This window comes from Lichenostomus cassidix, chromosome 7 (genome assembly GCF_008360975.1).
Source record: "Lichenostomus cassidix isolate B80296 chromosome 7, HeHo_3.0, whole genome shotgun sequence".
Classification (NCBI taxonomy): Eukaryota; Metazoa; Chordata; class Aves; order Passeriformes; family Meliphagidae; genus Lichenostomus; species Lichenostomus cassidix.
In genome coordinates, this window is record NC_139488.1 from 8,437,060 (window position 1) to 8,509,148 (window position 72,089).

The window sequence follows — 72,089 nt, forward strand, 5'->3', positions numbered from 1 at the left end:
AGAGGAAATGCCATTTGCCTCTTGGAACTAGGATGGTCTCTTTTGTGATTACCAAAGTTGGCACAAATGAAAAGGTTTCTCCTTCTGATGAGGGTTTCCTGGGAAGAGCTGAACAAAGCTTTTTCTCCATTTAATGGACTCAGTGTTCCTACACATGAAATTCTATGATGGCTAAGGATTGGTTCTCAGTAGTAATTAACATGTTCCCTTAGGTCTTGGGAAAAAGGGGAGGCACTTGGAGAATCTCTATAGACCTGCATCTATCATCTGATCTTGGTTCCTGAATATACTAAAGGCTACTGGCATCCCCAGCAATAAACTTCATGGCAAGAGTCTGGTACCTGTGCATTCAACAGGATGTCTGCTCCAGAAACTACCTGGGAAAAAAAGTCATGGATTGCAAACCTGTCACTGTTTCATGTACTGTTAGAATTAAATAAATGACTTCTCCTGGGGTTTCCATAATTTGCTATAAACTCCTTCCGGCAAAGAAGTTTGCAAAATAATTTTTAATGGAAACTTCTGAGGATTATTTTTAATACTAACACTAGAAAAAGTAGGCCATCTTTTATTCTTTAAAAAAAAATCTCGATGTACCTCAAGTGCAAATAGACCTGGTTACATGATTTAATTTCTAGTAATATTTTCTTCAGTCTCAGTTCAAGAACAAACACACTATTTATAATTGAGCTGTAATGATGAAGGGCTGTGTCCACATAGCTATAGCCTCCACTGTACAAACATAAATTATAAAAAAAGTTTCTAACCTTAAGCAGATAGCAATAAGAATGAAAACAAATTGCTTTAAAAAAGAATGAATAAAAATAATGCAGTGAATATAGCTAAAAGAATCAGAAATAATTACATTTGCCTCTATTATAGATTACTTCTCTTCATAACATTTTAAAAAACACTCTCCATTAAATCCCTCTGTTACAGAGTTTTCCCAGATTTTCATTTTGTTCACAATGCACCCTGTTAGACTGGATGCTTGGCTTTTCCTTTCCACAGCAAGGTAGCTGGAACATTGCCTCAGCTCTTAGCAAAGCTTGCACCAGGAATCCAGTGAAGCAGAGAGCTGTTCTCTTTGTTAGCAGGTCTTTGCTTACAGCATTTTTTGTCTGTGAGGACAGGTTTGAGTTGAACGAAAGGAAATTTGGCAAAATTGGTTTGTTCATTCTTGAAAAGAAAAATGAAGACACATATATAATCACACTCTTAAAGGGTTACTCAGACAAAGCTGGTAATAAATCACCTCCTATATCCATTGGGGAATAAGGTGAAAGTGATGTGCATAAAATACAGCAATGGAGATTTAACCTAGATGTTATGAGAGACTTAGCACTGAGAGGATAAAGAAGGAATTACAGAAGTGGAGGAACCCAGATTTTTAAGTGTTGGTTAGGCTAATATCAGCCAAAAATTGTTCAGCTATAACTGTTCCTGTTGTAAGGGAAATACAGTAAAAGACAAGATAGGGTGCTTTTCAGCCTTATTCTCACTTTTACCATCTTCCTGAAATCAAAATGTTTTTATTTGAACATTTGTTAGGTTCAATGTGTTGGAAAAATATGAAATAAAATACTTTATTTTTTTTTAGACAGATTTCAAAATAATCAGTTAGATAGCCACATAAAAGAACCCTAATCAAGCTTTCAGTAAAGGTTTTTGGTGTGGATGAACCCTCATTTTTCACACAAATAATTTTGCTCAGCTAGATCTGAAACCAAGTTAACTGCTCATTAATTCTTTCCCAGACAGTTTCTAAAGTCTGTGAGACAAGTTTCCTTGGTAACAGCAGCCAGCACATTCCATGACACCTAGCCATTAAAGCAGACAAAAGCTCGGATCCTGAACCTCTGCATTCATCCAGGAAAATAAGGAGAGGCTAGAGACAAACCCACTCCATGGTGTGCACACGATCCCAAACCAAGCACAGCACATGCAGCTGATGTGTCCTGAGACACACTGTGCAGCAGCTATTGGGTCACATAATATTCACCACTGCCTTTTCACCCTGCTACGAGTTTGTAGGAAGCTGAGTGGGAACACTGGGCAAACACTGTAAAGCTGCAACTTCTGAAGTGTTTACCCCAAATGCTTTGCACTCCTGCAAACTCTTAAACTGTTCCACATTTATAGGAAAGAGAAAGATGCTTTATTATTTTTTATTTCCAAACTTGTCGATCGCATTGTTATTTTTGACCAAGGAGCAACCCAAATATTACAGTCATTAGCAGCTACATCGTGCTAAACGCTGTTTAACAGAGATCCAAAAACAGAGACAATCTGACTGTATTAACTTTAATCCCAGGTCTGGCTCCTTATTTATATCATCCACTCACAGTGAGAACTGCCTTATTTGTAACTTAACTAAACTATTATAACAGGTATTCATGACCTGATAGTGGAGACCACAGCTAGAAGAAGATGGAAGTCTCCTTCCTCAAAGTGAAGAATTCAGTACCTACCACGATGGGAAATTTTCAGAGAAAGAGTGTGCTGAACCAGCAAGCCCCTACAGATGAAGGTGATTCCTAGGTGATGGGCAAGGGCAATGCCCTCATCAATTTTAGGTGAGAACATCAGGGTGACCGAGCACAGCCAGAACAAAGGATGCTGAACTCTGCTCTACAACAAGGGCACTCTTTATTATTGATAAATAGCTACATCAGCTGAGAGAATCAACTGGCTCTGGGACTGTTTGTCCTGGAGTTAATCAAAGGAATGCAAACAACTGTCTTCCTGAGGTAGCAGGACCACTATGGAGAAGTATACCTGTTGGGCTCAGTGTGAGGGTATGAAAACTGAAAAAGGAACAAATGAATATATTTTATATTATACATTTAACCCTCCTCATGGAGAATATCTAAAAGAACATGGTCAGAGGGCTCTGGACTCAGGATAAGAGAAGGTGATCTTACCATGAATACATGGTGACCTGAAAATGAAATAAACATAAATCAACTTGTTCAGTTTAGTCTTCCTGCCCTACTTACGGAGCTGTGGAAATATTCAGTATCAGATAATACTCCTCACCCCACAGCTAAAGACATCCTGTTAAATGTTGTTTAAAACTGAAATTTTGCCAGTTTTTCTACAGAAATGTTAATTCTTAGGCAAATCTGCTTCCCTAAGACTTTTTTTTATGAAGCAGAACATCCTGGGATATGAAGGATGGTGTTTCCTTAGTCTGATTCTTTCTGCCCTACTGATTTCAACAGCAATATGCATGTCATTCCAACACTGCAGCACCATGCTTGGCAATGAAGTTAAGAAAGATTAAAAGGAATCTTCCTGATCTCCAATTACGTATATTTAAATATACACTTGACACAGTGTATTAACAGGCAAAAACCTGGAATTGTCAACAGCTGAAAGGTTTGATCATCAGAAAAATGCATTCCAAATTTTTCTTTTATGCATTTTCTGTGGACAAAATCAGACTTCAAAGAACAAATAAGAACTGACGCTGGATTTTATCTTTTTTTTTTTTTTTTTTTTTCTCAGATTCTTTTCCCAGATATGGCTTCTTTCATATTCAAGCTTGCACAATGAATAGCAATTTTGACTCATTACTGTCTCAGTTGCTGGGGCCCATATTATTCTTAAACTTCAAAATTATGTTACCTTCTTTCCAATGCCATTCCTAACGAGGGAGACAGAACATGTCAAACTGATTTATGCCTGGACACTTACCTCAAAAGTGGGTTATTTTCCCCAGCATATACGCCAGTATAACACAAAATCTTTGAAAATGTGTAAGCAAAAATAAAATTATTTTGATTGAAATTTTTCTAGGGCGTAAATAACGTTTCATATCCACATATATGCCCTAATTACATGATCTTCACCAATTTTCTCAAAGATAAGAGGGTACCAAAGAAATGCAAAAATTGGTTTTTGTTTTTTGAGCATATGCAGATCACATCTCAGTAAATTGTATCAAACTAATAATAGAGACAAACATTACTCAAATTACAGCAGTAATCCTGTACAAAAATCGGTTTACTCACTTTGCTTAATTGACAAGAGATATGCGAAGAATTACTAATGAGAAATAAAACCAAAAATCTTAGGTGAGAAGAACTAAGGGAGACTGGAGACACAGTGTGTTCCCTGAAAAGGGGAATTAGGAGCAGATGCAGTGAAAGAAAGAGACCTTTGCCTTTCTTGTCACATTTGGTGGTGGAGGGTGCTAGGACTGAAGGCAAGGAAAGATCATAGTGCTCATGAGAAAATAGGAAAGAAAACCATGCCTCAGTTTTCTTTCTCAGCAGGAGGGGGTGGCTGGCTTCAGGAAGATACCAAACCTTGCTCTTTCTACTTCCCCTTGAGTAAAACAAGTCCCCAGCCACACAGAACACCCCTCCTGCCCTTGCTTTGCACCTTCACCAGTAGCTATCCAGAAAATGATAAAAATTAGAACTGCCACAGGTTATTCCACAATATTTATTGTACTAGTCTTGTCAAGATTACAGTTAAGACCTAAGAGGAAGTTTATCACGAATGTGAGCCCTGGAGAAATCAACGTTAGGGGGTAATACCTACTGGCTTTGTTAATAACGTAGCATTTTGTTTTGTTACAAAGTGTCTTTAAGGCACAACTCTTATAAATAATTCCTACCAAAAGGGATTTTAAAGTGGTGGTGAGTAGGTGAGAGGCTCAGGGACAGTGATGGTGGCTGTCAGATCTGACAGGACGAGGAAGGTCTGCACTTATATTTGCAGGTGTGGAAAAGAGGTACTTTTGTTTAAGCAATCAATTATGGTGGCCTTTTTTGATGCCTTCAAAATTAATGTACTGCAGCTGGCAGGAGACAGCTCCACACACTCTGAAAATGGCAGATGTGCAGTTTTCAGAAGAAGCAACGTCCTTGACATTGAATTACTCTGAAGTTGTCCAAACTGTGAAAAGGCCTAGGAGGAATGAACAGAAAACTCATCTAGCTGACAAAACTGTCTAAAATTCTTTCCTCCTCATGAAGAACCAGGAGGTGGGAACATGGCAACTGTCTAACCATGTATTTTATTTTTGCTTCAACAGCAAAATGGTACTAACTTGGTTAGACCTTAAGCAAAAATTAACCTCCTGTAGTGACAGGGAGAGTCTATGCAAGAAGTGGAATTTATTGTCTGCTTCTGTTCATCACATCATGAGGGTCCTGAGGAAGTCCATGAGTGCTAGAAAATTGCTGCCTTTGTGGCAGCATATCATCATATATTACAGATATATTGGCTATGTCTGGAATTTTTCTGACATTTAAACAGATAGGTAACTAGTTCAATAGGCAGATAAAGCACAGAATAAATTCTGTGGTTATTATTTTATGAAAGCACCTTATTACATGATCGTCCATACTTACTGAGGGGAAGTGTGCAAGACTGGAGGAAGATGATGGGCAAAACAAACCTGAGTGCTCTTGTGTGACTGTGAGACTCACAGGATATGGAGGGATCCATCAGCACTTACTGAAACCATCAACATTCTGATTTGAAATAGTTATGAAAGCACATGAAAGGGAACCCTTGAACCACCTGGAAAGGAAGGGACTGAGGGGGTTGGGATGCACAAGGCAGCACTGTTTACAGTGGAGGAGAGTTATTGTTTCCCCAGTGCACCCTGTCAGAGCTTTCCAGAAGAGATGAACTGGTGTGTCCAACATGGAATGATAGCACTAGTTAAAGAACCATAAAGAATAAATCAGAGAGGAATTAGGCAAGAAAGTATCAGTTTGTGGCACTGCAAGCAAGCCAGTTTCAGTCATGTGTCCAACACAGATGAAAATAGTAAAGAAGAACAAAGTTCTTGGATAAACCGATAGAGATACGGAGTCTATACACCTTAATAATTATATTAGGGAAGATTTATAATTTCATCTATGCAACATTTCACCTATTTAATATTTATGTGAAACGGGTAGGTATGGAATTCCATTATTCTGCATTTATAAAAACACTACTTACTTCATAAACCACATTTTAGTGTCTCTTAGGTTTATCACTGTGTCTTGAAAAATTACAAGCAGACAGACAACAGGAAGACTTGTAACATATGCATGGTTTGTTAATGAATCTGAATGTGCTAAGTTTGATGATCTCAACCCTTTCATCATTAGCAGTTGTGTTTTCTGCAGCTAGATTATGTTCCTAGCTAAGCTGTAACTGTAATCATGCAACACACCTTTTCATACAATTTCATACCAAAAGACATTTCCTTTTCATTTGTTTCCATCTGCTCATCCACTTTCCCCGAAACTCCCTAGAATCCCAAAGCTCAAAATATCATTCAGGTGAATTCTTCCTGCCCTCCAGCTGGCAGTGCCACTATTACTATTTATATTAAAGTACACTGAGTAGATAGAGGTTCTGCCCAGATATTTTCTGCTTTTGTAAGTCACATCTGCTGTATCACTTACTCATGACAATAAAATTGCAATGCTCTTCACCATTGAATTTACACTGTGTTTAAGCCATCTCCTCATCCCCCAGTGAAGAAGCTTCTAAATAAAAATGTTGCCTTTAAATTACAGCTTATTTATTTTCATCTATCTTTGGGAACAAATATGTAATATATGAAGTAAATACTTTTATTTAGACTAGTAAAAACTTCACCAAAATCTCTTTTGTGCTACACTCTCTCAGCTTGTACACACTAAGGGGGCAGCTAGACACAGTTTTGTGCAAAGTGACTACAGGCAGAGTAGTTAATGACTAATATTCCTACTTGTTACAAATACACCGGATGACTATTACCCTTCCTTTCACTCTGTTATTAATGGCCTTATTAGGAATGCAAATCAATGTCCACTATGTAAAATGGAAAACACAAAAATCAATTCATGTCCTGTTGTGTATGGTTTAGATGCAGATTTTTTCTTCATAGTGTCACAGGTTCAAACCAAACCTTGAATACTAAACTAACTTTAGATGTTTGGTTTACTTTGAGTTTATGTTTCTCCTGTATATTTTTTATATTCACTTTTAATGCATTTTTGTTTAAGAAATACAGACCAGAATAAAAAGAATAGGTCTGTAAAAGAGGCACATAAGTACTATCTCTAAATGCAGAGCAAACCATTCAAAAGCAAATCAAGGGCTAGGCTGGAGAAAAAACATGAAGGTCCTGGTTTTTAATTTATTATTTCAGTCAAAATTATAAAGCCCATGTCCAAAGTTCTAAAGCTACTTTGTTTTTGCTCTTGATACATGAGGATCAAAGTCACTGGATAACTGCTTTTATTTCTCACATATGGTCCTGAGACCTTTGCAGTTGTAAGTGATGCAGCACAGGCCCCTTTCATTTTCTTTTACACATTTTTTTCATCACTGGAAATCACCTGAGATCAGAACCCCTTAGTAAATTATCCATAATCCAAGGGGGTGAAATACAGTATTTCAGATCCTCAGCTGTCAAGATACAGAGCTCACATCTTCCTCCAGAATTCTTTAAAAGAATCATACTTTTCCTATTTTATCAGCTTTCCCTGCCTTCAATTTTGTCAAATAAATACCCTTGGATTTTTATATGACTAAAAAAACCTTGCTGAAAATTAACTGCTGTATAAATTTGATATAAATATATGTAAATATGTGCATGAGTGTTTTGCTTGCATGCATGTATTTTTCTCCTAAATAGTATAGAGAACACTTCAGGCTAAATAATGACTTATCCATGAGTAAAATGTGTTGGCAAGTGAAATGAGGAAGTGCATGTATCACAACATTGATCTTTTTATCTCATTTTCTTACTGATAGTGTAAATGAGAAAAAGAGAGAAGAGACACAAGGAATAGAGAGAAAGAGAAAAAGGGAAGAAATTACAAAGTCTCTGTGAATTACCCTGTTATGCTACACAATTGTTTATGGCAATAAAATCACAGAGGAAGTCTAAGCCACAGCCACGGAATATATCCTATGTACCTAATACCTCCATTGCTTTATCCATAGCAGTATCATTTCATAACACATAAAAGAAGGGGTTTAAAGTATGGCTTTCTGGATATAAGTATTCAGTTCCCTTTTGTCATTATTTTAATAAAATCACCAGTATTACCAGTGAAAAGAGCTAAATCACTGGTAGATCTTGGTGGATATTTTATGAAGATCTGAATAAAGGATCAATCACCAAATCCAGTAGGAGAGAAATTTCAGAACTGCTCTTTACTGAATAGTTAGACAAAAGTAAGCCTAATATTTAAACATGACAAGGACAGAATGATAGCAGCCTGCACATGAACATGGGAGCTGTTTTCTCACACTTGAGGATTGACAGGAGCTGTTGCTTTTGGATCATTTTTTGGAGATGGCAGCTGGATCACATTTTTCTGCTTTTCTCATTCTTCTCTTCATGTACCATTTTTCATTTCCCTTTTGCTTACTTTTCTGATAGCTGAGTGTGTATTGATAAAATCACTACTTCACATATTAGCTTTTCAGTTGTGGAAAAAGTGTTGTACAATGCTGTTTATTTTGCTTGAATAGCCTGTACCTGGCAGTCTCACAGTCAACAAAAAAAGATAAACAGAATTCCTTCCTAACTACTTGGAGATGGGAGGAAATTCCACTGGGAGCCCTACTGTATTTAGGAACAAACAGAATTTGCAAAGGTTTTTACTAGCCTAGCTCCATTCAGTTGCTGAAGGTAGAATCGTTCCTGACTCCCCACTGCAAGAGGAAAATGATGTCACTTGTCTAAATTATTGGTTCCTAAAAATTAGCATTCAGGTTCTCTGTATAAGCTGTTGAATGTACTGCAACACAACCCCTTTATTTCATGGACTATAAAGCTTAGGAAATACAGACATCCACAAGCTATGAAGCAAAGGCTCATAAAAATGCCATGAAATGTGCAATTATCCACCAGAATGAGTCTTCAAACTATGCCTGGAATGAACTGAACTGGGGGATTTAGTTGAAAAGCCAAACTCTTCACAGATCACATTGACAGTAGACAAAAATGAAAAGATACATGAAAATCAGAGTCAGCAGAGCTCTCTGAATTTAATAAAGTAACTATACACACTCAAATAATTCCCTACAACTGCCTATGAGAAAAGTAGTTATCTTGAAACTTTCTGCTAGCTGAGTGCCAATGACTCCATAAACAATGGATTTAATTAACAAAAATTACCCCTGCCAAACATGTGAAAATAGATGCTTGTCACTTCTAGCACTCCCTAATTTCCTCCCTAAAGGTAACCAAAAATATTGCTTGGAGGACGTGAATGCAGTACACAATGAACTGCAAGATGATTTTCTTTTGTGTCAAAAAGCAGGTATATTGTCACAGTATTTTGAAAGAGTAGAAGTGACTCACTAAACTTTAAACTTTTCATATCACTAAGACACATAGTTTTAGTATTTTTTATTCCTATTCAATTACAGATTTGACAAAACTAGTGAAATGTGCTCTAAGGATTTCAACGCCCAACAGAATTTGTCTCTCTTCTACTCCACTCACCTAAATTTTCTCCCTCTGTACTGTTAACTGAATAGATCCCAAAGACATGATTGTCTAGAAATTTATCTTCTTTTATCTAATCTGTATAGACCTGTCAGAATTTATCTTCCCACCATTACCTATTTCAAAATTTCTCTTGAAAGTAAAGACTAGACAAACTTCTCTGACATCACATTATTCTGTCAATATTTCCCTTTATGTCTCACACCTTGAAAACCTTCTGTTCAACTAGGAGTAGTATATTAATGTCTCACAGAATTTCTTACATAAAGTTTCATGTCCTCTTCACATTTTCAAAGCTGCTCCTGAAGGCTCATCTAATTAGAGGCGTATAAAGCACAATTGATAAAAGCTCCATCATGCAACTCTGATTGCATCCAGCTGATAACAATGAGCAGAGTTTTCAGCCTTTAACAAATGATAAAATTTCTAGAGCTGAGCAGACTGGGTGGCCTGTCTTCTTTTATTATAGCAATTAGTGACTCAGAATATGTATATAAAACACAAAATTCAAAATTACTTTTGAATGTAATACAGTGAAACACCAGCTGGCTAAATGAGGTAAACATTACTCCCTCACTGACCTACATGAGTTATCCCATCAGAAAATCTAATACTACTGAAGGCATAGTCCAGAATGTACATTACCGTGCAGAGTGGTAGTTTTTCTATGCACATATTTGTTTGAGTAGTACAGGTGCCTTATAAATAAATATGGAATTCTGTATCCATCCAAGTCTTTGTGCAGCTTGGTCTGCACCAGAAGATTCTCCATGTGTAGAAATTGATATCAATTAGACTGTTATAAATATTCCCACCTGCACATTGTACCAGAGACTCTCACAATGACAGAAATGATGTACTGAAGTAACTGATTAATGCAGCCCAGTGCCAACCTCACTGCCTTACCTCCATATTCTTACTGCATAAAACTCGTGTTATCAGCGTCTGACATTGACTTCAACTTGAGGAGACAGATAAAACCTGACCAGGTCTTTTTGGGGGAACACACAGAGGAACACATACATGCATAGGGACAGCCAGTTCCAGCCTAAGTGCCTTCCCCTCCAAAGAAAGTGGATACATCTCCTGGATTAAAAGCAATCACAGATGCAAAATAAGATAACCCAGCACATCATGTCACTCCAATTCCTGTCCAATGGAGCATAATCTGATTTGCAGTATTTTAAACTACATCCTGATTGGATTACTAATGAAGGCTGGCAATTCTGAGGAGTTTACCAATTGCTGACAGTTTCTGTGAAGCAGCTGGGCAACTACTTTTAAATTGAGAAAGACTGTAAAATATATTTACAGCTAAATGCCTTTCTACGAAGATGGGCCAGATGGTCCCATAGAAATTGGAAAATGAAGGAAGCATTAATGAATCATCCAAGAAACCAGAAATCTTTTAGTGGGTGGTACAGTCCATTAAAAAGAAAAATCACCCCAAATCCAACACTACCCAACTCTTCACAAAGTGCTGTTTTGCTTACCGTAATTTAAATGCACTTATAGGCATATTGCATTCCTAAATAATTGCAGTGAAGCATAATTTTATAATAAATGAAGTTTGGTTTTGTCATGTTAATAGCATATTCCATTACCAGATGAGATTTAAAGTTGAATTTTTTTTAAGCCAGGCAAGTCTGAAAGGGAGAGAGATTCTCAAATAGAGAAATGTTTCTAGAAAGACTTCTGGACTTGGTGGAAACCCTTTCGGTTAATAACTAATCACTTTTTAGTTGCCACTGAGATAAGAGCAAACCAAGATTCAAAAGTTCTTTTAAACTGAATGCTAGAGAGAGAAATCTCTTGTGATTTCCTAGTCCACGCAACTCAATAATGCATGTTTGCTTTCCTAAAGGATCTTATTCTCCAGGACATTTTTCAAGAACTGATCCTCCTAGAGCAAAGTGAAATCTCTGCAATACTTCACTATTGCACAATTAATTGAAACTTGTTATTCATTTCTCCATTCTTAATTGTTTTCCATCCTTTTGTTTTTCCTTTCTCTTCAGGGAAAAGAATGCAATGCCTCTTTTAATTTGTTAAGCTCTCAATAAACTAGCTTGACAAAAGCACTATCCTATTGAATAAGAATTGCACAATTTTGAAAACAAGCTAATGAAATGAGCAGTTACCCTTGATAACACACTTACTATTACAGAAGCTCTTGATGCCTTCTTAAATTAAGGGCTAATAATCAAGCCCAATGCTGCTGCTGGATTTAGTAAAAATCAAACACAAACAATTCCTATACTTGCAGATTACAGGAGTAAAGGATATTACTTGTGGAGTGGTAATTGGAATTCACATGTTATTTCACATGAATAACATGATTTTTCATGCCTGTTTTGGACACAGCCTTAGTTTGACCTTGAACTATTAAAAGGGAGTTGATCTAGCTCTGATTCCTGACTCTGGTGAGAGGACCTGTGCCATTTTGTGCCATAACTGCCTTTTCCATCCACCTGGAACACTTGTGCTTTGCTCAAACTCTTATGACTCATCTAAGACCAAAATAGTTCAAAGCTCATTTTAAATAACCACAAACCTATTGTTTGGTGATACTCCTTCCATTGGTAGCTGTTTGCCAAATTGAAATATTATTTTTTAAATGTGTGTTAGATCAACCAGTTAATCGTAGGAAGAGAATAAGATCTGAAGGTCACATTAGTTTCACTATTTTCATTCCACCTACAGATATGCATTTTGGAAGGTGCACTTCATAGTCTAAATAGAAAGATACTTATTTCAGTCTTCTTAAGACTATTTGTATTTTGGTACATAATTTGATATTTTCTTACAGAGTTCATTGTGACATTTAAATTTTATCTCAGTATAACATTATTATTAATTTTTTTTTCTGCAACAGTGCTTAAGAATCTGATATTTATTTCTAAAACAAGGAATATTGTTATACAAGGAGAAGAGGAAAAAAGTATAGTAGCCATTTCTTTAGGAACTAAGTTGATGAGAAACTGTTTTCAGGCTCTGCTAGTGAAAAATGCAACCTTCCTAACAATGGAAAGATTTTTCTCAGGATTGATAGGAACTGCATGATGGATCCCTCAGAAGATGATTGCAAAAGTTGGTCTTTATTGATGAGGTGAGCTTAATCTGTAATCAATATTCTGCATGCATTGATTCCATCTGTATTATGGAAAACTAATGCTCACACTCCATATTTTGAACATATTTCTGAATTGGCTTACCCTTGGAATATTTTCAAGATTAGTTTTATTATATTAATTTTTTTTCTCCAAGTTGTTTATGTTTTTCTTTCTCTCGAGTTGCCAGCCATCATCTCGAGAGTCTAGATTTTCTTACTTGAAATATGCAGCGTATGAAATGTGAAAACAGGACATGTCATATTGCATCCTAATTAGAAATGGTGGGTCCTGGAGAAAAACAACCTACGCATGAGCCTTTATTTGAATCTTGAAATTAATTTAGACTGATTGTACCCCTTGTGCTCCCTTTCCCATTAATATTCCAGCAAAGGAATTGGGTGGCAGGTATAAGTGCTTAAACAGCTACGTTTAAGTGAACATTGAGGTTTACACAAAGAAAATTTGAAACTTATAATGACAGCCTATTTTTTTTTCCCCCTAGTTATGGGTGTGGAGGATCATGGTACAGCCTTTCTGCTGGCAGGTGACACCTAAGATATCAAGAAGGAACATCTCACACTAGGGTCAGAGCAGGCAGCTGCCTTTTTAACTAGTGTGGAGTTTCTAGCCCTGTATATTCTGCTTCGCAGGAGTCTTAGGGAAAACAAACTGCTCCTGCCTTAAAATGCAGAATGAACACAGCTACCATTTAGGTCAAGAGAAGCTTTACCTCTGACACTTCAGGAAAATTGGGTCTGATGAAATTCTGACTGACTTGATTTTCTTTATTAGGAATGGAATAAATCTATAATTAGTTGATATATATTATGTTATATAATTCAAATTAGCATAGCATGCTTCTGGAGATCCAGTGACAAGTGTAGTCATTCAGATTTCAATAAAAATATGTTACCTGTAATTAGTCTACTTCATCATTGTTGGATGCATTAAAAATGTCCTCTATTTTAAAGAAAATTATTATTCATTGGATTTCAAAGGAAATTGAGCAGTAAACAGTATCTAGTGTGATTTGTCTCATAATTAATACACTTATTAACTGTGAAATACAGCTATATTGCCCATTATTTTTAAATAAAGCATAACACACTGAATTTTAAAGGCATTTAGCTATTACACAGAAGAAAATATTTCTAGCAGATCACAGTGACATTTAGCTTTAGCACTATAAGTACCTGCCCTGGGTAAATAAAGAAAACAATTTTTAAACAAAATTGAACATTTATTTGGCAGCAGAAAATCATAAATACATTTCATAGCCAACAAGCCTCAAACTATTATTACTGCACTTGGGTAAAAGGTATGGATGCATAAAGAAAATTCATCTCAACAATATGCTTTCAGGCACAAAGAAACCTTGCCTCTTGTCTCAACCCAGTGCTTGCCCTACTTTCCCAGTGGATTTTTTATTTTGCAATACCAGTGCAAAAAAATTCTGAGTTTATGCTTTATGCTGTTATTGCTTTGCTTTTAGTTTGTGTGCCCTCCCTTTCCCCCCTCCCCACCCACTTATTTTTTGTTCGTTTCTGTTTTATAAGCTGTTACTGGACCATATCTCCCTTCTCTGCCACTTCCAGTCAAATCTTTCCTCACCTTCATTCTCTGCAGGATTTAGTGGGGGCTCTGTTTCTGCTCGCAGTCCCTGTGCCAGCAGCTCACCTGGGACATGGCACTGGGATGGGGCTGAGGAGCCAGACAGGGACAGTTCCCAGGCACTGGCACCTGTGTCACAAGCCTCTTTGCTCCTCCACCACTGCCTTTTTCCACCTCAGTTTCTTTGCTATTAACACCAGACCTTGTTGGTATGCCCACAAAAACCTGGGCTCACACACCCTCCAAAATCCTCCAGGCAGGGGCAGCCTGGCAGTGCTGAGCTGGAGCTGCTCCTGCCACGGGCCTGACCTCAGGAGAGCACAGCCCTCCAGGTTGGGAACTGACTCCTGCAGCTCCTTCTGGCTGCTGTAATTATACCTGTGAGCAACAGTTTTGCCTGAGGAATTTTCTGCAAGGCATTTGTGGTGATTACTGCCACAAAAATATGCAGAAGAAAACTTTTTTTTAAACTGTAGTATCTTTCGCAGGGTTTTAAATGTCTGAAAGTCTACCAGCTTACACTCTCTATCCCAATAAATTCCTGTTGCCCTCTATTTTTCCCCTATGTACACAGAGTAATGTCATTTTATGAGAACCACTCCTCCAGTAACTTTAGAGCTTGAAATTGTGCTTTTAAAATGCATTTGGAATAAAGTAGGAGTTGCCATTCTGTATCATACTTAACAGGTTGAGGAAAGGGAAATGCAGAACTAGGATTAAATTCTGCATTAGCAGTTGAATGCTCTGAGCTGCATTTATCAGAGGCTAGAAAAGACAGGCATTTGGGCTTTTCTTCATTTTAAATCACAGAGCACCCATGGCTTCTGTCTCTCTCTTGCATGCTTTATCACAGAGCCATAAAATAAAGTTTTAAAAAAATTTCTAAAAAGTAATAAATTAAGCTTATACATTGCCTAGGCAGTACAATATATACTGGTATCAGCAGCTCTAACATTTGCAAATGCAATAATCTCACATCCAGTACTGTAATATAGTGTTCACTTGTGGAATAAAGCAGAATACACAACAGGAGCAAATTCCTGCCACAACATATCTCAGGCTTTTCCCCATATTTTTGAAATTGCAAGACTGCCCATTTTGCATCTTTAAGACCCTTTAGAAGAAACAATCGTGACTGACTTCCCCATTTTCAAACTGATTAAAGATTAAGGTGTTTCCCATGCATTCTCTGGCCACTACAACTCTATTTGAATAATTGCCCTTACCTGCTTTGAGCACAGGTAGAAAGATGCAGGTCTCCAAGCAACTGAGTTCCTTATATCTATAAATAAAAAGAATAAAAATAATAAAAATATTAAAATCCTCAGGGCCAGACATCTTCCAGAAGAAAACAATGTTATATTCAGGTGTTTGAATTTGCATGAGGCTGTCATTCATATTTATCCCAGGTCACTGGGACTGGAATTTCTTGCAATTGCTTGGTCACTTACTGACTGAGGTGATGTCAGGGCAGGTCTCGACAGAGAAATGACCCTAAAAAGACCTCTGTCACCCTTGTCACTTATTGACACAAACAAGCTGAAGGGGAAAGTCATGGCCACTGATTGTCCTGCAGCAGTGCCACAGAGAGAGGACTGGAGACTTCAGAGCTACTGATTCAACTCTGTGGAGGAGAAACAGCAAAATCTCTGTGGCTCTGGATTAGTTTCTGCCTGAAACTAGCTATATCAGCCTCCTTTAATCTGTGCATTACTACCTGGGCAAGGCAGGCTCAGCAGGGCAAAATGCACCATCCCTCTCGATTAGCAGCAAACAGCCATTCCACTTTGCTCTGCCCAATGCCAACACAGGTATTTTTAATCTGCAATTTATTTCTCTCTGTCAAAGGTGAAAAGCATTAAGCAATTAATTATTTGAAGTGATTTAAGAGACAGCTGGAAGCCAGGGAGACTTCAAAAAGTAGCCAATTATTATTAATTCATGTGGTATTCATTAGTGTGTCATTAATGATGCTGCTTTCATTGATATTTGATATAGAATGCAACACGATTGGAACTTCTCTGCAATTTAACAACTGCTTAAGAATATTTCCGGAAGTCTGAGAGTAATACAGATGATTTTGAGCTAACATTTAAAACTTTATGCAATGCCAGGGATATTCTACACCAGAATACTCCTCCTCAGCACACACGGACAAATCCAGTCTCCAGCTATGACCTGACAAAATGCTTCCCTACCCTTTCCAACCAGAATATCAAATGCTATAGTTAGTGGTAACTAACCAAAGACTTTGCCTATAAAACTTAGATCAGGAAACACCCTTCTGTTCCAGCCCATAAAACTTGTGGATGCTGACATCTAACATGTCAAGCAATTCCCTGGGCAAGCAAATGGTGATCCCAAGAGGATCCTTCAGCTGCAGATGTCTACAATAAAGGTACTATTACCTTCCTGCACTATACACTGTCAGCATTAACTTTGCATCTCAGGCTTTTGTAAGATATTTATGCATCCACTACATGTTGGAGCCATTTTAACACTTCACTCTTTGCAGTCCCACAGGCATATCTTTACTGTATAATCTACATTCCCCTTCCTACCAATATATTCTGTTCAATGAAGTTAAAGTTCAAATACTCACTAACAGAAACCAGATTTTTGAATCTAAAGACAATGAATATATAGTACAATTCCTAAAAGAGTCTTAAACGTTAAAGAATGCAGCTCTATTTTAAAATGAAAGAGCTCCAAAGGTAATTTCCTGCTCTTGGGTCTGATCTTATTAAAGGCACCACATCCACACAAGCACTACCTCAAGGCTCTCTGTAGCTCCCAGTATCAGCTTATTATTGATTTGCTCAAACAGAGACAAAGCTGAATAAAAAACACCACCCAGAAGGCAAGTGCTGCAGTTTGGCAGAGCGGGATCATTTGAAAATAATAAGTCTCTTAATTTTCAAAGACCCTAAATAAGCTCCAAAATGCTCCCCTAATGGAACTTGGACCTATCCTTGTCAAGGAAATGACGAAGATGTCTGCATACATCTCCCACACATCCTCACCAAAGTGAAAAATCCTCTGCAGCCTCTCCACATTTCCCAATTGACCATGAAGAAGAGAAGCATCCAAGTTCAGAGACCCCATTCCTGATGCATTTTTAGCTAATTGAACCCCTGAAGTTCCTGGAAATCACACAAATACATTACCAGCCACTTTAAAATATTTAGACAAATTGAAAAGATTCTATTAAATATCTATCTTTATTTCATCCCCGGACCAAAGAGGAAATGACAGGAGAAATATTTCAGAAAAGGTATTTCAGGTCCAAAGTAGAGTCTCTGAGATGGGAGTATTTTTACAAGGAGACCTACCAAGCACATATTAGGTCTCACATTAAAATTAGGATCAACAAAAATGATTTATAGAAATAAAATAAGCAGTATCCTTTCTTAATCTATTATGTCTTTCAGGATACAAGTGTCTTCCACCTGAAAACCTGCTGGATGAACTTAAAAATCTTAAGATCAAACATGTTTTTCTTCTCCATATTCCAAGTAGTTTTAGAGTAAAATAATTTTTCCACCTCCAATCCTTAAATGAAGAATTAAACAGGAAGAGCATACAGGTGAACAAAATCATCAGTAGTACCATTCTTATTCAAATTTATTTTCCCTGGCTTTCTCACAGATCACAGAACTGTATCAATGGCAGCCCTAATCCTTCTCCCAAAGGTCTTGCTATTGAATTTTAACTAGGACAAAACTAAGCAATGGGGGGAAGAAAGCAGTGAAATGGGAGCAGAAAGGAGATAGGCAGCAACTGTAACAGAGATAAGAATAGATGGTCACAGGCTAACATGGTACATAATTTAATGGCTTTCTTGAAATGCTGAATTCCTTTTGGAGGCAGATCAAGTACCTGCATAATAACTTTCTGTGATGTTGGAAGGGACAAGCACCTTAAAATATGTATGGAATATTAGAAGAATGAAGAAAAAATGAAAAAAAAAGTGAGTCTGCTTATTATGCCCCAGTAGTTTTTCTTTTATTTCAAGCAGACTGTATCTGACTGAATTCTTACTGTCTGAAGGCAAAAGGAATAGTCCCATCCTGACCACATTTCACTTTTAGTACCACTAGATCTAGGTAGCCTAAATCTTAAGGCTTCACAAACATTTCAGATTGTACATATTACCTGTGGTACAGTTCATAAAGCACAAAAATCACTGGCGGTGTGCTAAAGTACTCCAGATTTTTTTCCATGACACAAATATGGGGCACTACTTAGCCAAGATTAAGGAGCATGTAGTTAAATGTTCACTCATCAGGCTTGCTGTTCCAAATGCTTGCCTTACTTACACAAGTTGGGGTTTTTATGGCTCTTTGAAATGGTTACTATTTGATAGTTTCCTCCCATGAATAAATCACTAGGCTGTAGTTATAAAATGGCATGGTACAAAATCTAACTCTGAAGGCAGATGAAGACCTACAAAATTCTGCCCAGCAGATTATAAGGCTTTAAAAGATAAGCCATCAATCAAATCTGGATCAGTCCTTCAGACATAGTTTAAGTCATGTCTGCTGCCCTTCTATTCCCTCTTAAACTACCCTGCACAACAAAAGGGCACACAGTTTGGCAAGGGTTCAAAAACGGCATGGTAAGTGCTCTAGGAAAGGACAAAGGAAATTTTTTGGGCCTTAGGGTATAGCCAAAATTGTGAAGCGAGATGTCAGCCTGAGAGTATGTCAATATGTGGTTTTGCATTTGGTTTTTTTTTGGATAAGACAGAGTCACATGCTTCAAATATTGGAACACAAGCTTAAGTAATGCAGAATTGAGAGCTCTGTAATTCCACACTTGTATTCTGTGTATATGAACTGGTACTCCTTTAGAAAATCACCTCTCACTCCTCTGTATTGCACTATCATGCAGCACCATGATTTCGTCTTTAACCCTCATTACTTTTCTGTTTTCTCTGGGATATTTTAGAGATCCTTATATAGCCCCAAAGCTTATTAAAGTGATATACAGCTGCCTCTAATAACTGCAGACCATCGTATCTAATTCCCACAATGGTAAAATGGAAGAAAGCAGAACATGTATCACAGGTTAATAGATTGGAAGATTGGGTGAAAATAAAATGTGTGTAGTTTTACTTCATGGAATTATCTTTCCAGGATTATTTTTTGGCAGTTTAAGTACTCTAAGTTCATTCTTATTTACTGTTGTAGCACCAATTAGCATGCTGGAATGCTCAACAGGCACCTGCAGAGAAGTAGTTGGTATTTCATAGAACTAAATAAAGTTGGTTTAATAGGAACTAAAATATGGGCATCCACCTGCTCCAGCATGAGGTCCTGCATGGGCTGCAGGTGGATCTCTGCTCCATTGTGGACCTCTGTGAGCTGCAGGGGCATAGCTGCCCCACCAAGGTCAGCACCATGGGCTGCAGCGTGTTTCACACCAGTGCAAATTCCACTTAAAGCATTTCTACCTTCCAAATATGTGAAATGCTTAATAGCAGAAACTGTTAATTAGGAAGAAAATGTTTACTTTACCCTCAGAAGTGGATTTGCACCTCTGTGACCTGGCAAGTCCTTTTTTAGAGTGCAAAGCACATGAGGGATTATTTTATGAACTGCACACACTCAGAGCTCTTTTCTCTTCACCCTCTCTATGACCCTGCTTTCCCCTTACAGTAGAATGTATTTCATAGTTCAAATTCAAGATTAAGAATGGGACTTCACACCAGTACAATAACAAGTAAGTCCAGAGTATCAATGGAGTTATGTTGGAGTGCAGAGGTAAAATCAAAATCTGTCCTATTTTTTGAACCCATATGGTATTATCATTTATCTTGTCTTTACACAGAGTAATCAGGTTGTCAGTGCGTACATTATTGTAAAGCAGATGGGTAATAAAACTGTTCACAGTCTCTCTAGAAATTTCATATTTGTGTTTGGAGAAGGAAATTCTTTAACCTGCCACTTCAAGCTCGGGAGAAAAGCTCTTTCTCAGTTTCAAGTATACAGGATCATATTTACCACCTGGGACTTTTCAGTTCCAAGGTTATCACAGAATTATGGGTGGGAAGAATGCTAGTAGTGGAGTTTCATCTAAAAAAAATGGACCTTACTGTGTTGATGGATGAATTTGAAACTTTTAACTTTCAGTTCTGGTTTTATATTGCCTAAGTGGGAATACTGTTTTGAAGATAATACAAATCTTCCTGCCCTTAGTCCTTTAGGATCCCATCCTTCATACCCATAGTCATGCATGCTGCAGCATTTCAGTCTTGTGAAAGAAGTACTAATGGAAAATTTCCCCACCTCCCAGTTTATTGTAATTTTAACAAGAAAAATGACCAACATCTAGGAAAAATTGAAGGGATGAGAGGAAAAGGCCTCAAGCTGCACCAGGGGAGGTTTATATTGGGTATTAGGAGGAAATGCTTTGCTGAATGGGTTGTCTCTGAACCAGGCTTCCCAAGGCAGTGGTGGAATCACTGTGCCTGGAGGTATTTGAAAGATGTGTAGATGTGGCACTTAGGGACAGGTTTAGTGGTGGGCTTGGCACTGCTAGGTGAACAGCTGGACTCGATCTTAAGGGTCTTTTCCAACTGAAATGATTCTATACATCCACAATCAAATTTTACCAAGCTAGGCATTTTTTCCTGAGATATTTTTTCCCCTGGCATGTTATTGAGGCTCCCTTCATTTTTGCAGAGCAGGTCTCAGGCTCCTTGCTTCAGCCTGTGGGTAACGGCAAGCCTGGGAGATGAATTAGCCACCACTGAGGGGACAGTGCCAGGATCCTTCAGGTACATGAAGGGGAACAGGGCACCTGCAATGAGAATGGCTCTTGACAAAATCATTCATGTTCTTATGGAGGGAAGAGAAAAATCTTTTTCTCTTCAATCTTGGGCAGAAGGGAAGTAAGTAACCACTCCTAGAGGACAAGTGGCCCTAGGGAGCTGCCCCAGTAGCCTGGGAGGAAGATGATACTGGCATCAAGCTTAGGTTGTTTGCCATAGCATTTATATAATCTCATGGCAAATGTTAGTGGAGTGCTGACTTTGCTGCTATGCCCTTGGCTGCTTGGTCTCACAAACCCTCTAAATGGTTTGGGGTTTATTACAAGACACATACTTACCAAACAAATAGGATAAAGATGTGTGTGTTTCCTATCATTTGAATTACTAGGAACTTCCATGAAAACATTTCTGGTTCAGTGTATGTCATCTATTTAGCAGTTCTTAGTGACACTATAAATGTGTGCCATAAATAGGTGTGCACAACATGCTAGAAGTTTCCACCAGCTTTGGGGCACCCTTTCAACAGTCTTTGCAACTATGTACTTTCAGAATATTTTCAATGTATTCTAAACAGAAAACACTTACTCCTTGCCTGAGTAGTATGCAAAATTTAATGTACTATGGGCAATCCTTATCCTGACTATTCCCATCCAAAAAATGGACTAATGATAATTTACAACAACTTATGATGAGACAATGAATTTTGGATCTATGCCTGACTTGTAGATGTAGATAATAAGAGTAGATAATAAGAGTAGTAGATATTGTATATTATTGTATATTATTGTAGATAATAAGAGTAGTTTTACAGTAAATTTTGAATGTCATCTGTATGTAAGACTCTCAAAAAATACAGGAATCTTTGGAATGGGGCGAACATTTAAGAATAATTTTATTTGAGATCCACTGATTGAGAAACTGGCTGTTATTAGCTTGGATATTTATACAGAGCTTGAAGAGGAAATGAATTTACTTTTGGATAGCTAAAACATCTCTGCAAACAGATCCCCTGAAAAATACAGGTTTAATTTTGTGGGAAAAGTAATTTCACCTTTTTCATTACCCAAACCTGTAGAGATGGGTTAGGGATACTCAAAGTACAAAGTCACCATCCCGATGTTTCCTAGACAAGGCAAATTAGAACAGATTGGTGTCACCTACTTGAACAGATGTTTACAGCAACTGAGCCTTAAGATGCAGACAGACCAGCTCTACTCCGAGATTTTGTAAGGCAGTCAAAGGTACTGCTGTTGCTTTGAGACCTCTCTGGCTCTTTTATAATCTCTCTAAGCTGTTTCAGCAGTCGCACCTTATCAAATCAAATAATTCCTTGCTTTCAAAGCATTCCTGGCTACCTCAGAGGAATTTTTTTATGGTTTTTAACCCTATTCTTTGGTACCTTATGCAGTGTATTTCCTGGGAGCATGTTCCAGACAGCTGACAGACTTGCCAGATAGGATTCCGGAGAATTTGATAATTTCCATTGACTTCTACCAAGAATTCTGAAGTTCAAAGAGGCAATATAATTTACTCTGCTAATACTGCATCTGTACATACTAACAGGATCTTTTATTGAACACAAATAGATGAACAGGTCAGGCAGATTTAGGCTAATGAAAACCAAATTGTTCTAGTAAGTGCCCCATCTTTGCCTAAAGGTTTATCTCTTGGATAATAAATTCAGACTTTCAGTGGTTCTCATAATTCTGTGTGAGATACTTTTTTTTCATTAGGGATAAATTTTGTTATTTTAGTTTCTTTTTTTTTAGTTTGATTGTTCAAAAGTTAATCCCTTACTAACTACTGCCTAAAGTAATTGAATGTTTCTTAGATGAATCTCTCATTTTCTTAATTCCATCAATATGATGACTATTTGTTTCCATTTGGCCCTTGTGAAGACAGAAAACCTCATAAGCCCAGATAACCAATCACTGGCAAAGAGCAAACATTAAATAAATACTTACATAGTTGCATTATCGCTGTAATTCCTTAATAGTGATGATATTTCTTATTTCTTTAGTGGATCATATAATTGTTTAATGTCATGGGATTCATCCCTTATTCATTATCCCTTATTTATGTACTATGAATTTTGTACTACTCAAGAAACTACTTTCGCTGAAAACTGATGAGACTGTGCCAGAAAGGACATGAAGATATATTTTCCTGAGCTCCAGGCCAGTCAAACACAGCTGATGAAGAAGCTGCAGGGGAGCAAAGCTAAGAGGAAGAGGAAATATCCCATACCACAGGAGAAAATGGAGCAGTCCAAAGGTGAGGAACTACATGGAGATAATGAGGATGAGCTCAGGAGCACAAAACTAAGGCAGCTGAATGGCATTGGCATTGCCTGAGGGAGCTCTGGAGTAGAGGGAGATGGCTTAGGAAAAAGAGAGACGAACCTGGGATACAAATTAGAGGGCATAAAAAGTGGGAGATGGAAAAGGCAGACCTGGCTGTGGTCTGATCCCAGACTGAGGCCAACAGCTGGCAAAGGTGTGGAGAAAAGCTTGTGGGACAAGTGAGAGAGTTGCTCTGGGGACAAATGATTAGGTCAAATGTAACTACAAACACGTACCATGACCTGCTTTCCTCCCTGTTCCTTTCTCTCAGAAATTTAAACATGGGTCAAGAGGCACACAGCGTCGCTGAGAAGTGGATGTAAACACAAATGTCTGTTTTTCCAATCAATTCTTTACTTGTTTTGTGTGGATTTCTTAGTATATTAATAATAACAAATTTCTTCAAGATAAAAGTTATTTAAAACTTAAGAAAAGCCCAGCAACCTGCAAGGCTCCAAATTTACACAAGGGAACCTTTTTTTTTTTTTCCAGATTGAGAAAAAGCCTGAAAATGATATTTCAGGTAGCTTGAAAGATGGTGAGAAATAGGTACAGAAATACACGAGTCCCACAATTCTTCAGGGCAATTTTGCTGCTTTCCTTGGCACTGACATGAGTTGGGTCTTCACTCCCAACTGAAGCATTTTAAAATGGATTTTTACCAAGGGGGGAGCAGGAAGAGCTCCCTGGTGTGTACTTAGCAGACAAGATTTAAATGGCTCACATGGGTCTGAGCCTTCAAGTCCTGTATGCAATTCTCATCCTTTTGACTTTTCACAGCCTTAAATCCCAATTTAACCTGCTGCCTGGGGGTTCCAGACTAGGAAATCTTGGAGGGAATTGTGATCTGGTTTACTATCCCATTTTGTCTTTTGTGATCAGATGTGAAAATAATTCAGAAGACAGTACATCAGGATTTCCCCTCTATTCAACCACAGTAAATTCTATTCCTGATGTCAGGTAAAGCCTGCATAACAATAGCACAAAAATATCCACTATGGTTTCTATTGCCTAACTTCATGTAAAAAAAAAACATTTCTCCAAGATCTTTTTATTCTCAGTTTACAGTCATTTGCAGCTTAGTTATTCATGCTAGGTTAGACTGAATTATTTACCTTTTTCCTGGAGTTCCTCTTTTTTTTTTTATTAGTCTCACCTGAAATAATTAGAAAATAACATAGGAGAATTGTAAAAACAGTATTTAAAATTAGGTGAATTGAATTTATGCCTTGTTCTAGAATAGTATGTACTACTGTAACGTGCAATTATATTGGTAAAAAAAAGACCTCAACTCCCCTCAGGTTACAGATTGATTTCATGGTTGTTTTGTAAGCTATTGCTCTGCTTCCTGGGGTATCTCTCAGGCTCCGTTCAGCACGGAATCCATTATAAACTACACATTCAGATAGATGAAAGGCATTATAGCAAGCTTAACTTTCCTGCTATTGAGTGAATAACGATTTATAATTATTCCTTTTATGATGCTGAAGTTATCTGGGCATGTGCCTACCAACTCATTTCCTTTTGTTCCTGGAGGTGTTGCTTTTCAGCAGCAGTTGTTCCAGACATCTCTCAGACGGTAGATTTAAATGAGAGTTGTGAGCACAACCATGCTGGTCACAGCCCTCACCTACAGATTTCCTTATGTGATTTACAGTCTGTTGTACCTTATTTATTTATTGCCTGAGTTAAAGTGAAATCATCAACACAAAGAGACAGACACAAGTTACTCTCTATTCCTTACTGATGCCCTCAAATGAGAACTAAGAGCAAAGAAAAGGAAAGAAGTGTGAAAGTAAGGAATGTTTAGAAATAAACTGAAAAGGTATAGCCATGAAAGTTATACATTATCTGCATCTATTTTTAACATTACTGAATCACTTCAGTGTTTAAAAGACAGGTTCCCAAGCAGATGTGAAGCATCATTGGCTTTTATCTCCAGAACATCACCTGGTCAATTGTAAATGATGGGAAATAAAAGGTAAATGAGCACAAACAAATATGCAGATACAGAGAGAACTTTGGGGAGCTTTAGCAAAGACTTCTCCCTGACCTCTGGTTTTCCTTGTTTCACAGAAGGTAGGGAATAGGTGAATCACAGTCAGATTTCTCTCTGAAGTATTTTAATCTGTCCTGTCAGCAGTAATTTCTGCAATTGTGAAGAGACTTGTTACTCCTCTCTTCCTTCTGTTCTTGGTGTTCCTCAAAACGTGTCTCCATGTGCCTGCTTTTCTGCTGGACATAAGCCATTTTTGGTCCCTGCAGTAGACAGGTTTTGCCATAGGACACATGTCCTGGCCTGACTTAGAAGCCATCTATTTTATCTCTTTTCTTGATTCCATTAACAATAATAAGTGGAGAAAAATGAAAAAAAAAAAAAATAACAGCCATAGATGGGGAAGATTATACTTTCAGAAAAATGCTGATATAATTACACAGAGATTTCACACTGAAAACACTGACTTTGTGCAGTTTTCAACTACTGCTAGTAATACAAAGCCAAACTGATTTCTTTGGGAAACAAAGGTCATAAATTGATCAAGCAAAAGCAGAGTTTAACGATAAAGTCAGGATTATTAGTCCTTGCTCTAGAATCCTGGCTCCAGTGTACATTCAGTGGCTTCTTCCTGTAAGCCTTTTTAAAAATGAGAAGATATCTAAGAATAGATCCCCTCATGACAGACAGTACCCTAAAATTATGCTGAGTTTTGAAGGTATACTCCACATTGTGGAAACAATAGAAAAAAAAACATAGTGATGAAAAAATTGGAAGAATATTTCTAAAAACCTTCCATTCCAAAAATTAGTATTATTCTACAAAGGCAGAAAGTATTGTCACTTTACTTACTGAGAAATGAGTCAGAGAGGTGAACACCACCTTCTCTTCACATGACCCAACATTGCAAAAGAGCTTTGGAGTGTGAAAAGCAGAGTGTGCTGCTGGAGCCACGACTGCATTTCCATGCTGGGAGTAGCAAACCCCTCTCTGAGGCGAGGGTGATCTAATAGAGTGTGAGGAGGAAAAGCCCTGGTGACTCTGAGTGGATGTGACTGCTCCTCTGTGCATTCCTGTTAAAACACCACTTGTTTGTTTTGACTGTGCTTTCTTATTTCAAACAAAGGACAGCAACAGCTTTAGATTCCAAAGCTTCGCCTTGCTCTGTGAACAAATAAATTGTGCTACACTTAGCACATTGAAATTTCACAGAATTTGTGAAGGCACAGGCTTCAGGCATGCTTGCTATTACTCACTGCATATTTATACATGTTCTCTCTGCCTGGTTACAGCCGGTGGCTGCACTCAGGTCAACAGCATCACATAATAATGTTGAACCGCATTAACAGCATAAATAAGAGATTCTAACAGTGGCTCCATTTGAAGAAGGGGTCAGTGGCGTTAAGCTAAGGGCAAAATTACTTTCAGTCCTTCGCAGTACATCCACATTCCTATAATCCAGCTTCCTAAAGTACTAAGAAGAAAACAGAAGTGCTGTTCTGATATAAGTAATGAACAGCTCTACCTTGAAAATAGATCTGATTAATTTTTTCCTTCCCAAATAAGACTTTTTTATTTGAGAAAAACTGAGTTTCAACTCATGTTTTTGGTTCCAAATCCATTATTCAGTGCTGATAATATTGTATGCATTATTAATTCTGAGTGAGATATTCAAGGCAGTCTAGAATGACATGAAATAACAGCTGTGAAGCTTTAACTGAATTATAGCTGTTCTAAGACAAACATCCAACTATTTTTATTCATCCCGACAAGAATGCTGATTTAGAAGTAAGGCCCTTTTAAGGTCCTTAAAACACCTCTAAGTGCAACCCTTTCAAGCCCTCATTTTCTGTTCTGAGAAGCCTTCTGATTTCAAAGTGGGGTGTAGCACATTTTCTTTATTCACTGCCTAGTTGTTTCAAGAAAGAAATAATAATTGATATTATTACCTCAAATATTGTGTGCATTGTCAGCCTGAGAATTTATATCCAAATAATTAATAATAAAACCCTTATGGAGATGATGGAAAAGAAGAAATTCTCCTAAAATCAGAATCAATGAGTTTAATGGCATGATTCTGACTCGGCTGAAATAAATTGACTCCACTGACTTCACCTTAAAGCCTTCTTCAAAAGACAAGATTTTTTGGGTTGTTGAGAAAAAAAGTGACACAACTAGAAATCTGACTAGATTATTCAATTCAATACTGACTCTGAACACAATCAGTCTTTTGATTGCAGAACTCAACTGCTTACTCTAAGGTCATACACAAGAATAGCAAGCAACACTTTTGTGTCCATATCCTATTCATCCACCATTATTTTAACATTAAAGTATGTTGCTTGGATATAAAATACAGGGAAAACAGTCCCAGTTCTCTCTCTCTCTCTCATTCTTCTTTGTCAGTGTTTAGCCTCCCTGAAACCAAATCTAGTGTGTCAGTGAACTACACAGAAGAGATCCTTTCCTTGATTTTTCTCTCTAGAGACAGAGCAACATGTTCCTTACATTTTTTGAAAATACTTCTTCAGCAGGGTGAGCACAGTCTTAGGAATCACTCGACTGAGCGAGGCTGACTCACACGTCCCAGGAGACCTCCTCAGAAGGAAGGAAAGAGACAGGTGTTTTCCATCTTCAGGGAGTGTTAGCTGAACATTTTCCCATTCACAGGCTGCAAGCTGCAGCCCTTCCTTACCTCCTCGTGTCTTAGGTAGGAATTTTGTCAGGCAGATGTAGCAGCCTGTTAGTTTGCATTATTGTACTTCAACTCTGACCTTTCTCCACCCTGCAGTGCCAGGCTCTGAGCTGTGCTCCTGGCACGTGATGGATTCTTCATGAGGGATGAGCTGGGTGAGTGAGAAATATGTTTGGCTTTGCCAAAGCCACACATCATCTGTGGCTGTGAGACAAGAATGGATGTGAAGTTTCATTTAGTAATGCTGCTGAAACTGAGAAACAGCAAGATCTTTTACTCTCGTATTAAGAGATTGTATGGAAAAAAAGTACAAAGTATGCAAGTAATTCCCTTTCCTTAGGGGGTGGGAGGTCATTAACAGGTACTTCCAAGTCTGTAATAGAGCTGTTTATGTTCACCCTCTGGCTAGCACTGTTCTGGAGCTGTTCTCAATCCCTCATCACTAGACAAAATCCAGTGCTTTAATGAATGATGCTCTCACACCTAGGAAGGTAAGGTATCATGGGCAAGGCACAGGTTGACACAGTTCATCCCAAATTAAGTTAAAAGAGACTGTGAAAACGTATTTTATCTTTACAGCTGAGCACAGTCTGCTGAAGCAAGGGATAGCCCTTTAACATGCATTAATGTGTTAATCTGCTGTTGAAATTATATCCACAGTCTCTTCAGAAATTATGACCTCTTGCTTTTGTTACAATTTATATCTGCTGACAATATAAAACATATGCTTAATGATGGGGTATAAAAGCCTTTTGATTTTCAAACTGTATAAACAAGACTTAAGATGATTTACATTTGTATGGGGGTAATTTTGTAGTGGAGTTGATAACAGGTTAAAATGGCATTATTTAACCACCTATTTCCCTAATTTCATCACACAGCAAAATACATAGTGAATTTTTTTTAACATACAATGGTTAATATTAAATTAGAGCCCTTTGAAAAATTCTGGTCCAAACCCATGTTTTACTAATAGTAATTTAGTAATTCACAAAGCTATACACTTTCAAACCACTAATTCGTTTTATAGATCAAGCATAAATAAGGTTCCTCAAGCAGGACTTTAAATATCAGATTGGAGACACACTTTAAAAGGTCAGAAAATAACTCTCCTAACAGAACAGCACTGTCTTGTTTGGAAAGGCAGATTATTTCCCCTCTCCAATGACCAAGAAGTAGTTTCATAGTAATTTACAGTGTTTCAGGAGGATAGAAAGTAAGGGGAACGCAAAGGAAAAATTACATTCCTGTGCCCTGCTGGTCATCAGTTCCATAAAGAGGGGACACTGGCTAAAAAGAAGAGAGCTGAATGTGTGGCAGCTCCTTAATGGAGAGGATGAACTTTGCAGGTCCTTGTTGTCCCTTTCCATGGCATTAATCACTTGACTTTGTAGGAATACCATCCCTGGGACTGCTGAAGGTAAGGGCATTAAGGAAGGTTTGCTAATTAACAAGATACTTTTGGACTGAACTCTGAAAATATGTTCACATCCATGAATGGTTTTTTTACATTTAAAACAATAAGCCCAAACTCAGAATTCTTAGGTATTTTTGCAGAATTCAGAGGAATATAATTACTGAAGCAAATACTAAATACAGAAGAACTTATTTCCTTTATAGTTTCTTAAAAAGCATGGACACAGGGATTTTATTATTGAGATCACAGAAGGTTTTTGATAAAGTTGAACCACATTATGAAGCTTAACTTGCTTTTGCTATTGTATTATGGGCTTAGCTAATAACTAAGAAAGTTCTTTGGATCTGGAGAAGAAGAGGAAAATCCAGGCTGAGACTTCTATGTACACAACTTGGAATTACAGCTCACATCAACCAAAATCAGAAAAGAGGAGCAGGAAACAGCACACAAAATTCAGGCAGACTAATCAGTGGCATAACAGGCAAATTAGAGAGCAGTGAAATGCATGCATGTATTTATTTGCAAAGGATAATAAAAAAATAGAAAATTTATTTAGACTAAGTTTAACTATAAATGAAGTGTGGTTATAAACAAGTTACATTTTCATATTTTTGCGGAGATTATCTGTAAGGTTATTCAAATACATGGGAGTTTTCAGATTTGGACATAGATTTAGACATAGGCAGCCCAGAGACATTGAAAAGTCTGGGTAGAGGAAATAAAAATGTATTTTCTCCAGAAGATGTAAAATTCTGGGCTTTGAAAACTTTTAGTTCATGCAGTCGCTGTTCCCTGCCAACCCCCCCTTGCCACGTCCTCATGCCCCCAAAATCCACACAAGTAAAACACTCAGCAAAAGGCTAACCCTGTCTGTCTAACCATTATCTCCAGGGCTGGACTTGCACTGCTTGGGGGTGTTGATGCCATGTAGTAGTGATGGTTTTGGCCTGGAATGTGGGTACTGGGGCTCCAGGTTGCCTGACAGACATCGGTTTCCCAAGCTCAGCAAACTCTGAATCTAGCCGAGTTCCAACACAAAATTTTTTAAATTGCCTCTTAATTACTGTAGTTATGCTAAGAATAGAGGAGAGCAGCGAAACATCATTGCTAATGAAAAGTCATTGAACTAGCAAGACAGATAGATGCTTTTAATTCAACGACTTGAGATGCCAGAAGATTTTCTCATCTAGGCATCTGGGAATTAAAACCTTACCGGGCACAATTAAAGTGTTTGTCTGCCCTAACCTATAAAAGGTTTATCCACAATGCCAGTTATCATCTAATGAGAAAGGATATCTGCCAAAGAGAACAGTAGTCTATTTTTCTCCTGTATCTTTGCAAAGATGATCATCACAAGTACTTGGAACAAACGCAAATAATCAGCCTCCTATTATTATAATTGTTTGTATAAAAGGGTTGCCGTTTAAGACTCGTGATATAAATCAGCAGTCTATTTATGCTGTTAGTAATCAGGTGTACAATTACGCACATTTATTCCCTTGAGTAATTGACCTTAGCCTTAAGTGGATGCCCTCTCCATCATGTTTACTCTGCTATTCTTTCTCATCCTCCAAACAAAATAACAAATCTATAAATCAGAGACATTAAAATAGCTCCGAAAAGACGCCAGGCTGTTTCTCAGCCTTCCTGCTCTCCAGACTGCCCAGTCAAAGACTGCAGGGTGACATCTCAAGGGCTATTTATTTTAGTCCATTTTGTCTTTGCTGTGCCACCTCTCCTAATTGTCGTGGATGGGTGATTTTTAGGATTACCTGGCCGAGTCCCAGATGCAGTGTCTACAACAGGAGGTGTAATAGACCTATTGTGATTATCTAAACCAAGAGAACTTTATGAGACACAGGCAGGCCAGCTTTAATACAGCTAAAGCATCAGGATAGGCTTGCAGGTCATTTTAGAAACCATTTAAATGTGAAGAACAGGGTTGGGCAAAGAAGAAAGAATTCAAGCTGCTTCTTAAACATAACTTTCAGGACAAATTGAAACTGGAATCCTGTTATAATAACTCTATTTTTCTCTTTTATGTAATATGCATATAAACCTTTATTGATGATGTCACTCTGGGAATCCTATTTTCTGGTATTCTCTACGCACCTGACAACTTATTTTACAACTCCTGCTTCCTACCAGTGGTAAAGCACTAACTTTTTCGTTTCTGTTTCATCTCTTGAGAAAAGACACATAAGTAAGTATAAAGCAGAAGAATGAAGCATATTCAGCAGATGTGAGATGAGTCTATCCAGGTTGAAAGGATTCACTTCAAAGCCTTATAAAAAAATAAAATCTGCCCCATAAGCTAGCGAAGCCTGACCTTAGAAAGCTGATCTTAGCTTAGGAAACATTAAAAAAAGGAAAGGAGAAAAAAAAAAACAAAACCAAAAAAGAAAATGCCAGAACTTTTCAAGACATCATTTCCCATCTTAGGCCTAAGCTCCCAAACAAAAAAGATTTATATATTTTCCTGCCTGACAAAATTACCCTTCCTAAATCAAAGGTTTTTTTCCTACTCAGAGCTGTTCTTCCTGAGCACCTGTGTTACAAGAGCCACTTAATTTCTGCAATTCACTTTCTCAGGCAAGGCTCTGTCAGTTTTTACAGCAATTAGGTACATCCCAAGCAGACCCTTGATCCACTTTCTGCTGGGGCTCTGCTGGGGTTCATAATGTCTATCAACACCAATAACCTGCACTTAGAAAACAACAACCCTTGATTCAGCAGTGGCCTGGCCAGTCCTTGTTCTCTATGTAACCAGGCAAAAGGCTAATATCAGAAGGGCTGCCAAAGACTTGTTGATAACAAACAGTTATGTCCTTCATGCACAGAGTCCATATGCTTTTGACCTGGCTGAGCTGAAGCAGCTCTGTGCTTCTCTTGCAGTTATTTTGCTGCTTTAAGGCAAATTGACTATGTAAGAACATCTGTCAAATGAAGTCATGGCATAGGACTGTGTTTTATAGCTAATGTCTTCATGAGCAAGCAAATGTGGCTGAAACCGAATTAGACATCTAAATGTTACAATTGTTACACATTGAGATTAAAATATAGCAAAAAACCCACCCAAAATCAGACACAACACTTAGCAGTTGAGTCCAAAGCTGAAAGCCATGCTGGGCTGGCTGTGAAGGGAGCCACACCTCATCTTCAGTGTTCACTATTAACAGCACTTATATCCACATCTTTCTGCACATGAGCTCTGTGCAGAAGCACCTCAGTCCTAACAGGTCATGGAGAAGCTCAGACCCATCTCGAGTTTCACCCTATCCAATTTGAAGATGTTTTTCTTTAAGGCTAAGCCCTCCCAGGGGTCAGATCTCAGGGAATATTCCTGTATAAAGTTTCCACATGAAAGCTTGCCAAGTTTATTTAACTGAAAGTATAAGCTTGTTTGGTTTTGTGTCATGAGACAACTGCAAGTCGCTGCTCTCATTCTGCTCTTGCAGTGCATCTAATAAGATGCCTGTGGGACGTACATGTAATGATTTTATGGCACCAAACCAGATAGACTGTCTCTTAGTTACCTTGCAACTCCCTCTGAAAGTCTATTTTTATATGTTATCTTGTGTATTTTACATTTGTTATTAGTTATAGCATACATGTGATATTCTTGTTTTATTATTCCTTATTCCATGTAAAGATCCTATAAGTATCTTCATCAACAGTTATAGTGACTATACCTACTATCTAACTTACTGGGTACTTCAGTGCTGCCACGTCAATCACCCCATCAGATATTGAGGCTTAACTTTAGCTTTTATGTAATCTTCCTAGGCTGAAGAACATTTAATTTACTCCTTCAAACACTTCTTCTAAACCTGAGCTCCTCAAGTCACTCCTTCTGCTTTGCATCACTTCCCAATTTAATACATTCAAATGCTTTGATTATTATAGAAGTTTTGTCCTTCAGAAAGTCAGATAGGTTTGGTAACGTTATTTCATAAAGTGGTGCCAAATCCCAAGGGTTCAAGCTTGACTTCTTCAAGGGACAAGGTAATGATGTTGAAAATTATTCCATTGTGTCATTTAAGTATTACCCTTAATAATCAGTCCTCAAAGCATGCTAGAAATGCTAAAATCTGCTAATACTTTTTCTTTAATTAACATTACTGAATTCATACATTGCTTTCAAACTGAAATAAATTCAAAGCTTCTTCAATATTGTGGAATTTCTTCTGCTTAAAAAAGTCAGCTAAAAGTAGAATCTGGAAATGCACATATTGTATCACCAATGATATTATTAATGTCTTTTAAAAGTAGGAGTGATACATGCCCTCTGATGTAAGCATTTCCACTGGCATCTGTGGGCACTAGGTAAATCTCTGGCCCTTCTGTAAACGTGCATTAAGCAGAAATTAGTGACATATTCCAAAGAGCAGACACTAATGCAACCTAAACAAAGCAAAAGTCCAGCTCACAGCACAGGCTGAGTGTTCTTTACATGCAAACAACCATCATATTTTCATAACATCAGAAGTGAAGGCCTTTCCTATGCAATTGTCAGAAATTGATAGATCATTTCAGCTGGAGGGAAAAATAAATACGTAAGAAATGTCCTCAAATAGAAATCGGGAATATAAAATTTCAGTGCAAATGATTAATATTTGGCAAAATAATTAGCAAGTGAATCATCATCTTATCATCAGGTGTGTCAGGCAGCCTTAATAGTAACCTGTCAAAACAGCATTAGAAAATAAGTGAAAAATGAGATCATATTTAAGTTGTTCAGAGAGGGATACATTACAAAGTCATTACAGTCATCCTAGGAGCAGGTGCTCACAACTCCAAGATTTCAATATTCAGTTAAAGGAAAAGACTTCATATGGAAAGAGTCATTCCCTGTGGCATATGATATCCACAAAGGGACAAGTATTTTAATCAGACACACAAGTAACATCAGATTTATTCTGGTTAAAGTACACTTTAAGAGATCTTGAAATTTCGCACTTTCAGCATCATACCCAGATATACCTGGAACTGAATATTTGAAGGTGTTCCCCTCCAGTTTTCCCCATTATCAAGGCTGAAAAAAAGTCTCTCAGTGCCTTGTGACTTCAAGAAAACAACATGCCTGTTACCACTATGGAAAGTACCCCAAGATTCCTGCTTCTTCAGGTCATTTAGGGGGCTAAGAATCACAGACTGAAATCTTTCATGCAAAATCCTTCAGCCCCACAAATGCAGCAATGTCCCTAAATCAAAGCTCATCACAGGTCATTTTCTGTGGAATTTAGCTCTATTAGAGGTGAATTCAATATTGGAAAGAAAGTGGAAGGTATTGTTTTTAAAAGGTTAGTCTGGAGTTAACACTTTGCCTTCTGTACATGTGAACAGCTGTAATTAAGACTACTTTATTATGTAGCTATGCAAGTGTACCCACATATGAGAGATCTCATCATCCCAGAGATAATAATTGCACTCACAGGTATATGCAGCTGCAATTTTACAGTCAAACTGTGGCCTGCCTAAAGTTCAGCCCTGGTGAAAATGCAGCAGGCAGCTGCCTTCCCTGCTGTGAAATTATTCCTCACCAAAAAGATTTTGTCAAAAAGAAATGATTGTTATGTAAGAATTACTAAAGTATTTAAGCAACATCCTGGAGAGGCCGTAGGACACAGTGTTGCATTTAAAATACTTCCCACATAAATACATAATTTATTATAAACAATTAGAAACCTGCCATTAGTCATACCAGTGGTGTTCTTGCTTCCATGGCTATTGGTAATGGCTTTAAAGTAGAGCACCTTTTACAGCTCCAGGGAGATTATTCCATGCTATGCTGATACACCTTAAAATAGACCAGTTCCTGTAAAAACAGGTGTATGTAAAAGAACTTCGTGGGGTTTTGTACTTTTAGAGGCCAGGAAGAACTTACATAAGTCTTCCATGTGCTAATAGAAGCCCTCTGCAAACCCTGTTACCAGGTTTCCCATTCTCTTCTTAAAAGAACAAGTTCTGCCAACCAAAATAAACGATAAAAAATACAACACATGTTTGGACATATGAATATTATTACCAAAAATATAGAATTGAACTAGACTCAAAGAGTTTCTGGCTTTTCCTTCCATTTCCACATTGCTTTATGGTGATTATCGAAGTATACCTGTCCATGCACAAGGATGCTTGTTCTCATTCCCAGTTCTTTCACCTGTCAAACAGGTGGATTTTGCAGGGAATAAGCAAAACTTGTTACATCTGAGTCTCCACTCAGGGCTTAACAATATAAATGCAACAGCACTTCTGATCCTTCAGGACTAAGACTAATGTTGCTTTTTTCTTTCTCTAGACTCTAAAATATACCTTTTACACAAAGAAAGTCAGCCCACAGTGAAACGTGGTAAGCAACTGCTGATCTGGAAAAGAGCCACTTGAAATGACTCTGCTGCTACCCACTGGCTGAGTCACTGAGGTGGGCGACTCAATGCAATTTTGAAAACCTGTATTATGTTGGTTTGCCATGAACATTTTTTATTTTCCTACTTTTATGGGATTAGGACACATTTCAGGGACAAAAACATCTCCTGAAGGGTAGGAGATAAAAGAGAAAGTGAGAGAAACCCACAAGTCTTGTAAGAAAGATTTGTAACAAGGAATTATTGGAATCTGAAAAAGAAATATCCCTGTAGAAAATAACATAATAATGTTTATGGCAAACCACTGCAGATGAAGCAATATTTCCTGAAACAACTGAATAAGAAGAAATAACAAAAGGTGATTGTGAAAGGTATAGGAAAAGTCGTAACAGCACCTGCTAATTTACTAATTCTGGAGCAATTTTTGAAAGGAATTTGAAGTGGAGAGAAGGCACATCTCCATCTTTTCTCTGTTGTAGTGCTCCTATTCATGTGCTTATCCCCTTTTTACAGAGATATTCAGTATGTTTCCAATGTTAAAGGAAAAGAACAAATCTGATAGAAAATATCTGCAGGTAAGGAAAAAAATAATTTTGGCTGCATTTCTGAATTAATTGAATACAAAAATGCATTTTTATCCTTTTCCAGAAATTCTGCAGTTTTCCACTGACAAGATTTGCTTCCAAACCACACCAATAGATCAAAGATCAACCATACAAATATATAAACAATGGTAATATAAAATATTTTTTTTAATTTCCTTTTCCCAGGCATATGATATCTTTGGTCAGAATGTTGTCTCCATGAAGGCTATATTTGTTGACATTATATGCCTAGCAGGTGACAATTTGCCCAAGCTTCTGAAGAATAAAAGAAACAAATGTTGTTTCAGCAAAGTTCTTAGATAAATATGTAATGATGGAATTGATTCCCTAAAGAATTCACTTTTGTCCTTGACATTATGATCCAGGTTAGCTCAGATGCTGCAGTAATTACTGATATGATGGTATTTCATCCTTGTGGGACTTAATTTGTACCTCAATCTTTCCCAACAGCAGATATTACAAATGCAGGAAACACACACAAGATTTGTCTCAACAAATAATAGGATATACACCCGCTTCTGGAAAAAAAAGGAAAGTCTGAAAATAAAAACACTGTCAGCCACATGCTGGATGGTCTCCAAGGAAACTATATCAAGCTCTTTGTGTGAGTAAGGAAAAAGTCATGCATTAAGGGTCTTGCTTCTTTCATCATTCACCAGTATCACCCATCTAACAGCAGACACACACACAGGAACCTAGCTTGTGATTAGAAGACAATGCAGCTGTGTTTCCCATGCTTTTGGAATGGGGCTGAGGATCAACGTCAGGGTCACTAGTAGATGTCACAACTATGTAAAAATTACTGAGATGTAGCTTATTTCTCAGACTGTACATTTCAAAACTGATTTATCAAGCATTTCAGACAAAAAAAATACAGAATCGGTTTTGTCAGCTCTTCACAACTTGGGAATTTAAGGCAAGAGATCACACAAATGATGGAGATGTCAAAGCTGGGGTCTCTCACTTCACAGACACTGGATGTAAAGGTGAAAGAGTTATTTATTTAATTTGGAGGTGTTGGTTTAGGTTTTCATGATGTATTTTCAAGCAGCTACATAACACCTGAAAAAATCTGAAGCTCCAAAGCCATCAGTTTTATACTAGTGCTGTGTTTTGTCACATTGTCAATCTGCAAGTGCATTGTAATTGTCAGAATGACACTGTTGAACCTGCCATGTGACACAATAACCTTGGGTTTTGCATATGCTGCTGTCGGTTCAGGAGTGAGGCAGCTGAGCTGATCTGGCTTTTATAAACTTCCTTAGCCCCCACAAGTTACTGTTACTCAGCAGTCAGTCCCGTAGGAAGTAATATTCCAGTGACTGAACCCATTTATCTAGGAACCTTCCCTTGACAGACCTCATAATTTATTTCCATAAGGTGTCCTTCAAAATGGATAAAGATTGATGGTTGAACAAGAACCATGCTTTAATAGCTATTGTATTAAAGGCTCTCTCTCTAGGCAAATCCAGGCTCTGATCTCAATTAGGAAAAGGAGATCTAAATCCCCCTCAGCACAAGCTCTGCAGGGATGCAGGAGCTGGGATGCTGAATCATGACTGCCATGGCCAGGCTGGGTTGGACTGATGGTGGCTGAGAGCAGTCCATGCACTGCATATCCTTGGGGACAATCAAACAGTGCACAGGCTGTTGCACAAAATGATTCCTTGTTTCCCTGAAGTTGTGACCTCTACAGGATTTTAAAGTAGGGTTTTAAACATACCAGCTTAACTTTGGAGAATGGTAAAATCTTTGCACTTCTCCCAGATGAGTGTAATTTAGGGCAAAAATGCTCTTATTGTACCAATGGTTGTTCAGAGCAGACAGTTTTGGAGGAGTTTATTTGTCATCTTTATTTGGAAGCAACATCAAAACCTTGTAGTTGAGAAAGAGTAAGCATGAACTCAATTTTCCATCCTTTCTTGGGTTCCCAAAAATTCTTTGCTACACTTATAAAATGGCATGTCCCCCAACAGTGTTATTTCCAGGGCCTGAATCACTGAAACATTAAATTATCATTAATTTAGTCTGAAAATTCAATATATAGAGAGTGATTCAGAGCAAATTGTTTTTAAAAACATCTTTCCATTGAGTACACAGGAAGACTTTGAAGCTTTCTGTCTTGTTTTAGACCCTTTCCTTTAGGATTGAGGGTAATTGTAATTATTTTCAATTTGCCAATGGGACAATGAACCACAAAGATGAAGCAATTTGCTCAGGCTCATTTCTGACTCATCACCTGAAGTACTAGGAATTTAACTTTCAATTCTTCATGAACTAGGCTGTAGCCTATCAAACTTGATCATGACAGGGGACTGTTTCTTATTCTTGAGAGCATTTTATGTTTTGACAAGTTTTTCCATTCAATCTCTCACAAAAATGTTGGGACGAATGCCTTTTCCAAGTCACAAATGCCTGAGGATTAGCAACTTTTCTCTCAGAATGTTATTCACAAGGTTTGGCTTATCTTCAGAGAGAGTACTGAAAAAAGCTCTATTTGGACCTATCCTGAATGTTCACCTAAGAACCCAGAAGCTGCAAAACCACCTGATGGCAATATCACCAAAATATGCAGAATTATTTTCACACTTCCTTTGTTGATGCCCTGTTATTTTTATGGAAATAAGTCACAGGTACTGTGACTTTCAGATACTTCTAGGAGACCATAAATTTGGGAGGGAAAAAATTAATGCAGAAGTGCACACTTGAGGAGGTGCATGTGTTTCACCCTTCATTTTCTTGTCTTGATCTTCCCTTTCACCTTAAAATTTTTAGGAATATGAGAAAACAGATAAGAATAAAACTGGAAGCCCTGCTACAAATGTCAGGCCTTGCAGTATAGAGGGGGATGGTCAGTTCCTGATTCTGCAGAGCAAATGCTTTGTTGCTCATACAGATCTTGATTTGGTGAAGTTTCAGAGTGATTCAAGTGCCCTCTTTTCTGTGGGATTTCATCAAATGTGTAAAAACACAACTGAAAATGTAAGTGCCATTAAGCAAGACTCACTGAAGCTGTTCCCTACATGGAGACTCTGGTGTTTGGATACTGCAGCCTTCCCTGTAAGCTACTAAAACGAGCCTACAAGTGTAATTCTATGTATGCACCACAGTGGGCTTTGGAAAACGTCTACAATGCACAATATCCTTTTCTCCTCTTTGCTGTGTCAGCTGACAACCAACCAGGTCTGGGAAAGAGGAGAACTGATAGCTCCACTGGTTACAGAAAGAATTGTCCTACCTGAAGCACAGCTTCACTGAGATGCACTCACTTTCATGGTCATCTGCAGGGAAGCAAATTGAATGTTAATGTAACTGATTATAGTCTATGCTTCACTTAAAAAATGGGGACAGGTCTCAGTTGGGAGAATTTAATTAAAGCAGCCTTCCAGCAAGATAATTATACACCTTTTTTTTCCACTGGGTCTTTCTAGTCCTTAAACTTCAGTTAATAATAGCACAATAATCAAATATTTCTACTATTTTGGCCCACCAGAAACATGGTGAACCTGAACAGTATCTGGAAGAATGGCTTTTCTGACTACTGAAGCTCTCAAAACCTGAAATGAAGTTTACTGTTAGATTCATTCCTCACATTGCAAATGAATTCTACTCCTAGCTGAACTATAATACTATCACCAGTACAATAACTGCTTGTTCTTCTGACGCTATCATCCACAGGCCTGATTATTTATTTATCCTTTTGACAAAAGATGTAAGTAGAATTACTGTAATTTACTAATGAAAAAACAATTGCATGAAAGTCAAGGAAGAAGGAAGACTAGTTTTTAATGGGGACACATATATTTGGGTCTTCCATTTTTATTCAATATTCTAGGGTGTATAGGACTTATCTGTAAATTTTGGATATGTAGCCCAAAATGTTTTGGCCTAATGGGGATTTAAAAGTTGGTGTGACCTGTTTACATGTAAAATATTAGGGTTGCTTACTTCCTCTGCTTGGTAGAGGATTTCTTTACCCACGTATTAAAAATCAAATGTGTCACCACCTTACTTAGACATTAAAATTTCACTGGATTTTTGTTCAATTAGGAAAAACAAAAGGAACATTATATCCATATGTATATTAATACAGTAATAATTAGCACTTTTTCTTTGTGCATCAGAGACCTTATGGAATCGATTCCTAATTCATGAAGATGGTTTTGGGAAGGCATAACTAGTCCAGATGCCACAGAGAGATATATATCTAATCTAATTTCACAGATGTGAAATCCAAAATATGTCTTATGAGAATAAATTTCATAATGCCCTTGAGCACAAGACAGTTATTGTCAGAATTATCTCCTATACCAGACAAAAAGCAATAATGACAGAGTGGTTTAAGATTTGCCTTTATCAGACATGAAGATATACAAATTAGGATTGGCTGGGTCTCTAATAAATAAACTGTTGCTTGGGGCGATCAACCTTCAGTCATCCATATGATCATGAGCATTTCATTTAAACTAAAAAACAACGTCGAAACTCCTCAGGGAAAAGATTGCTTTTCTCTATGGCTGGGCTGAAAACTGTAATGATACCACAGAAAAAACCCACATTTTTCTTTAGTGTAGCCATTAATTACAATTGGAGGGAGAAAACCCCACAATGTGTCTGTCCTGTCATCTCCCCAGACTGGTTAGATTCCCCTTATTCTGCTGCTTTATTTTCCTGGAGTTCTCATCAACAACAATCATCACAGACCTCATCCTGTGAACTATAGCCTCCTTCAACTTTTTATGGGTGTTTGTGATCCTAATGACATTTGAGGATAACCAAGGGCCACCACATATTTGAGAGGACAAAGCAAAAAGCAAGACAGGTTAGACTACTGCACTAACACAAAACTCCTCTCAAAAGCACAGAAATAACAGCAGGGTGTGGACTTGACTTTGTGCACCCTGCTTTCAATAGCCTGTCGTCTTTCTCTTTTCAATCAGATACCAGGAAATGGTGTTGAAATAATCTTCAGATATTTTATGTGTCACAATTCAATGTTTCTCTTGAAACGCACAATTTCCTTATCAAAAAGAATAAAAATGCTCACTGGTTTTCAGGAAGTATATTATAAAATCTTATTTGACGTGTATTGTTCTATAAACTAGTAATGACTGCTGCTTAAATTACTTAAAAATATCAAAAAGAAGAGTGTAGTACCTGTTAGCCTTACACAAATAGTATTTCTGTTCTTAGTGACATCTGAAGGCACTGAAAGAAAGAAAAAGGATTCATTTTCTAGGCATTCTCAGTTTTTTTCCTACCATAATGAACTGCAGCACATATTTTTACTAATAAGGAGCACAGGGTGTTTCTTAACAAAACTGTTAGGTTTGGAACCCATTATCCTGCATTTTCTGTGCTGACTTATAAAAATTTAGCTGTCGCTGATCTGGGAATACATAGCAAATATGTCAACAAAGTTTAGCATATTGCAAGGCAGCTGAGGACTCTACAAGGCTCTTTTACCACAAATCACAGCAGACACAAAAGACTGGAAATGTGGGAAATTGCTTTTCTTTTCATTTAAAATTTTAAATGCATTTTCCTTTATATTTGTGGCTATATATCTATATATCTATATCTACATATAGATGAAAACAATATGTATGTAAACTCTAAGTTAACATCATGGGATTCAGGAATTTTCCTGCATCAGGATGAAACAACAGTAGATTCACTGCTATTTTGAACCACATCTTTTAATAATCTTTACACTGACATCTACAATTGAATGGGCATAACCACTCAGGAACACAAAGGGTAAATTTTCATATGAACTCCATGAGGTTTACACAAGATTTCTAAATCTTGTTCTTTGAGTCTTTCACTGACCAGATAAAATTTTTGTCCCCATTAGCTGCACCTCCAAATTGCAGGCAAAAAACAGGGATGAATGTGACCTTACAAGAGGACATTTACAATGGGCTGTACATATCCTAAGTGGAACCTCTTAACAATTTGGTAACGGCAAACAATCACCATCAGTGCTTTACCAGGGGACTGACTTAATAGGGGTGTTATTAAACCAGACAAATTGTAAGAACATTGTAAAATATTACATGCAGAACACCAAAGCAGTGCTCATGGATATATACATCTCTATAAAATTAAATCAATAATAACCATGATAAAAAGATAGCTTTATAAAATATGCAGTCAGAGTTAAAATAGCTTGCAAAAGTAAATTTTACTGACAGTCAGTAAAAACTAGAGGTCAATCAGGTAAATAACCTTTTCCATGCTTTCCCTCTGCAAAGAATAGATTATACATTTCTTGAGGAGATTTTTCTCTCAGGCCAAAAATAGAGGAATGGGAGTTTGAGATTCACTATTTTGAAACAGACACTCCAGAGAAGAGAGAGTTTCATGAAAGGCAAATGCAATATTAAAATAATCTAAAAGCATACTAGATTGGAACAGCAAAAACCTCAGAGCTGGCTAGGACCACACAGTTGGTGGGGTCTTGTAAAAACGGTTTTGTTCTTGTTAATGAAACATGAGTATAGATGTTCTTTGAACATTATTACATAACTACCATAATTTTTTTTTACTATGATCATTTTTCTTGTTATTTCACAGATGTGGGACCTTAGAACTTCATAAACAGAAGTGTATTTATCTTTGCTGCATCAGTTGTACTGTAAATCAGTTTATTTAAATAATGAGCTCTACTTTAGATGTGATGTGTTTCTATATTGCCTATGAGTCAGCCATTCTGGATTTAGACACTTTTCCCAACATTTTCATAGCTATATCAGTCTCTTCCAGAGGGACATGCACTGCCCACAGCAACTTTTCTTTCTGATCTTGACAACTACACAGCATACTTCTCTAACTTGTTCACACCTTCCTTCCTCACTCCAATGAAAGTTGTTCCCTGTTGTACCAATCTCTCCCAGCCCAGCAAGAAATTCAGCAAAGGAGGTCTCCTTCTGCAGGTTTTGAAACCTGAGTGACCACAAAATAATTTACGTGGGAAGAAGCCCCTGAAGGAGATTTTGCTCAGTCCCTCACTTAAAATAAGCCAGCATATCAAGTGCAGAACACAAGCAAAGAAACCCTGCAGGATATAGTAGATGAGTTTGAACACACACAGAAAATCATACACCTCCTGCAATGTTATAAATCCTGTTAAATCTAAGTGTCCATGTTGTGCTCTTTACCCTGAGAAAGGTGCCAGGAGATACAGTGAGAGTAGTAAGGAGCCATGCATTTTTCTATCCTTACAATAAATTTTCTCTCCTGACAGACACTAATATTGCAGTTTGTTGCTATCTTCAGCCTCATGGCTTCTGTTCATCAAGAGCCAGAGATACCCAAACCCTACTGCTTTTTTTTTTTTCTCTAAAAACTGTGTTTAGGAAAAAAGGATGAAAAATACAGTTCAAGGTGCTTAATATATGGTTTCTATTGGCCATCCTGAAGGCAAAGATTTATTGTCACATCCTAAGCTATCTCTTACCTTTGGAAAAGCCTCACAGAAGTGCCTCTGCACACCAACTCCCTGTTCCCATCCCAAACACAGCCCTGTTGCTCATGGCTGCTGTCTCCCTCATGAACTATCTCCCCTTCTCCTTGGAGCGTCCTTGCATAGATATCCTTCAACCTTTGGAGTTCCACAACTTTCTTCAAAATGACTCTTTTAAGTGTGCCATGAGAGCAGAAAGAAAATCCCCCACAGAACAAAAGCTTGAAGGCTTTGTTTAAAACCTTTGAGGTGACTAACACACAGGCTTCACTACCCACAGAGAAAGCCTTCTCTCGAAAATTCCAGCTGAATTAAGCACACCCAGTTTAGAAGCAATTAAAAAAAATCAAACCTGAGAAATTATGTGAGAAATACCTCATGGGCTGCACTTCAAAAGCTGTTTCTCCTCACAGGGTGGATCAAGCTGGAACAACACCTGGTTTGCTGAGCTTTCCGGCTCGCTGCTTTTCCCGCCCAAAGTGCCCCTCAGCCCCTCACGACACCCGGCCCTCACCTGCCCGGTTCTCCTCACTGCCTGCTCCCTTCTCCCTGAATCCTCCACCTCCTTGTGCCCACAAACATCCTCACTCCATCATTTCCCAGGAGCACAGTGAGAGGGCTGCAGGGCTGCCCAGTAATTTCCCAGATTTTGCCCCATTTCTGAAGAGGGGAGCAGCCATCGCTGTCCTGCGGTCAGCCCCGAGCTGACACCTGTCTGGCTGCTCACCTATCCCTGGCTCTCCCCACAGCACCTTCTTTGTGCTCTAAATAAACAGGGAAATTAATTCCTTTCCTAAAACTTGTCCTTTCCGAAGAGGTGGAACAGACAACAGGATCCTTCAAATGGAAAACCATCTATTACTTATGATTTCCTGAATTTTCCAAAGGCTGTTTTATTTAACTCCGTCCTGAGACATAAAAACTCCTTTAAATTTTTTTCTTATTATTTCAATTATGTTAAGGTATTTCTTAGAGAAGTATGGGTTTTATTGCATTATTGCCATAAAAGTAATAAAAACATTCTTGGATTACCTGTTCTGGACAATCACACTTGGTATAAAATTGGCTTTATTAGGTACATTATGAGGTAAATTGTTTCCTTTTCCTTATTTTCTAATTTTCCCTTTTATGAATTACCTTTCCATCTACAGGTTCAAGAGGTTTAAGAATGATAAATTCCATGTATCTACCGATCCAATAATCTCCAATGCAATCTATTTCAATTAAAAAATACGTCTAAAATCTAAACAATCTGCTCCAATCCAGATGAGCTAACATTACTTCAATCCTCTATTCAGACTCCTTTTACTCTAAGAATGAGAAGAAAATCCCTATAAGAACAGAATGAATTACTAGGCAGTCATGAGAGAGTGCTTTATTTTGCTTTCACTACCGACTTTGGTGCTTTATGCTAAAGTTACAATTCTATTTTAAGATTGCATTCGCTTGTGTGGAGAAAAAAACCAAACCTTTCTTGCTATGATTTTAAGAAACAGAGCAGGTCTTTTGGGAAAACATAGTTGCATCCATTAGACCTGAGCATTCCCTTTGAATTTCTGACAATTTACTGGTAACCAGATCTATCTGTACATAAAGATTTGTATCTTATGCGACTATATTTACTTGCTAAATTATAAACGTTGAAAATGTAATAAAAATTATGAATGTACAACATAATTTTAAGTAATGCAAAAGAAATAAATGTATAAATTTATTATAACTATACTTCTTTAGTTTTTAGATATATATTTCTAAGCGTATTTTTCCCCATTGGAATCAAAACAGTTATGTTCCAATTGAGCAAACCTTAAATAAAATAGGGGAAAAATTGAAACTCAGAGATCAAATATGCCACATGCAGTAGCCTTCCATTAAATAAATATAAATATATTATGAAAGCCGTGTAACAATTCCAATTTGATTTTAGGTTTGTTTAACTAAATGCAACAGTGAAAGCCTGCAATTAATCATATCACATATGATATATCATAATACATATTTTCAGTTATATATCATAATATGCATTTCCATAATTCTATTTTTTTTTTCCTTTTGAAGACTTCCTCTTATAATCATCCTGCACCTCAGATTCCTGCTGAGGCCACAAGGATTTCTATGGGACCTGGAGAAACTGCAGGATGCTTAAGGTTTGTTTGCCATCTCCTACCCTGCTGATGGTGGCTGCAGTTCCATTAAAACCTGGTCTGTAGAGCCCTACCAATGTCTCTGTATTGCTCTAAAGGCTTGGTTTCCTAAACTGGCATCTCCTGATCCTTGGACTGCGCTGGTCAGGGAGGTAACACAGCTCACAAGAACCAGCCAGGCAAACCCCCACCTGCTGCATTGCAGGAATCAACTCCTTCCTTCAATCTAGATACTGTAAAATTAAGGCGAATCAGCCAAACCAGTTTCTGTGTTTCAATTGGTAATTCTGCCATTTCCACATAAAAGCACTACAGTTTCTCTCGGAATCAACCTCTCTGGTGCTGCAACATTTTTAACCCTTTCCAATGCACTGGAGTTGGTCTGCAGTGCTATTAAGGCCACACTACTGTGGATATCTATTTTTAGCTCTCATCAAAAACAAAGAGTTCATTAAAAGGCTTTTAATTAAGTTAGAACTCTATTAAAATTTCCAAGTAAATCCTTGATTAGATATTGTCTTCCTTTGTCTTTATTACTCTCAAAGACGACCAGAATTCTGTTTAGAGGACTTTAGTCCCAGGAGGAACTTTCCCACACCTCTTGCTTGTATCAGCACATAACACATATTGGAAAGGTATTGTTGAGGATAAAATTAAATAGTTGGGTTGTAAAAAGGTTTTATCTCCTGCTAATGGGTTCTTTTTTTTTTTTTTTTGTAATGACAGCAGATTAAGACTATTGTGTTTAAATAACATTAAAACATTCATAACTTTTATAGGTTTTGAATAGCAAAGACATCAACAGGCACAAAAAAGTGAACCTTTCAGAGGGTGACTTGCAGGCTGTTCTTTTACAAGTCATCTGTCACAGGCTGATTTCAAGGTTGTACCATCAGTCAAAACTTACAAGACTTGCTTGGGTTAGTTATGGAGCTACAGGTAGATATGGAGGGTGTGCTATTCTGTCACAGGAAAACAAGAGCCTTTTGTTGACTTTTTAGAACTGAGATTAAATTCAAATGAATGCCCCATTAACAGTTATCTCCAGTTTCCTTAATCCTTCATGAAGATTTGCACCTATACTTGACTGTGTGCTTACTTGCCTCATCTACGTGTAAACATTTACCTGCCTGACTGTTGCCTTGCTTTTCCACTCAGTCTCATCAAATTAAAAAAAATAATAAAAATTACTTCCTGCAAATACAGGAAATAAAAATTTTTGTTTTAAATCTCTGTAAGTAGATAAACTTATACTGAACATTTTATGTTGCTTTGTTGCAACTGTCAGACACATTTGTAGAGATAGAAATAAACCACTTCGAAAAAAGCTTGTTTGGAATAATGAACAAGAGAGATATTTTCAAAGTAGATATGAAACTTTGAGTCAAACAAAACTTTTCCCATTTGCTAACAGTCCTAGCAACAGCTCCACTATATCTGTAGAGAGTTATTAGACTATAAGGAGAGAGTAGATGCTGGGATTAAAAGTACCTGAGATGTTACTGCTGAAAAGACAAAACGATTTTTACTGAATTCTTATCAATAAAAGACTGCTTGATACAACATTGTCAAAACATGGAAGCTCTGATTTTTCCCAGCTCCACCCTGAGGGAGGAAGAAAATTATTATCTCTTACAAGAATAATGAGAAAAGAAGATTAGTATCTGTGTTCTGAGAGTCCTCAAGGAAGATTTTTCCTTCACACAGGACATCTTCATAAATGAGCAAAGCACACAGAGATCTGGATAAAGACAGCATGATACTTCCCCCCTCCCCTCCCATCAGTCAACAAATCGAATGAAGTCAGAAACTACATGTTCAAGTGCCTTTCTTTCCCCTTTGTCTCTTTTTCATGTGGGTTTCTCTGCTGATGGATCGACAAGGGCTGCTCTTGGCTGAGAAAGGCCTGATGGTTTGGGCTATAGGCAAAGTGTATGAGATAATGGTTTCAGCGTATCAGTGGGAATGTGGGAAAATATTTGGGGTCTTCTAATGAAACCATTGGCTAGGGAATTGGGCTTTAGCTTTTGAGCATCGAGCTACCAGGGTAAATCCAACTCCCAACTTTGTTTTAAAACCTGTAAAGAAAAGTCTCCCTGGTTTATTTCTCCCCATGCAGCCTTGATACACAACCTTCCCCCCAGAACATAAGTTATTAGGTTTTAGGCACTTACTAAGAACTGGTTTCTTCTTACAGGATTTAAACAGAAATTAAAGTTGAGTGGCTTTATACCTTTTTAAACAGTGTTGTCCTTGCTGGGAGCCAGCAAAAATCAATTTGTTTGACACCTACTAGAACAGCTGAACATTTGGAGGCTATCCAGTCACCAGCAAGCTCTGGAAATTATGTGTCCAAACCAGACAGTCATTCACAAAGGCACAAAAGCACCCTTTTAATGTGCATTATTAGGGGCTATGGCAGCTCTTGCAGTACCAGGAGATACCCAGTGAGTGAAAAAAATACAGAAAGATTTTACTTCCTAATGCCTTGCAAACACCTGGCATGCCAGGAGAGCCTCAAGTTGCAATTTCTATTTGGTCAGCTACCATAAATAATGTGTAGGAATATATACCTTTCTCCCAGAGAGTCCAAGATAGTATTCAAATGGCATCTAGTTTTCTGTGCTGACAAAATAAAAATGCTATCCAACTGTAGCACAAAGTTACTTATTCCCTCAGATGTCAATTCAAAGAAACAACATATCTGTTTCTTTAAAAAAAAAAAATTGCAAGTGGAATCTCTCCAAAGATTCAAAACTTCAAGGCAGTAGTGGAACAGCAAAAGAGGTGGTATTCAAATTTACAGCAGATGTTTCACCATTAATTAATGACACTAAAAAATACCCTAGAACAGCACAACATGACACTTTATGCACTCTTTCCACTCATTAAAAAAAAACCCGAAAATAATTTCCAAGCATTTGTGAAATATGCAAAATTTAGATTGCTAGGATTAAGTTCTCTAATCAAAACAACCCCATAACTGCCATGAGCAGAGACACACAGCTCATATCCAGTTTACATAATTGCCTCCCTTCCAAAAGACTTCTTGTGCCTTATTATGTAAATAACCGCTTGATAAAACGACTTTCAAACCTTGCTCCCCTCGAAGGAAATGGACAGACACTTGGAGAAATCACAAAGAGTGATTCTCTTACCCTACATGGCAGGACCAAATAAGTAGATGATCACACACTAGAACACGAGTACTTGTCTATAAGCGCTTCCCAGAGATGTTGGGAAGTCACAAATAGCTATTTGTGATAACTAATCCTTGTTCTTTTGGATTCGCAGAACACTCAAAACAGATATAACTTTTATATTTATAGACATTTTTCACCCTCAATAAGCCTCAAAATCACAAATCAGTCTTGCAAACTAAAGAAAAGTACTATGAACTTGTTATGAGCGAGAACAGTACGCCAGAGGAATTAAACTGAAATCCTGAAAGCAAGTTTCTAAAGGTACTTGCACTCATTTTCCATGAACTTTGGCATGATGGTTCTTCCCACGGGGTTTCAAAGAAGCAAAGCAAATCCAAGTAACTTCCAAGTAATGGCCTCACAGGTGGTATGTCTCAGATGCCATCCCGCTTGACAGGAATTGATTGCCCTGAGTCTTGGTCACAAACAGGAAGAAATCAAATGAGACAAGGCAGGATCTGATCACCTCTCATAATAAAATCAGATATGCCACACAGACAAAATTTCTCTTAATAAATGAAAAATACATGACCTTTCTTATTCGCAAAGATTTTCAAGATGAAAAGAGAGAGGAAGTATGTTCAGGATATTGAGGCTGTACAAAATAAATAAAACTGGATTCTCACATTCTTCCGAAGATGGATGCATAAACATATACTGATAAATAAACACAGCTAGAGACAAACTTGTAATAAAGCTCTTTTCCTAATAGATTGCACTGAGAGTTCAGGTTGTACATACCCCCCCACACCCACTGACAGGTAGTGAATCTGTCTGCAAGGAGGACAGCAGGGAACACAATCTCAGGTTTTGAGCATGGATAGAAAACTTTGGATTTCCAATGTGATGCATTTCAGGCACTCAGAAAGAATGAAGCTGTCCACTGATGAAGAGTGTACAGACAAAGGGCAGCAGATAAAAAAAAAAACAGCCCAGCAAAACCAAAACAACCCCAAACACAGAAACCAAATCAACCCAAACCCCCCCACCAACTAGAAAAACCCCATACATACATTCACATTCAACTTTTATAAGAAATGTGCCATATTTGCCAAGCATACTACTGTAAACAAAAGCAGGGACTAATTTTGTCTTCTCCCTCCTGGCAATTGTACATAGTTCTTATACGGTCACTCGCCCCATTTAGTAAGGAGAAGTGCAGCTGCCTGCATGAATTGTCTAGAACACTTAGAGAGGAAGATAACATGGTAAAAGCTCCTGAAATAAGCTTTCAGTGCAAAACACAGGAGGTGACATGCCATATCTGTTCTTAGTTTGTCTTTGTTACTCTTTGTTATGAAGATTCTCCAGTCATTGCAGTATTTTGAAAAATGCCAATAATTTAAAAAAAAACTGTAATGGTAGATATAGCACCTTACAGATAATAAGATTAGATTTGCATTAACAATTAATGAAACAGAAATCAATGAAATTATTTGAGTACAGAAAGGATTTCTAGAGTAGTTCATAAATCATTACAGCTGCTGCAGAAAGCCTGCAAGGCCCAGCATGCTGTGTGGGCTACAAACCTACATTTTGCAATTGCTCTGACACTTCCCAACTGGAAAAGATAGCCTTTGGCTTGGTGGATACAAAGAATGCACTTCAAACCTGCTTTGAAGCCACTGTCTGAAGGCAGACATGGTGACTTCGATCTTGGGGTGTGGTTTTGAAGCTTTTCTTTGGTTGTCACTCCCTGCAGCCTAATGTTCACTGACTGACACTCTACTACAGTGTGTCAACATAGACTCTGGCAGCAGTACATCAACTTGCTGATTCTGAGAAATGTGTTGCCTTAAAAATTCCTGAGATTACAATGAACTGTGCAGTAAAATTACAAAACCTGTAAGGAAGTGAGTGGTTTGCTATTACAATTCATTACTGTATTTTCCCAAAGTACCTCTGAAAATGTGTTTGTTGTCAAACATGTAAAGGGATGTGTTGCTGACAAATGCCAGTCAAAAATTTACATCATTGATCTTGGATTTGACTGGATCAATACAGTTTGTCTTTGTTGTGTGCCGCAAGCAATTCTGTGTCAAGCTATGTTTTTGGAGCTCTTAAAATTGGCAGACAACATGCCTTGGGAAGAAGAAAGAAAGGGACAAATGGTAAAAACATACACACACACATACATTTACACACATAAGAGTGATTCACACTGCCTACATTTGTCAAGATCAAACACGTTTTTGAAAACATTTCTGATTGAAAACAGCATCGATCCATATTTTGAAGCTCTGCTCTGTGCTGCAGTGAAGTTGATTCCAGTTTACAACCCAAGAAGAGAATAACATTACCTGCTGCAGTTAATATTTGCAGTTCAGGGCTTTGGATATAGAAACACTGCTCCATAACAAGTAGAGGGAAATGTGTACTGTAACCTACATATATTTATAAAAGAGTTAACACAAATCAGGAGATCCACATGCCCATTATCTAAAATCCAAATCAAACCCAAGCCACTAATTTTCAAAGGCTCAGAAAGACTGATTGACTTTCCTACAAAACAATATTTTTCACGTGTGCCCTTAACCTGACAATCTTCCCAAAAAGCATTTGGGGAAGTCCTCACGTAGCAGGGTTCAGGACTTGTTCTCACAGCCTTGCTAACCTTGCAGAAAATACTGTGTACCATGCAGCAGCAAAGACAACTACCAATTCTAATAAAGCAAAGGTTCAAACATTTGCAAATTTTATACAAATGATCTGCAACTGGATTTACATCTCTGGCCAGGATGGATTAAATTTGCATAAATGACAGAACATGACTCAATATTAGGACACCAGGATGTACTGCACTGCACCCACTGCTGAACATTTATATTCTCTCCTATTTACTTGGCTCCACCTGCAGTGTAGCAGATCTGTGATGTCTCTTCTCAAAGAGGGACAGCATGAGCCTGACCTGGACGTCCAGGATTGGCCAGGAAAAGCAATTGCATCTATTCCTTTTTTGCTGCAGCAAGAAGTAACTCCCATCAGACCTGTGACTTCACTTGTGCTCTCCTCCCACAGGCTCTTGAATGCTACCCTCTCCCAGAGATTTGGTTCTCTCTTGAATCCACCTATGCTTTAAGCCTAGTTTTCTGAGAAACTGCTAAATTGCAATGGCATGGAATCTTAATAAAGCTGGTTTTTTTCTTGTAGTTTCTTTCATGTTGCAGATTCAAATCTTGCAAATTTTAGTAGATTGTGACTCTCACATGTTAACAACACATTTAGAAGCTAATTTAAACCATCTATGTTTTAAGAATACCTTTTAAATGTGTCAAATGTGCTGTCACTTCATGCAACGATGTGCAAAGATGTTTTCCTCATGGTAAATCTGACTCACTGTCTTGATAAGTAAGCACCACCGTGAGTATATGTGATAGGCATATGCTGCATAAACACTTCTCACAGAGATTTCAGCCTCCTTTAAATATGCTGAAAATGACAGCTCATCCGTTCTTTTCCCCACCTCCCTCCACATTAAATTGTAGTTCCCTCACAAAGCAAGAGACAAAGTTATAAACTTCTAATCTGGGGCAAAGACAAAGCTGCCATTTAATGTTAGAAAAATTGAATTCCAGTTGACAAATAAAAAGTTTTAAGAGGTGACATTCTCCTTCATGAATAGTTTACTGTTGCACAAAACACTAACAATCTCATATTTATGTATATAATTAATTCAAAACCAAAGCAAAGCAGCAACACCTAGCAACACCTTTTGGTCACCAGGCCAGTGATGCTTACAAGCAGAGCATAAAATTGTCATTTGCTGCTTACTTTCTACAATCATATTTTTCATATTGCTTAGCAGAATTATCCTCCCATTAACATGTTAAACCTGTTTTATCTCTTAAGCAATTTTGTCCCAATCTGTCTTTGATATTTTCAATTAGTGATTTGCAATTTATAAACATCTACATGAGGGTAGAATCATGCTTCTGAAGAAAACATGAGCAAGGCATGAATTTTACTGCATATCTCAATGATCAGCAAGAAGTCAGGTGCACATATCTGCCAAAACAAACCATTTACTAAAGAACATAGGCAAAAGTATGTATTTTTCTTCCTATTTCCTGTCAACCACACCTTTCAAAAAAGTGATGACAGCTGCTTTCTTTGATACAGCAGACAGTTTGACATATATTTCTCTAGTCCTTATTTTATCTGAGACCATTACTTCTTGTTCTAGAAAACAACCTCTGATTTCAGGAAGGACATTTTGATTACAAAACACTCCTTGAGAAAGAAAAAAACCCTTTAATGAAATTGTTGAAACTGTTAAACAGTAATGTCTACACACAGCTTTGGAGAGTTATTTTCCTGTTTCATTTCAACCACCCTGATTAATTGACTGGCTGGTGATATTATTGTAGTGGTGACTCAGAAAAATGAGAATATGACAATGGTTAGGGTACAAGCCTAGCCTCTAGGGTCCTGCCATGAGGGCAAAAGATAATGACAGCCATAAAAAGCTACTACTAGCTTTCCCTTTCTTATTTAATTAAGCCAGATATCTCAATCTTCTCACCTGTGTTTAAAGGTAAACCCATAGTTATTTCCTCTGTTTCCAGCTTTGCACTGCAGAGTTTTCTGCATTTGTAGGCAGAACTCCTGCATTGGCTACACAGCACTAGTGAGGTTGAGAGAGAATGTCTCTGCTCCTCAAGGCAGGCAGCACCAAGTGTAAATAACATCTCCAGGAGACTTGGAGTTAATTAACTGTACTGATGAGAAGTCCCAAAAGCAGGATGTGGAAATGGCTTACAACAATTTACAATTACAGAACATGGTCCACCTACTGGGATAGTTTTAGGATGACTGGGTTTTGGAGGTGTGTACTGGTTGAGCTGCTTAGCCCAGCTACAAGGAAAACTCAAAGAAAGGAAAAGCAGCCATTGCAGAAAATGCTTTTCTACTAAATGGAGTGCAGATAAAACAATGTCTGAAAACTGTGGCCATGCTTGACAAAACTGCTTGCAAGGATCAGACAAATGGGCAATATGCTCCACATGCCTTAAACAGTGGAAGATTACCACAGTGGAACCCTTGTCTTTTAGCTTATTGGTCTATAGGTTTAACATCTTACTTTCTTTTTTTTTGTTTGATTCCTTTATCATATTTCTTTCCCTGCCATGCACACCCTGTCCCAGTACAGATGCCCTGATCATCTTTATTAGCTCATAACCTTATTATCCAGTGGCTGCAAGTCCTGAAAGGCAAGACTTGACTGCCAAGCCAGACAGGTAAGAAAGACCTACCCAAAAAATGAAGCTTTTCCCTGGACCTGGGCATAATTGGCACATCTAAGGACAGGAATTTACCTGAGGAAAGATAAGGATGAAAAGGCAAAGGTGCCATAAGAAAGGACGACAGCCAGTCACCAAACAGGGATATCACATCTGAAAAATCTTTAGTGATTTAGAGCACGTTCTCCAGAACAGATGTTAGGATAGAGATAGCTCTGAATGATACAATGAATAAGTGATAAAACGTTTCTCGTTTGTGGCAGTGATCTGAAATAATAACAAAGAGATAACTATTTAAATCTGAGTTTTGCTTATGTCATTAAAATTTAAACATGATTAAAATGAGCCAGTCTGGTTTTATAACCTGTCAGTGTGACAAAGGGACTTTGACACATTTGTCTTCTGGCATATTACAGGGATTTACATTTTACACCATACAATTATATCTGTATTAAAATGACTGAGCACACTGAACATGAAAAAAGTGATTCATAATAATGGCATTAAAAGCAATAAAGAGTTAAGGACACTGGGAAGGAAATTAAGCAGGAAAGTAAAAGAGGCTTTATATAAAGCAGAGTAGAAGGGAAAGACATATCTCTTGCCTCTTTATTATTAGTCTAAATAAAAAAAAAAGTAAATGGAAAGAGTTTCTGCCCAAAGAATCAATACAGAAATAAAAAAGCCACCTAGAAATAGTTTTCAATCCCCTAATCTCATTTTGCACAAAACACAGTGCATCCTGGGGAAGATATACATAAAGTTTGAATTCCACGTATCCCCATAATTTCTCCCGTAAGTTTGGCTTTCTTATGGGACTTTGATCTTGAAGTCAATAGAGAAAATAGAGGTGAATGAGAAATTCTTTTCCTCTTCTCTAAATGTTTTTTCTTATTAGGGCCCTTTTGACTCCAAACAAGAGGGGGAAAAAAAAAGATGTCTTGGAAGAATATAATGAACTGAATTTAAACGGAAATTATAAATTCAATCAAAACAACTGGTAGTTAATAATGATGGCCTTTTTTATTTCAGTCATTATGTTGGTTTTTTGTTTTGTTACAGACAACTTCTAGACAAAATACTACTTTTAACATCAGAATATCAGGTCTCTAAAATCAATCTTTTCTTTTTAAAATGTCAAAGTTTTGGGGGTTTTTTTCAGACTTTGGAAAATTACAGATTGAGTTTAAGAATTTCTCAAAACTGAACACATTTATTTATTTATTTGCATAACAATAATAACAAAAATAATATCCTGTAAAAATATAGTGGTTGTGTGGAGGTTTTTTGTTTTCTTTTGTTAATACAAAATATTTCTTCTTGAATGAATAATAGTCTGGTTTGTGAAACAAGGAGTAGAGAAAAAGCTGTAATGGGAGCTGAGCCTCTCCCTACACAAAGCTTTATTCAGTCAAACATTGTGAAAAGCAGAGCTTGGGTTCCCATTTTGAGGAACCAATAGAGCTGCAGCAACTGTTACCTGTTGTGAATGTGTCCACCTAATCTCCAAACTCACAAACAATTAATGCTACCAGATTATTCCTATTAAAAGTTGAAGTAATATTAAATGTTTAAACTTTAGTTTTTGTCATGTCTCTGTTGCGGTAACAACATAAATGTTCGTATTTCTTTGTGTTCACCCTGAGCTTACTTCTAAAACAACTGTACGTTCATTAACAAGTAAAACCAAAGTCAACATAGCTAGAAGTTAAATAAAATTATAAATAATTCTAATAATATTAGCATGGTATTTAAAATTTCAAGTCAATGGTTTATAGTTTGTCTTTTTACAAGCTGAGTACTTGAAGACAACTTAACAGGATGTAATCTGAAGAGAAGTCCATTGGCCAGGAAATCACAGAGCCAGCACACTCCCTGAGACACATGTTTCATAAAACATAACAAAGTGAAGGGAGCTATAAATAAGAAAATAAAGCTAGTCTGCAGTTAAAATCCTTGCTGCTTGCAGTACATCATTCTGTTCCTAAGTGTCTGTTGCTGGGCTAGAGTTTCTAAAATTAACATTGCAATAGCCTACATAGGCCCCAAAACACACACAAGAAAACATTGCTGAAATGGTTATTATAAGTGCTAACATATGTTTGTTATTTTCCCAACGTGTTTCTATCCCTTGAAAATATTTATCAGGATAAAATTTTGAATTGGCTCTTTGAACAGTCAATGTGCAACTGCTAAGACAGAAGTGTGTGTAGTTTTTAGTGAAAACTGAAGTACTGATGAATTTTAACAGTTTCACAGTATTTATAGGCATCATTTTTACACTTTCTAGGGTCAGCATCACTTAAAAATTAAAGGAGACTAATGCACATGCATCTAATAACACTATTAGGAAAGCCATCTTAATTGGTTAATAACCCTATAAATATAGAAGTGAAAAAATGAAATCTCATTTTTTACTTAATACAGAAATTAAAAATGGATTGTTGATATATTATACATACATGAAACCTCAGTGTTATATATAAATAAAGCCTCAATATTGTATAGATACATAAATATAAATATACAGATAAATCTCCAGTGTTTGATGTGCTCATGGCTGTCCATTAAATGCTACCTTTGTCCTCTGTAAAGCAGGCAAGGTTTGATGCCTGGTTAATCAGGAAAGGATAAATAGCTTCCATTGGAAAGAAACCATGGAGTAATAAACAACATGACCAAGAAATAGGGCAACCACCTCTCAGAGCATGGCAAAAGACAGGAATACTCCTGGCCCTCCATGGTACCTGTTGCTAGAAGCCTTTCATGGAGCTCTCTCCTCTCACACTTTGTCACTCCACACCAGACATCTGAGGAGCACTGGGAATTTTAACGAGCACAGCTAAAAGTCCTTGGGAGCGACAAAAGCAGAGCCCAACCCGATGTCTGCTGGCTCTGATCTGTACAGCAGATTTTGGAAAGCACACCACGCTCTATTACAATGGAAAAGATGAAGCTGGCTGGGTACAAAGTGGGGCTGAACTTTCATTTTCATGGCAGTCCACACAGGAGGTACCACACTATTCTCCTTGCTTTCCTGGGAAGTCCACGTGCACTCCTCTCAAATGACAACTGAACCAACAGAGGTGGAAATACTTGGCTGAGGTATTCCTGTAGCTTTAGACTGCTTTCTTAGGCACCTTTTTTCCTGGCTTTTATATAAGAGATTGCACTCACAGTAGAATATTTGGGAATGCACACATTTGTGTTTCGCAAACATAGCAAAAAGGCTAGATAAGCCAGATTTCTATTCTGCATATATACACAGAAACAAAAGAATACGTTTTACCTGAACACCTGAGCATATTCAGACTCATCTATATATTGAAGAAATTAAAGAAAATAATAAAACAGCCAACACACTCAGTTTAAACAAAAAAACAAACAAAAACTTGTGTGTAGGAATTGATGAATTTGCAGTGAAAACACATTGCAATAAAGGGAGTTTGTGGCCCTGGAAAGTTGCTATATGTGAAAGATACAACAATTATTAGTGCATCTTAAATAAAATTGTCAATTTACCATGGAAATGAAAATCCATTTGACAAAGTAATCAGACACATTCCTTGTTTCTGGTGGAAATGGTAAAAATATATCAAAAGTACTCAGTTAAGACTATATTATACTTCCACCACTTTTCCATCCATATGTCCATTATTATGTCAAAGTGCTATACAATTTAACTGGATTTTTTTTTTTTTAAGGAGATGTCTGGTCTAACTATTGCTCTAATGTTACAAGAGATGTAACCTAGACTGCATAATACAACTCTTCTGTGTTTTGTTTTGTAGAGTGCAGCCATAACATGGGGTGTGGACTCCAATGCAAAGACCAGACCAGACACAGAGTTTGGCTCACTCATCACCCTCTGCATGCCAGAAGATTTCAAGGAGTAAGAGCAGATGTAAGAGCACCTTAAGAAAACAGGAAAATGTGACAGCTGTGTCTAAAGCAAGTTCTATGTATTTCACCTTACATACAAAATAACAGCAGCTGGTGAGCATCAGTCTGGAATCAAAACTATTTCCTTGTAGTTTGCTCATTATTTATTGGGCAGTTCTCAGTGTCTGCATACTGGGATGCATTATAATATCTCACTTTATCCAATAGCTGAGACTCTTCCCTTTCAGAGATAACATTTGAATTACTGTGACCTTCCCAAAGCATAAAACCACTTTTTTTCTTGTTTGAAGCATTAGATTGAATGTTAGATTGCAATTACATACCTCATGGCACCCCAGTAGCTGTAAACCCTTGTATTAGTTCTGTACAATGTCTTCTATCACAGCCTCCTGGCTCTGCCTGGGCTATGACTGATCTTATTCTCTCTTTTAACAAGTTACTCTCTTTACATGACTTTCAGAATATTTAGAAGCCTCTTCAACCAGGAGATGTTATAGCCTCCAGGAAAAGAGTGTAGCTCTTTCAGACCTGTCTCTGGGTGCTTTCCAGAGCTCAGAGGCAGACACACTCCCATCTTTGACACTTCAGGCCTGTGTTCTCCTCCATTCAGTCAGCAGATACATCATCTCTTCATACTATTTCCAAATCCCTCACACTTCCCAAGCCTCATCTCAAAACCTGTTCAGTGCTGAAAGGAATCAAATGCTGACACCTCATCACTTGCTCATTACTTCATGGATGTATTGATGAGGAAGATTCAGCTAAGAAGCCGCAGAGAACATTAGCATTAGAGCTCTACTGAATTAGTATGGCTCTTCCCATTTTTCCAGAAACCTTACAAATTCAGCTGAAAAAGCATAACCTGTTACCCAGCTAATAGGAAATGGTGTAGTTGCTGGGAGATGAATTTTCTGGAAGCCAGAAAAGGCATTATTATCATTAGGAAAATGGGCACTTATCCTCCCCACAGGACTTCTAACTGAGGCTGTGGCCCAGTTTATAAGAGTCATGCTGTGCATGATAAAAACGTGAAAATGACAGTATGGAAAACAGCTCTCAGCTTTTATTATTGCGAAATCAAGGATCATAAAGAGACCTCTCAAACTGGAAACTTCAAACTGGAAGGTACTTCTTCCTCCGTGGAACTCTCTTATAAGGGAATTATTAAAAACATCCATTTTTTGCACAATATTTTTTGTGTAACCTGCTTAATATAGAAAAGCACAAGGCCGCAGATCACTTTTGACCTTGTTGAATGCACAATAAACTATGGTGACTTTGCTATTTTATAGTTTACAAATATTCACAAGTCTGGGAAGACTAAGCCTTTTTACTGTCTTATATTTATTTTCACACATAATACAGAAACACCCAGAGGCCCTGTGCAGAAACTGTATATATACATAATAAAGCCCTGATCCTGAAAAAGTCCCAGTCTAATATGAATAGTCTAGACAAACATCATAAGAAGACAGATAATACCATGCTGCAGATGGGAGAAATGAAGGGTGGAAGTGCAGAGGAAGGTGCCCTGCTCAACAACTGAGTAATTTCCTTTGTGGCTCCTCTGTGTAATCCCAGTTCCGGTCAAGCCATCCCCCCAGAGAGCCTCCTGGGACACTTGGGTGTGCCAGAATATGGGACTGCTGGCATTTCAGATCAGCACTGCTGGCAGGGAGCTCCTGTAGAGGGACAAATTAAACCCCAGTATTTTCCTTGGCCAGACAGTGGCTAATGCCATAGCTGCTCCTGGGAGTCTGATGGACTTTCATGGGAGAAACTAAAAACTACAAACACCTGGAGGAAGTGGTTACAGCTGCTGCTCCACTCCTGTTTTCAAGAAAGAGGTGATTGATTATGCTCCCCTCAGAAAATGATGCCTGGGAGCCAAACCCTCCCCTCTCCTGCCAAAAGGGATATGAATTCGTGTTTTCTGCACAAGCAACTAACCTCATTCAGAGATCGTAGCCTGCAGCTGGGAAAAGGAGGGGACTGATTTCCATCACCCCAATGAAGGCACTTCATTGTAGAGAAAACTTTTTGACCAGTGAAACAGGGCATAAGGGCAAACACAAATCTGTAATTCAAGGTTTAGTCTCATGTCTGGGAGGATCTTGTTTCTTTATCCAATGTCATTCAGTATTTCATGTGAAAAGCAAAGGCAGAAGCTGGGGATCTGTGCTTCCAGCTTTGTCCCAGCTGTACAACACAGTTCTCAAACCAGGCCACTGTAAGGCAGCTTTGAAAGTCATCAGATCAAATCTCTCAGGACCTGACAAATTTATACAAAGAGTGTTTGCCAAGGCATTCAGGCAGAGGAAGAACTAGGCTCAAGCAGGTATATACAGTACAAAATACATTAAATTCCTAAATCTGAGAAGCTGTATCAATATCTGCTACCTATAAAAGCCCTGACACTTCCCTGTCAGGCAACAGCAGAAAGAAAGTATTCAGAGCTGCAATTCAGTGCCTTCTCCCAAGTGACATGTCCAAGGTCTCCCAAGACATAAACTTCTGTCTAAATCCTACCTTTTCACTTATTTCACTAATTCTCATTCCTGAAAAAGCTGAAAATCAGCTTACTGATTTCAAACAAACACCAGAAAAACCTCCACCAGGTGTGTAAAATGATAGGTTAATTGCCAAAGAGCCACAGCAACCACACGGGTTCCATGGGACTTGCTCAAATGCCTTTCTGGTTGATTTTGCTTCCAAAGCTGTCATCCATCTTGTGCAGGTGACAGCACTTGTGGCACAAATCTGTGGGTTTGGGAACAGAGATAAACCGAGTACTGAGTCTGTTGTCTCGAGAATGTGGTAGAAAAATTAATTTCTCATCTCTGCCACCCAAAGGACATGCTTAAAATAAAAGTCAGCTTCTACCAGATTACAGATCTTCAAAATAGTGAATTAAACTTGTCCAATTAGAGCCCTTGATTTCTTTCAATGGCATATGCTGTTAAAAGAGAAACCAAATGAGCAAGTGCAAAATGCCTGACTGCAGAGGCACAGAGTACATTACAGATATTTTCTAGCATATGCTATTGTTGTGACACTGTGCCTTGTTGTGTCAGACATCAACCAGGTCACAGTGTGGAAGGAGTGAAGTTTGAGAAGAGCCTGTTCCCAGAAACCTTAGGGAGGTAGTGAAGCCCAAACTTTCCAAGCAGCAGGGAACTTTCCTAACCTTTGGGCTAAACAAGGCTGGAAGGAAAATTTTTTTCCTAATTTTGTCACTATAGGTTGTGCTAAGCATCATGTGACCCTGGAGCTGAAAGAACAGGGTTAATACAAGTTTATATCATTTCAGAGAGTGACTATTTCCTAGAGTGACGCAACCAAGACCTCCAGACATTATTCGTGCACATGGACAGCTCTTAACTTTAGAATTTCCTTCTCTAAAAATAACTGAAAACTTAGACAGAAATCATCTTAACCATGAGAAAAGAAAAATAAATTTATAAAATCTTCAAGTATATCGTACTTATGCTAGATGAGAAATTAGGCTTTCTGTCATTTTCTCCCCTTTTTTAACAATTGGAAACTTATTTGTCTATCTTTAAAGACTGTTGTGCGCTCTGATAACTATTTCACTATCAGACATCAAACGAAACCTAATTTTCTCCTCTATTAAATGTACTTACTATAAATGCAGATTCAATATTTTTGTGTGTGTGTAAAATTTTAATTGCTCTAATACTCATGCAAGGTCAAATTCAAGTGGCATATGTTGAAAAATGTTATGGATTAATATGACAGCCTGTAACAACAGAGATGGAACTGGTTTCACCTTTTTTTTTTATGCCACTGCCTCAGCTAGAGCAGCTAATTATTCTTCAAGTATGTCAATTTATCCTAATTCCCCACTACCAGAGATCAGCACCAATGAGGACTTGCTAAAGAACTGCTGGAGTGTTTGTGCCAATTTTCATCTACAGCAGCCTCACATGGAGAGTAGCACCCACAGCAGTCAAGCGATTAGCTAGATATGAGGAGATCTTTCTCTGCAATTGGCATTACTAGAATAAATCAAATTGCCAGAATGGTTTAAATTCTAGTAGCCATAGTTCTAAAGATAGTGCCAAGCAGGTAAGAAACAGAGTTAAGGCAAGAAGTTACTAAAGGCAACCACAGGAATCAGATCTTCCAAAGTGCAGAAGTGGCATGTGGTAATATTTGGTAATTGCCTTACAGCCTTCTTGTATTACTGGCCTTTCACAAATTACCCCATCATTTTGCATTACATACCAGGGAGGGCTGGTGCAGGTTTTCCTAAACAAAAGACTAACCACCCCTTTAGCTTTTCAAGAAACAAGAATTGACGCTAGTAATCCTTCCTTGACGTTTTTGGAAAATGCTTTTTGTTAAGCACCTCCTGATAGAAACACCTGTCATACACTTGAGTCAGGACAAGATAAACAGCTTTTTTGAAAGAGTTAGTTATTCCTGAACCAGTCTCTTAAACAATTCCGCCAAATACATTTCTAAGAGGCAAAAGCAAAATAAGAGAAATAAATTAATATAAAATTCTGACATTCTGGGTTTTTTCCTAAAAGGAGAGATAATTTTAGAAGAAAAAAAACAAAAAAAACCCCAACCACAGACTTATTTATAAGTTGAAAGAGCTGCATTTTTAATGTTTGTACAGTTTGTGTGATGCATCTGTTTGTCAGGTTGCCTGCTTGCCAGAAAGATATCTAGGTGTGCTCATATTGTCTCATTTCTTCCCCATAAATGATTACCTTCCATTGCCTCCCACTTTCTACAGCTTTCCACATACTCACACAGAGAATTTGAAACAAAGAAGTGAGGCTTAGCTTGCTTTCATTCCCCCTTCTCTATGAGACAAGAATAAAAGCAGGATATTTAAAATATGAGGATTTGAAACGGGGAAGAAATCATTGCTTACATCCCAAGGTGCTAGCTGAGAAGATGAAGTTGACAGCAAACACCATATGAAATGTACATGTGCCCACTCCAATAGTAGGGAAAAAAATTACAACAGTTTATTTCTGTCATAACATACAAGCTGTTAGCAAATTCAGACAATTCTTCCTGTACAGTATCTCCAAGTCCAACCGTTTTCCTCACCACCCCTAGTGCTAAACCCTGTCATCTCACACACCAAATGTGGTACCCTGCTGGTCCCTTGGCTTCTCACAGCTACACCTTCCTCTCCTTCTGGTTTGCTGACATATGAAATGTCTTGCTGTCAGAATAACTTTTCTCACTTGTTGTTGATTTTACTCCTTTTTCCAAGCCCTTTCACTTCATACCCCAGTGCCTTCCACATCAAAGGTTTTAATTTTAGCAACTTTATTGTTTTACAGAATAGGCTGCACACACCTGAAATAGTAACTCTGCCACTGACACCAGGAAAACACTGTCTTTGTGAACACCAATAGCACCTACTCATAATAAACAAGATCTGTACAGACTGTGGAGGCAGAGACAGATTGCAGGAGCAGAGAATTCTAAGGAGGCACCACGAAGACAACTGCATGCAAAAGGCTGCAAAAAGGTACACACGTGCAGAACAGCCCCCTGAAATAAAGAGCTGATATATTTGCCAAAACAGGGACTCCTCTTGTGCTATTAGTTTGCATGTAATCCACATGCAAGTATTTAAAGACTGATAGCTTGAAATCAAATCATTTATTTGGGAGGAAGAAATGTTTTCTCTGAAAGCAGACTGTGCTTGATTACAATGGATATATGAAGAACAAGATAGATACTGTCTCATTTTTACAAATTCAGCTGGCTTAGAAACATGTATATTTTTATTGGACAGAGATAAAAAATAATGACTACAAATACATGGCAGTATCTTTCATCTTCTGTAATGGATGTCCTACACCCTTTGGCAAATATTGGTGACATTGGTAAAAGGGGACCGAGTAGCTTAAATCCTATTTCTCAAAGGTTAAAAGGTGGATTTGAAATTTTTATACTCAGAATACATCTATGCTATAAAGTACAAAGTGATGCTAGAACTGAATTTGAACTGAAGAACACAACTCCTCCAAGAAAAGCTATAAGTCTGTTGCAATTTACCAGTATGATTGATGATCCTTTAAACACACTTGTGAATTATTCCAAAACAATGAAGGAATTATACATGTATTTTTTAGCCATTGCAATGAGGCATGTGGGACTCAGGGAGTTGTGGGAAAGGGAAATAGCAACAGAAATGATGAGTTTTGCTGGCATCTCATAAAGAGTGGAGAACACTTTACACACACGGTTGGCTGTTGGTCTGGCTTAATGTGGATGTCCAATTATTTCCCCCAAAACACATCACAACTGCTTGCACTTATGAGAAGAAGGGATTGAAGTAAAGAACATTATGACTCTAAGATCTTTCAATGTGTCTTTGAAACACCACTGCTAATTTCTAAAGTAGAATGAAAAAGACATTTGCAATGTGTAAAGAGCACAGGGGCTGAAAATAAATAGGCTAACATGCAGAAAGGCCTGGTCAGCTTCCTTCCCTTTTGGAGTTCAAGGTCTAGGTTTAGTCACTTGGACATTCTGGAGATAGCATTGAAAGAGTCCTTTCTGTTCTGTACACCTGAGCACTGCTCCCATGACCAGACTTGTCTCTTCCAGCTCATTCACCAGCAGCGCATGGGAAGGGAATGTTATTCCTAACCAGCTGGACACAGCCTCAGCCCTTTGCACACTGAGTCCTTACAGTGTAGGGGGTGCTTTCCTTCCTGGGGGAGTGGAGGAGTTGAATTTTTCATTCATTGAGCATGAAGAAAGAAAGGCAGAAGCCAGAACATCCGACAAAGTGTTGTGTGAGGCTGCAGTTTCAGACTTGGAACTTGCTCTGCTCTCTCTCACTGCCACCATCTGCTCTTCCAGCCTCCCCATCTGCCTCCCCCACCACTGCTGAACACTCTTGACTTTCTGCACACACTCAGCATCCCTACTGTATGCTTCTCCCACCTCTCCACTATGCAGGGTTTTCCAAGACTCCTTCCAATGCCTCTTGGTCATCAAAGTTGTTGAACTGGACTGCTCCATCCCTCTGAACTCTTTCTACTGTCCCTGGGAACATTGGAACTCCAGCTGTTTTCCCACAACACTTCAGCTCTTTCTTAAGCTAGAACTTCCCATGTTCTGCAAAATCTCAGCATGCCTGTCACCATTATTCAGCCTAGGTAATTTTCTAGCCTCTTGTTGAGTTACTTCATATATTTAGAGACCTCCTGGTCCTTTGGTCTGTCTCTAACTCTCCCTTTAATTTTCAGCCTTAAGATTCTCATTCCATGGCTCCCTGCCCCTTACCACCTGCTAGTTAGGACATGTCTACCTACACAACATAGACAACATTGTAAGACTTTGTTTTTAATTTTTCAATTCAAGTTAGGCCCCACCTTTTCTTTCCAGAAACATTTTTTGCCCCATTTTATAACCAAGTTTGAATATTGTTTTTAAACAAACAGGGATACTACAAATACCTTATATATACTATCACTTAAAAATATAGAGCCATAGAACAATTTTGGTTGGAAAACACCTTTAAGATGATCAAGTCCAACAGTACAATGATCAATAACATTCTACTACTAGTAGTGTTTTCTGTGAGCTGCAAAACCATGAATGCTGCAGCATCACAAATGTGAATGGGTCTCAGTAATATCAAAATGATAGATATTAAATTAAAATTTATGCCATATTTTAACTCTCCTCATATCAGTACATTGTTCACAAGACTTTTGCTGGATAAAATACACAGAAAGCTGTCACTGTCAACCATTTATCTTGAAGCCTTTTAGTTTTCTCCCCAAATGCCTTATTTTCTTAAGAATAAGCTGCTGATTTACATTTCTGTGAATAGCTTATTTCAAGGTCTCCTTAAGTGCTATTTGTGTTACTGGGATGCAACAGCTTTGATTTTACTATAAAATTACAGGCAGAATATTTCAGTTATGGGGGTCTAAGAAAAAAGGGCACTTAGAGAACACAGCAAGTGAGAAATAGCAAAGGCTGGCTTCTCTTAGAGCAATTCATGTTGGCTACTGTGTGTTATGGGGTGGAATTAGCCTGAAGAGCACAGGGCAGCCTCCGTGAAAGTGCTCCTGGATGGAAGTACAGTTGGGAAGGCAGCCCAAGGTACCTTCCATTCTTGCATTAATGACTCAACCAAAACCTCTACAGCTCAGAGACAATGAGAAGCTGTAACACTGATTGTAAGTTTTCTTTTGGGATTTAAACTGTGGGAGAAACCCAGAGCAAAGACATTTGAAACGGTAAACAAGGCTTGCAACTAAGGGACTCAGAGAGGTGATGAGATACTCAATAGCAGGGACATGATTTCATTATGAGCTCAAACATCTCTGTAATTGATTTGAGGATTAATATTAATTTATAAAATTACAAAGTGCAGACTATTTAAAGGCTACATCCTTTAGCTTGTAAATTTCTTCTCACCACCATTAACTTTTGATCTCTAGGCTTAAAACTGATCTACTGAAGCTATTTTTCTGCAAGTTCCTAACAGCTGAAATCTATCTCTTTGAGGTGGGGCGGCAAGAAGCTCAGTCACCTCTTGGATTTCATTAAGGGATTGTCTCCACCACAGTAAACGGAGTACTGCACTCAATGAGGTCTCAATCCTGCCTTAAACGAGTTGGTTTGGAAGCAACAAAAATGAGCTGTGGCAGTAAAACAGCTTGAAACAAGTGGGGCCCTTCTCATTTTGCAGCTTGTACACTGCGGCAGCAGCAGCATTGTGAATGAGCAAGACAGCTGGTCAGTACCTAACAGGGACATGCATCCACAGGCTGCTGCTCAGTGGCTCCTTGGAGCATTATTCTGATGGATGGACTCACCTTCTATACCTTCTCCCTATACCAAGGTGATTTCTACCCAAGAAACATGTCTTATTCCAGAGCCATACCGATAGAACCGATGTTTTTGACGTGCTTGGCTCTGTCTAACATATTCAGGACAATGCTTTCCTCCAGTAAAATAACTGAAGTAAAGCTTTGGAGTGACGAGTTGGCAGTGTTAACTAGGGTTTTGACTGCATGGATTCAGCAAAAAAAAACATGTAAGAAACAATAACACTATGAGAAAGAGCTGACTTCTTAATAAAATTTAGATTATCTTTCTATGGCTAGAATGCTTAAAGCTTCCTAGAAACCAGAGGAAGTGGTTTAAGAGCTCTAAATATCAACAAATTGTTTATTCCCTTGCAAGTCAGACTGCTGGAGAACATATTTAACTTACGTCATTTCCACAGTTATCCTTTGCATCAAAGAGATGATTATTTATGCAACAAGACGTAACTGGGGAAACAGTTTTTCTGAGATAATCACACCCCTGGGACATTGCATGGCTCGGGGTTCATTACTGTTGAGAGGAAAAGCGCATTTTGTTCTGGAGTTTTAAATTCCAAGCTGCAGTTTCAGCCAAGCAGCCTGTTTCAGGTGGATTAATGTGTCCCTTTAGTTAGCTCACCTCACCTGTCAATCACAGCATCTCACCCAACCTAAAGAAAATTCTTAACCCCTCCTTTGCCACACTCCCACAAGGTATACTTTTTGAAAAGGTGTTTGTTGTTTTAATTTTAATGACAAGAAATAAGCAGAAGATACCCAAAGGGTATGCTGGTATTAGCACAGAAGAGATTCACAGGAAGTGCAAAACCAATACTGAATTAACAATATGACAAGCTTGCATATGTAACTATATTGCTTAATAAAGTGAACACTGATAAGTATTAGTACTTAAAGCCAACCATCTGAATTACTAAAAGAATGATGCATATTTTCTCTTGAACAAAGCACTTTTCTAACTTCAAGGTACCCCATCAACACCCAGCATGAAGCAGCCATTTCCAGCACACAGTCCAAGCTGCAAGCAGAGGATGCCACTTAATTCTCAATGAAAGTAAAATGTAATGAGGAGCCCACAAGGAAAGCTTTTTACACACTCCTGTGTGGTCGTAGATGTGAGATGACAGAGGCCTGTTTAACTAACTCTCTTGAGAAACAACTCCTCTGACTGATGGTTTTGATAAGCAGGGTCTCAAACAGAAGCATTTGCAGCCTCTTCCAATTTGATGCATGCATCAAAATCAACAAAGAAAACAAATGCTAAGAACCTAATGCAATACTTCAGGCAGAAAAAAAAAAAAAAAAGCATTACTTTCTCCCCTATTTGTTGAAATAGAAACTGAAATAAATCTTATCAGCTGTCTACACGGATGCTCATTGTACGCAGAGGTAACGGATGAGAGTTCTCTATGGAAGTGACATTCAATGACTATGCACACACTTATCTTTCTCCCAGTGGGATAATTGTTTCTACTCCAGACCCTCCATACTTTCTCCCTTTTGCGTTTCACAGACACATCTTCCATCTGCTCCATAAGCCAAATCTCATTTGGAGCATACAGAGCGATCCGGAATATCACTTTTCTCCGCTTCCGGAAGAAACCCTCTGAAACTGTCATCTCTCTGGTTTGTCTGCTTCCTCATCGTGTTTGTCCTCTGGTCTAGCACAGCATTTTGCTTTCATAAATATTCTCATGCTTTAGATATACATAGCTTCTTTTAGTTTTATTTTTTTTAAGTATAGCTGCTCAGTCATTAACTTTGTGCTTTCATTTCCGTCTTCTTGTATCTGTTTCCAGCTCTGCCAATTTAGCTCTGGAATAGGGTTTTTTCTTTTTAATTTTTTTTTAGCTGTGCCACAAGCAAGTATCATCTCTCAAATACAAGATGTGAAGGTGTCTTGTAACACCCCACTATGAGGAATTTTATTCAAAAGTAAGTTATTAAAAAAGAGATATAGTTTCTGAATGTTACATCTCTGGGTAAGTCAGTTTTAAGCCTCTACATTCTTTTGCTACAATAATTAAAATACTACTTCAAAGACACAAAAGGACAAATGATCCATGGAGGCCAGCACTGGGCATGAGAATTCCAGTAAGATATTTCATCTCTTGGAGTCCAAGTGTATTAAATGTAGTACTAAAGGAACTGTCTGTTCTTAAAATAATTTTCAAAGACAGAACAACAGAATGAATATCCTTTAGCAGCAGCATGCTGTGCTCTCCATGCCTCTGGAAGCAGATTCATTTATTGCATCAATTAATGTATTTGTTGCCTTTGAAATATGTTGAGGTCTATGGGACAAACTATGCAAATTTTCACCAGCACACTATCAAACTGCCTCCTCAGATTATTAAAATACTTAATGCTCTCTAACCACGAGTTCTTTAAAAATTATTTTCTTGCAGCTTATCAAGGCAACAGGAACAGAAGTTACAGCTGGTAAAAATAAGGATAAATGTTGGTCTTCTGGCACAAAAAATGTCACTTTGCCCACTTCCTCATTATAGATCAATCTTTTGTTTGAGTATTCATAGTCTTTCTGGTGTCAAAACACAAATACTCAGCTTTTACATACCAGAACACTCAGCTTCTACATACCTGACGCTCAAATTTCAGGTAGCTGGACTTTACAGCCAATCCAAATGCTTTCAATTGTCTCATACAGCCACAATTTTTCACAATACAAGGAAATATAAAGGCAATACAGAGGAAGCATTCAAAATAATTTATCGACCTATTTCCAAAGGAGTTACAGACTTCAGGATAGCTGGCCCTTCTCAATGCAAAAAGATCAACACATACATAGTAATTCCAAGGAAAGACAACCTTATTGCTATTAGCATTAGACTTCAAGCTCTTCTTGAACAGGAAGAACCTATTTTATTTTATGGGTTTATCAAGTAGAGCACAGAGGGGTCCACTGTAGGGATCTTGCCTCTGTCCCTCTTTCCAATGATAGCAGCACTTGTGCATACATTGTGTCTCCTTTTATTGAGTATTGAAGTTGTTTATAATTAAGATGCTACTGGCAGTTTATGAGAAGACATGAAAATGTGGAAAAACCCCATCAATAAATGATTAGGAGAATGTGCCCAGATAGAAATAAAATCAGAAGAATAAATATTGAGTGCCTCTCTCTAGGCCTTTGAATGAGCAATATAAAAACGTCTGGTTTAGCAACCTGTACTGCTTGCTGTCATCTGATTTTAAACATATTCTCCCTGTTACCCAACTGAGTAATCAATAAATTCATTTTCTTCATCAGTGGTTGGTTTTCTCTTTTTCCCAGCTGTCATAACACAAGAACTCCTCTAAGCAGGACTATTTCCATTAGATTTCACCCAACTGAGCCACATCAGGCTTCTTCATGGAAAGGAAATCAAGGGCATTCTCTTTATATGTAGATAATTTCAAATAGATAAGGTTGACATGGGTCAGGTACTCATTGTTCTTCTAATTTTTTTTCTCTCATCTTAAAAAGAAATAATAAGTATTCAGTTAACCTATTACTTCAAGGGTTCTAAAATTTAATCAATATGGTGGTATAACAGGTAGCAGCAGCATTAAGTAGTACAATTACTTTAAGCCCTGTCTCCAAAGCAAAGCATAACAAAAGATTTTGGTGATTGACTAAATTTTTTAAAGAATGTGGTTAAACCTGGGGAAGCCAAGCCACAGAAACAGAGGGTGTACCCAACAGTTCCTGTCAGCTCCACATATGAGTTTCCTGAAATGGTCACTGCTTACAAGATGGGCAAATTTTATTATGATGGAAGGAAGAAAGATCCAAGAACTTTTGCATTTCAAATAGCAGAAATGGAGGCTCATCAGATTTTTGAGACTAACCAAACAACTGCACAGAGCTCCTGCACGAGAGTAAAAAAGATCCTGTGGTAAAGTAGGAAAAAGTGCCCCACTGACTTGCATATATTAACATTGTGATCACCAAGGTAGCTGAGTACCTGATAGGCTTAAAATACATAAATTATATCCAAATTAAAACACACACAAACACAAATTCACATTCATATCTTCCAAAAGGAAAAAATGTTGAAACTAACTCCTATTTGTTGGGGCAAACTCAACTGTAGCAAAGCAAAACCTCTTTTTCTGGTCAACAAACCTACTGCTAACATTATGAAATTCTTAACCTGAGTTTGGGTTGTTGGGCTTTTCTATTTTTTTGAATGATGCTTTTGATATAGTAGTAATAAAAAGAAACCCATTATAACTCATTTTCAGGGGAAAGCCAGAGACTAGAGCAACTACATACTCTTCTGGGATTTGTGGTTTTAATTAGGCTTATAAGTTCTGAAATTAAATTCACAGTTACTTCCTTTTTGAGGAATGTTTATCATATGGAAACACAGATATTAGACATAGATATTCCTGAAATAGATGTCACATAGAAGCCCTGCTGTTTCTGTAAGTTATAGCCACACTATGGTCAGCCCCTGAAAATTTCACTTCCTGGTTTTGCACAGAAAAATTCTTACTGAAATAAATGAGAAATGATTTCTACATGTTTACTAGAAAATACCACCTGTTCATATTTGACATTGCTTCCTGCTTTCATATTAAGAGGAATAACAAATAATTTAAAATAAATCTTTCCTGTACAACTCTTTGCTAGTATATTGAAGTTTCTCCCTTGCTGTGCTGATGGGTGCAGGAATAAACAGACTTTATAACAGTTCAACAGCATATTTATGTAATTAGCTGCAATGAATCAATTCAACAATACTCTAAAAATACAAGATCTAAGTAGTAGAAATGCATTGGATGAAACTGGGTTCTTTTCAATGAACGTGTATTTAACAGAAGAGAACATATTGATTTGATATGCTTCTCAAGTTACAGCAGATAACATGAACAATTTGTTTAATTGCTAAAT

The 72,089-nt window shown here is 37.8% G+C and overlaps 1 long non-coding RNA gene across 2 annotated transcripts; it reads right to left on the bottom strand.

Moving 5' to 3' along the window:
- Positions 1-15,415: 15,415 nt before the first annotated feature.
- On the bottom strand, positions 15,416-41,594 carry LOC146434479 (uncharacterized). Of its 2 annotated transcripts, none has more exons than XR_014853276.1 (3): positions 41,543-41,594; positions 39,624-39,666; positions 15,416-15,472 (listed from the first exon to the last, which is right to left on the bottom strand). It is a non-coding gene; the product is annotated as an uncharacterized LOC146434479 (long non-coding RNA). The 2 variants fall into 2 exon arrangements; XR_014853278.1 differs by lacking the exon at positions 15,416-15,472 and adding an exon at positions 24,420-24,463.
- Positions 41,595-72,089: the final 30,495 nt, after the last annotated feature.